This window comes from Narcine bancroftii, chromosome 3 (assembly GCF_036971445.1).
Source record: "Narcine bancroftii isolate sNarBan1 chromosome 3, sNarBan1.hap1, whole genome shotgun sequence".
In the NCBI taxonomy this organism is placed as follows: Eukaryota; Metazoa; Chordata; class Chondrichthyes; order Torpediniformes; family Narcinidae; genus Narcine; species Narcine bancroftii.
Window position 1 is genome coordinate 113,600,597 of NC_091471.1, and position 72,089 is coordinate 113,672,685.

At 41.8% G+C, this 72,089-nt stretch overlaps 2 long non-coding RNA genes across 3 annotated transcripts; one reads left to right on the forward strand and one right to left on the reverse strand.

Annotated features, from left to right (window-relative positions):
• Positions 1-8,166: 8,166 nt before the first annotated feature.
• On the reverse strand, positions 8,167-51,675 carry LOC138756196 (uncharacterized). The gene is made up of 3 exons (XR_011352844.1): positions 51,346-51,675; positions 48,268-48,481; positions 8,167-8,551 (listed from the first exon to the last, which is right to left on the reverse strand). It is a non-coding gene; the product is annotated as an uncharacterized lncRNA (long non-coding RNA).
• A 15,252-nt stretch (positions 51,676-66,927) lies between these two features.
• Positions 66,928-69,520, forward strand: LOC138756197 (uncharacterized). Of its 2 annotated transcripts, XR_011352845.1 has the most exons (4): positions 66,928-67,168; positions 67,308-67,400; positions 69,120-69,186; positions 69,296-69,520. It is a non-coding gene; the product is annotated as an uncharacterized lncRNA (long non-coding RNA). The 2 variants fall into 2 exon arrangements; XR_011352846.1 differs by lacking the exon at positions 67,308-67,400.
• The last annotated feature ends 2,569 nt before the right edge of the window (positions 69,521-72,089 follow it).

Sequence of the window (72,089 nt, forward strand, 5' to 3'; positions counted from 1 at the left end):
TGGTAAAGAGCAAGCATTTGTTTCTCATATAATTGCTCGTAGAAGCTAGCTGAATCTATTTTTTTCTGGTCAATAACTACCTGAATATACATGCAAATATTGTTGCTAAAGGCAAGATGCAATTGAAGTGAACAAATTTGCATAGCAAGTAAAGGCATGAATACTAAAGAAACCTGACTTAAGCAACTTGATATTAGAGCTGTACATAAAACAATTTTAAAAGATACTATTTATTTTTTAATGAATCATATGTTCAGATTCAAATGACATTTAGCCAGATATTTGGATGGGAAAGGCTTAGAAATATAACGACCAAATGCAGGCAAATGAGACGAGCCCAGAATGCCAACTTGGTTGGCATGGATAAGTTTGGCCCAAGGACCCATTCTGTGCTATGTGACTCTATAACTCCTATCTGGTGACTGGCCAATACAGGGCATTAACCATTGTCCATTCTGGTTTGCTGCGCTGAGCCTAGAAATATACAAATCCAAATAAGCTCATGCAATTTTTAAAAAAAATATTTGTTTATTGAGGGGTGGGTTTTGTGTTTTTTTTTGTGTTTTTGAAGAATTATAAAGGGGAGTGTCCATCGCCTTCCCAAGATCGTGTTATATGGCGAGCTCTCCACTGGCCACCGTGACAGAGGTGCACCAAAGAAAAGGTACAAGGACTGCCTAAAGAAATCTCTTGGTGCCTGCCACATTGACCACCGCCAGTGGGCTGATAACGCCTCAAACCGTGCATCTTGGCGCCTCACAGTTTGGCGGGCAGCAACCTCCTTTGAAGAAGACCGCAGAGCCCACCTCACTGACAAAAGGCAAAGGAGGAAAAACCCAACACCCAACCCCAACCAACCAATTTTCCCCTGCAACCGCTGCAACCGTGTCTGCCTGTCCTGCATCGGACTTGTCAGCCACAAACGAGCCTGCAGCTGACGTGGACTTTTTACCCCCTCCATAAATCTTCGTCCGTGAAGCCAAGCCAAAGAAAAGAAATATATTAGTAGTTAGTAAAAATGTTTACTTTGAATTTTGCAACTTTTAATGTTCAGGGATTAAGTAATCCAATTAAGCGAAAGAGGGTATTGGCTTATATTTTTTAAAAATCAAAATTGATATTACCTTTTTACAAGAAACACATTTGACTGAAAATGAACATTTTAAGTTGAAAAGAAATTGGGTTGGACGTGTTTTTTTCTTCTTTAAATTTGAAGGCAAGAGGGGTGGCGATTTTGATTCATAAAAATTTATCATTTGAAATGGAATCTTCAGAGGGAAATGCAGGTAGAGTTTTTTGGGTGAATTGTAAAATCTTTGCTGAATCTTGGACTTTGCTTAATCTTTATGCACCTAATGTAGATGATGAGCAGTTTATTCAGAAGCTTTTTTTTATTGTTAACTCAAGCTAATGAAAATATTTTAGTTGGGAGAAATTTTAATTGTGTTTTGGAACCTTTATTGGATAAAAATCCAAAGAGTATAAGGAAATCAAAGACAGCAATACAGATCAAAGTGTTGATGAAAGATTTAAATCTGGTAGATATTTGGAGAAAGGTTAATCCTACAGAAAAAGATTTTTCTTTTTATTCATCATGACATAATTTGTTTTCTAGGATTGATTTTTTTTTGTATCAGCACACCTACAAGTTAGAGTATTGCAACTGAATATAAAAGTAGAGTTCTATCTGACTATTCATTATTATTTTTTTCTTGTGAAAGTTCAGAAGTGGTACGTTCATCATATAGATGGAAGTTTAATGCAATGTTATTGAAAAAAACAGAGTTTGTTACTTTTGTTAAAGAGCATATCTTTTTATTCTTGATTGAGAATATTAATTCTGTGGATAGTCATTTTGTAGTATGGGATGCGTTAAAAGCTTATTTGAGGGTCAGGTTATTAGTTATTCTATGAAAGTTAAGAAACAAATTATGGCAGAAAGTTTAATGTTGGAAAATCAGATTGCTGAGTTAGAGAAAGATTTTCAGAAGGATGTGACTGAAGACAAAAAAGTTGCATTAGCAAAATTGAGCATTTAATTAATCGAATTAAACAACATTATTATGAGTTGGGAGAAAAAGCTCATAAGGTATTTGCTTGGCAATTGAAAGCTGAACAGGCATCTCAGACTATTAATACCATTATAAAGAATTCAATAATTACCTATAAACAGGAAATTAATGACCAGTTTTATTCATTTTATCAAAAATTATATACTTCTGAGGGGAAGTGGGATAATGGTTCTATTGGATCTTATTTATCTAAATTGAGGTTACCGGTATTAGATGAGAAATATATTCAGGAATTGGAATCTCCATTTACAGATTTTGAAATTAAGGAAGCTATACAGGAATTGCCAAATGGGGACGATGGATTTCCTGTGAATTTTATATTTTTTTTTATGATGATTTATCTAGTGTATTTGGAGATGTGTTAAAATAATTTACTGAAGAACAGAAGTTTCCGAATCTTGTTCAAGTGCTTTAATAACTTGTATTCCAAAAAAAGATAGAGTTCCATTAAAAGTGTCTTCATATAGACCTATTTCTTTATTAAATGTAGATTATAAAATTATAGCCAAGGTACTAGCTAATAGACTTGCTATGTACTTACCTAAGTTGATACATACTGATCAAACAGGTTTTATTAAGAATAGAAATGCATCTGATAATATTCTTCGATTAATTACTTTGGTCAATGCATACCGAAAGCAGCCTAACTATCCTATGTGGTTGGACTAGATGCAGAAAAGGCTTTTGATAGGTTGAGTGGGATTTTTTATTTAAGGTGTTAGAAAAGTTTAAACTCAGCCCTTTTTTAATTGGTTGGGTTAAAGCTTTATATATGAACCCAATTGCTAGGGTGGGGACAAATGGTCAGATTTCTTTACAATTTAGGTTGACTCATTCAACTTTGCCGGGCTGCCCATTGTCACCTGCCTTATTTGCGTTGGCTATTGAACCATTAGCTCAGACTATTAGGCAAAATTAGAGGGATGAAGGCTATGGATGAAGAATATAAGATTAATTGTTTTGCAAATGATGTATTGATATGTTTGTCGGAACCGGAATGATCATTGAAACAGTTACAAGAGTATTTGTCAAAATTTGGAGAATTGTCAGGATATAAAGTTAATTGGGATAAAAGTGAAATTTTACCAGTTGGAATAGGAGATTATTCAGAATTTAAAATTATTACAAATAAAATTAAATATTTAGGTGTGTTTGTAGATGTTAATTATCAGTCATTATATCAGTTAAATTCTGTGCCTATATTAAAATGGATTAAAGCAGATTTGATTAAGTGGAAAGATCTTCCATTATCTTTGATTGGAAGGGTCCATTGTATTAAAATGAATATTTTTCCTCGAATTCAATATTTATTTCAGTCAATACCTTGTTTTCTTTCAAAAGTTCTTTTTTCAGGATTTAAATAAGGTAGTGTGGGAGTTTTTATGGAAAGGTAAATGAGCTTGAGTGGCATTGTATAAACTTATATGGAAATATGCGTTAGGTGGATTTCAATTACCACATTTTCAAACTTATTGTGAAGTGGCCCAGTTGAAGTTTATTAACAGGTTGATGGATTTAGATTATTCTCCTAGCTGGGCTAAGGTGGAAATAGTGTGTATTTCTGAGGTTAAAGTACATGAATTTATATTTCATTGAAACTTGAATTTGCTACAGGAATATAATATGCTGGTATTGAAACATTTGTTAAAGATCTGGATTTTTTAAAAAATAGGGTTTTGGGATCAAAAGATAAATTATCAATTTTAACTCCATTGTATAATAATCAGCTTATTCCTTTTTCATTGTTTAATAATTATTTAAAGAGTTGGGATTTTAAGGGTATAAAGACAATACAGGATTGTTTTGAAGAGGGACAATTTCATTCTTTTAATCAATTGAGAGAAAGATTTGATATATCTGTAAATTCTTTGTTTGTGTATTACCAACTTAAAGCCTTGGTAAAGGATAATTATGGTAGAGAGATGAATTTACCCACTTTGTCAAGATTTGAGTCTTTGATTTCCTCTGTACCAAAGAAGGGTTATATTTCGGTTATGTACAATTTGTTACAAGATAATATGGATAAACTGAATTGGGAAAAATCTAAACTTAAATGGGAGAGTAATTTAGTGCTTATTTTTCCTGAAGATGATTCGGCGGATATGTATAAGGACAATGTAATCAAATTGACAAATGTAAGATATGGAAAGGTTAATTATAATTTTTTCATCAACTATATTTGACTCTGAAGAAACTGAAAAAATATGGGTTTAGTAATTCAGATTTATGTTTTAGATGTGATTTATGTATTGGAACTTTTCTACATGCTGTTTGGGTGTGTTAAAGTTCAAAAATTTTGGCAAGGAATTAAAGTAGTTTTGGAAAAATTGTATAACTTTACATTACCATTAGACCCAATGATTTTTTTGGGGTAATTTAATTTTGTTGAGGGGATTAGGTTTGGGTAAAATTCAAATTGCGTTTGTGTGTTTGGTGTTATCAGTAGCGTGTAAATGTGTTACAAGTACTTGGAAAGACAATACAGAGATTAATATACTACATTAGCATAATGAATTGAAAGCTTGTATTGTTATGGAAAAAATTACTTATAATATACATGATAATTATTCCCTTTTTGTTAGCAAATGGTCTCCGTATGAAATATATGCATTTAGATATACTTTGAATTGTTCTCAACATTTATAATTTTTTTATATATATAATTTATATTTTTGGCTCCCCTTAAAGGAGCTGGCTGAAGGAGTGGGAGGGTGGGTTTAGGGTTTATCTTGTGAAATCAATTTTTGATGATTATTGGATTGTATGTTTTGTTTTTGTAATCTTTAAATAAAGTTTGAAAAAATAAGGAGCCTGCTCATTGACATTTAGGGGTAGACGATAAATGCTGACAATCTTAAAAGATGATTTTTTTAAATTGTTGCTACGAAACAATATAACATAAACAATATAAATTCCTTCATTTGTTTGGAAACCTGGTGCAATTGTAGGTTGACAGATTCCACTGTTTCTTAACACAGGCTTCCAAGTGCAATTATGGAATTTATCAAAAATGTCTGAGGAGCATTTCAAAAGGAGGAGATCTTTGTCATCAAAATAGAGAAAAGCCAAAGAGCTTTGCATGACTTTCACTCCAATTATTTTATACACAAATTATGAAATGTAATTGCATATTCTGACATGAATTGTGACATTGCACTACATAGCTGAAGATTTGTCGAGGAGACAAATTTTCTTAAAGGGCAAGAAATCATGTAAAAATTTAAATCACAAAATACCTAGTACAGTGAGAAAGATTCACAATACAAACTCGTGTCAAACATATGGATTTTATTCTGATTTTGGAACTACCTCAGAGTTAAACATCCTCCCTGTAACGTAAAGCTTTCCTCTGGATTCTTCCATACCACAAAGATGTGCTGACAGGTTAATTCATCCCTTGTATAGATTAGTGGAAACAGGTATCAAAGGGGAGTCAAAAGAATGTGTGGGAGAAAAGGAGTTGCAGGGAGCAGGGTTGTGGGAAGAAAGGCAATAGAACTAATGGGATTACTCCCCCTGGGAGCCATCATGGAGCAAATGAACTGAATGGTCTCCTTCTGTGTATCATATTAAGATAAAATATCTTTCAAGACTTTTATTTTAGTAAAGACATTAACTGCGACGACTAATTTAAATAAGATTTTTAAATGTTGTTTTCTCTGTCTGAGGATGTGGTGGTCAGGATTTTTCAGCATAAAATAAGTTTGAATTGGGAAATTAAGGGACAAGTTCTTTTGTCGTGGCTTGTCATTGCACAGGATGCTTTGCTAGAGGAAGCAGTCTGACATAGATTATTCTTTCCTTCTGCACTCTAATATCAATAAGATATTTTTATATACTTGACATCACGATTCCTAGTTTTCTGTGGAAAGTAGGTATAAACAAGCTAGCATGGCATGGGTTCTTGTTCATTCGGCACAGGCAACTTGGTCACTATAAAATGAACTGGACCCTTCTTCAGGTAACCTTTTTGCTCAATTACTGATATTTGTAGATAGTAAAAGGTAAGAGGTCTCTCATCTGATTCAAACACCAGCAGGTGGGAAATAATAATTGTTCTGCAAGCATTCCCTTACCTTGTCAAAGTGAACCCAGAAGGCCTCTAAATATGCACCTTCATCTCTGCCAACCTTTACATAATACCTGATAATGACCTGTAGAGCTTCCTCCTTATTCGAGATGATATACATAAACCATGAAATCTCTTTTGCCTCTGGAGCTGTTTTATTCACAGAATCTCAGCACATGTAGAGACCATGCTTCCGACACTTTCTGTGGTGAGTACGCTGGGAACAAAATAAAAATATAGCTAGCACTATTTACTTGTTAACAGTGTGTCGAGCTAGTGAAAGCCACCAGCATATGTTCCAAGCACATCCTATTTCTTGGGCGTTATGACTACCTCTTGCTTTCTCTCTCCCTCTCTCTCCCCATTTTGAGTCGTTTACTGTACACGGCCAATTTACTTAAATGTTTTATTCCTGGTACCTTACCCCAATTTCAAGCTCAATGGAAGATCCCCATTTGATGGCAGTATTTGTCATATATTTTGCAAATGGATTGGACAGACAGATGTACTTTTGGCTATTACAAAGCAAACATATTACACGTTAAGTGACTTTATTTCACGTTAATGCCTATTTTTCAGTTTAATAAGGAATTAAATCTATAGAACAACAAATTGTTGTGTTCTTCATTTTGTAGTCACCCCTATCTGTTATGTGTAAATTATGCAATTCAATGCCATTGTCTATGATTGGACAATTTATGAACCTCTTTTTGATAGTTGACTTCAACTTGAATCAAGGAATGCTTCCTTTCCCTGTGATCATTTGAGAAACATGTTAAATAAAGATAGTAACATTTTTGATGCTGAAGGCAAGAAAGGCTCCTGAGAGGCCTTGGGGTGCTGAAGGCTTCCTGATTGTATTGGAAGTTTGGATCCCGAGCTCAGACTGTTGATGGATCGAACCAAGGATCGGTGCTGTTGCAGAGACTGCGGGAACGTTGGAGCTGAATCCATGGATGCTCAGTGCCTCTGGCAGGACTCTCTTGTTTCTCTTTCTCTTACTGTAAGGGGTGCTGGGCAATGCTAATGGTGCCTTTATGTCTGCCTTTCAGCAGGCAAAAGGAATTTTTGTGTAATATTGTGTTTTCTGTATGACAATAAAAGGTATCTCAAATCTTGATTTGCCTTTCTGCTTAACCTTTAGATGTAAGAATGTATCATGATGAAATGTATGACAAATTGAGGCCAACTTTTAAATGAAATAAAAATTAGAGGAGATGTAAAATGCGCACTGTCTTACTATACCTCAAATACTTTGACCTAATTCAAAATGTTTTCAGTCCATTCCGACTTATATTTCATGATTCCTGTGAATTTCTCTATTTTAATTGGCTTCTTTTGTTTTCTTCCCATGTCAGAATATCAGAACATTATGGGCAATCGATCTCGTTTCCTTTCTTTTAATAGCATTCCACAAGGACTCTTGCAATGCCAAGGAATTAAAAGTACTGATTTGAACTCTGTTTATCTTGGTTGAATGTGCTTAACAGTTGATACTCTGGGGTATTGAAGAGATCTCTGGTTTCCTGCACCCAGTGAAAAATAAACACATTCACGGAACTTTAGTCATACTCTGCAGTGAGAGAAAGATCCTTAGCCTTTTGTGTTGTAAAAAAATTAATTCACTCCACATTACAATAATCTTAAAGTACTTTGGCACAGCTTTGGGCCAAAATCATGCGAATCAGCACAGTTGAATTCCAGAGTAAATGGGATAAGTAGGAAGATACCAATCAAGCACTGAACAACCTCGATCTGGCAATTAAATAATTTCTGGTGAAAGACCACAGGAACAAAAATTCTTCCCTAGCTTGGCCTGATCCATTCTTCTACCATCCAACATTCTGCACACTGAACACAGAAACTTTATTAAATTTGGAATGTCCGAGAGGCTGGTGGAAATCAATTACAATCAGAAATTCTTGCACCAAATGAACGAGCTGCAGGAGGAACTCAGCTCATCAAGCAGCATCTGTGGAGGCAGAGGGATCATCAACATTTCGGGTCAAGATCCAACATCTGGACCACTTGACCTGGTGGGCTCCTCTAGCAGCTCATCTTTGCTCCAGGTTCCAGTTTCACATGTCTGTATTGATGGCTAAAATCTGATTTACACGTAGCCAAGAAAAAGGTTAAAAGCATAACTTTTCAGAGAAGGGTATGATTATTCATGAGAAATATAAATGTCTCTTTATAGTTATATGGTTAAAAATCAGAGATGAATGATATTTTCAATATTCTATCTTAGTTCCTGTGCAAATTTGGCAAATGCATTTAACATGATACCCATAGGATGCTGTGAAGATCCGCAGAAACATGAGAAAGTCTGTCATCTGAGCCAGCTCCTGGATTTACTTTTCCAGAATGCTCATCAGCCTGAAAAGCCCCCAGTGAGATGAAGGTCATCGATCTGCACAAGAGAGACAATATTCGGATTTCAGACCTCTGACGAGCAAAGCTAAATTTAGTATTTTTTCAATGAAGAGCCAATTATCGCAAACAAAATCTGACTGGGTGTCCCAGACCTTACATCTTAGCCTAAAATTTCTGTCTTCCTCCAACAGGGACAATTCTTGAGGCACAAGTGCCCATCTTCATTGGTTGACTCATCTTTCAAAACCATGTGATTAAGTGGGTGGTGGAGCTGACCTGTTAAATTATTATTTTCATCAGTCTATCCTCTCAGAAAGGGGCAGGATGGTGTTCCAAGAACATATACACTGACACTCACCAACATCTCATGGTTTTGTGGAAGATGATCATGTTACAAATAGCAGAATCCTTGAGGTTAATGCCATTATTCGTATTAAAATAAATATTTTAACTTGAAACAAATTCGGATTGAAGACTTTCAGGACTGGTCAAAATCCTACCAGGGTGGTTAAAGACACAGCACAGGTGAACTGTAACCCGCCCTCGCCCCCTCCCTTTGGCCTTGGTCAACTGTATCAGATATAGTTGCCTGAAATTGGAAGCAACTTCACCCGATCCCTATTTGAAACCAGAAAACTGCAGAAATTGATATTCATTACTGGGAAGATACTAGAAAGGATCTTGAACAGTGCTTTTGTGACCACTGGGGAAAGAAATGGCCCATTAAGAATTTGTTTTTTAGTTAAATAGATGTGGAACTGAGCCCACCATTGTATTACTGGGGGGATTGCTGCAATGCTAACAATTTGTTTATGTGAGATGTTAAAGCAAGACCCATCTGATCCCCTCTGAAATAAAAGATCTGATGGTGCTTTTCCAAAGAGAACGGGGTTATCTTGGCCAGTGTTCTCTCTGCAATCAACAGCACAAAAATTAATAATAGCATATTTCACACACTTCCTTCATTACGATAATGAATGCACTTCAAAAACACATTTGGCAGCAAGACGACCTGAAGTGCCTTCAGGTGGTGAGAACTCAAGAAACATGCAAGCCTTTCTTTCACAGACTTGCAATGGTTTGCAATGGCTGTTGTGAGTTCTTCATCTTTTGATTTTATCAATTTTTAGAATCATCTCAGGTTCTGGTGCAGAATTATAAAAGTTTAGAGTTGGCTTAAAATGTGACAAGGTTTTGGCATTCAGCAGGACCCAGACAAAATAACTGAAAGGGTAGAGGTGCAGCAAACAGTTTGTAATAGTAGTGAAATTTTCAGTGACACTCCTTAGAGTGGAAAAATAATTTACTTTAAGCAGCAGTTTCCAAAAGGAATAGGTGAGAAGAGTGATTTTAATATTTATATAGCCAAACTCTTGAAGTAAACCATTAAAAGATTTTAAAAAGCATAAGGATAACTTGGATTAAGACTGTTAAGAGTGGATAAAACGTAGTAGAAATTATGCACAAGCTTTGTAATTCATTTGTTAGTTTTTACCTAGTGTTGTGGGCAATTCTGTGGGCATTAGGGGAAAAAACCTTAGAAAAGTTGAAAGGCTGGAAAATTATTCTATATCATTTTAAATAAGATTGGGACACTAATTTAGGATGAAGAAAATAAAGGGTCTGACTCGAAAGCTGGGGGTGAAACTAAACAAGCCTGCCCTTTAAATGAGACAGATGCATGATTCTATGATTCTAGCTGAAAGAGTGTGGTGTACAAAAAAGCACAAAATAGCATTTCATTAAAGTGTTCTTAAATTGTTCCAATTTAGTATAAGTGTTTTATTAATAAGTGCTAACCATTCTCTTGCATTGGTGAATTGGAGGCTAAGATGGGTTTGAAATGTATCTTTGACCTTTTCATGAAGTCAAAAGAATTTACATCTTATGGGAATATTTCAACCCCATTTTTTTTGAAATTATGTTATATGTTATCTTTAAAAATGTTTAACGAAAGCCAAAGACAATGTTCCACTTGGCTGGGGTTCAAAAATGAGGCAAGGCAGTGATGATCAGAAGAAAGGGACAAGATGCATTTTGCACTCAGTGTCAGTCATAGACCGCACACAGCATGCAAAAGGCCCTTTTTACTTCTTTAAAAATATATTTCTAATTATTAATTTTCTTTCAAATTATTTAAGTCTTTAATTCAATTTGAGTAATATTTTCATCATTATGATTATCACAAATATTTAAAAATTACTCAGAACCCTTTTGGAATGATGAGTTCTCCAGAACAGTAAAACATCTAAGGTCCTTTTGCACTCAGAGCTCATGCCTCCCCATGAATGCTTCCTGTTGTTGAGGAGTCAGCTCATTCATTCCTCCACAAGAATAAAACTGGCTGCTGCAACTGAACCATGGACACAGTACTGAAAGATCAAGGAAACATTCTGAAGGGGTCAAAAATAAACAAAAGGCATGCAAAGAAAAAGGTATTTGAAAATGGAGATGCAATGGGTAAAATCAAAACAGTGCAGAGCTGGGAATTAAAGTCAGAGATTGTGGCAAGAACATTCTGAAGTTGGGCTAGGAATGTGGGGTGTGAATAAAAGCTCTCACAACTGGAGGAAGAACACATACTTTTATTAGCTTATAACAAAGGGTAGGGTCTTACAATGGTCTTTGTGTAATGCAACTAGCAATGCCTTACTGTTTGATTAGACTTTGCTGCCAGCAGGGGGCTGACACACAGTATGTAGAGCTGTAATGGAGACTTGCAGCCTCATGGATTGCCTCATGGTGCTGTTTACAACAACTTTAACATAAAGAAACTTTTCCTTCATCCATATGTTGTCAAAGAACTCACACATACGAATACAAGATGAAACGTGTCAGAAGTGAGATGAAGGAAATTATAAGGAAATTCTTTAAAACGTAAAAGCTAAAGTCAGCAACTGATCAGTGAAGTGAAGGTAACACTGTGAAAAATGGAAAGATTACATCCACCAGTGAAACTTCAGCTGACAGGTAATGTGGCTAAAAATTGGAACAGATTTAAAAAGCATTTTGGATTGTGTTTAGTGGCAGTCGGAGCTGACAAGAAAAATAATACAATGAAAGTGTCGGCTTTTTACATGTCATGGGTGATGAAGCCCTGGAGGTGTATAATAACTTCACATTTTCTGTTGAATGAGACAAAATGAAACTAGAAAAAATAATGGAACAGTTTGAGGCATACTGCATACCTAAACGTAATGTGATGTTTGAGAGGCACAGATTTTTCATGTGTACAGAAAATGGAAGAAAGTATTGATTAGTATGTGACTGAATTGAGAAACAGAAGCAAAACGTATGAATTTGGTGGACTGACTGACTCGCTGATAAAAGACAGACTTGTATGTAGTATTCCAGATAATAGTCTAAGGGAAAGACTGAAGAGAGTAAAATCTAGACCTGGGAAAAAAGACATAGCACTCTATAAAATTGTAGAAAATGTAAAATTGCAGGCAAAAGAGCTGTTCAATGAAACTAGCTGCAATGTGGATGCATTGAGCAAGAACAGACATAAACCGTTTAACAAGAAGCATGCAAAAGTGGAAAGAGAGGCATGGCCAGCGAACAAAAATGAAAAGGAGAATAGAAACCCATGTCGTTGAAGTGGTACACAACACCTACCAAAAAAGTGTCCAGCATATGGTAAAGAATGCAACATGTACAACAAAAGCAACCATTATGCTTGTTATGGTAGGAACCAAGTGCAACAAAGCAAGGTTCATGCAGTAGATAAAAGGGAGATAATATCAGAGACTGATTTTAAGAAAATTAGACCCAGAACAAAGATGTATGGAACAAAAGTGAAGGTGACAGATATTCAGGTACCAATATACCAGTGCAAGGAAAATGCATGGTCAAAGTGAAACACAAGTACAAAGAGCATATGCTAGCATTCATCGTGATACTAAAGATGTACAGACCATACTAGGTTTAACGGCCTGTGAGAAACTGAACCTGATAAAAAGAGTCCTCATTGTGGAAAGCGAAGGAGAGACAGTCTATGATGAACTCATGAAAGAGTACAATGACCTATTTTAGGGTCTAGGCTGCCTTCCAGGAGAACACGTGATCAGAGTGGATAAAGGTGTGCCACCAATAATACATCCATGCAGAAAAGTTCCATTTGCACTTCAAAAGCAACTAAAAGCAGAGTTGGACAGGATGGAAAGCCTGAACGTGATTCAGAAGATAAATGTGCCAACGGAGTGGATGAGTTCACTCGTCATTGTGGACAAAAAGAATGGAAAGCTTAGAATTTCCCAGGATCCAAGAGATCTAAACAGAGTAATAAAGAGAGACCACTTTAAGCTTCTGATGCATGAAGAATTCATGTCACAGCTTGTAAATGCAAAGTTTTTCAGCAAGTTAGATGCATCATCAGGATTTTGCCAGTTATAACTGGATGAAGCAAGTTCAAATCTGTGCACATTCAATAGTCCATTTGGAAGATACAGATTCCTAAGGTTACCATTGGGAATTGCCTCAGCTCCTGAAGGGTATCACAAAACTAACCATATGGTCTATGAACGCCTGGACAGAGTTGATACCTCAATGGATGACATGAGAATGGAGCATGATGAGAGACTAAGGAAAGAGCTGGAAGCAACAAGGAAAGCAAACCTGAAGCTGAATAGAGAGAAATGCCAGCTTGGGTTGACAGAACTAACAGTTGTAGGAGATATTATTGGGAGGGCATCAGACCAGATCCCAGAAAGGTGTCCGCCATTGGGAACATGCCAAGGTCACAATGTAAAAAGGATGTACAAAGGTTTAATTCATATCCAACCTCTCAGAAAAGACGGCTCCATTGAGAAGATGAACAGAAAAGAACATTGAATGGGAGTGGGATCATGACCATGAAAAGTCATGGAGGGAACTAAAGAAACTGCTCACAGAGGAACCATTTCTGAGGTTTTACGACCCAGCGAGACCAATCAAGATATCATCAGATGCATCACATAGTGGGCTCGGTGCAGTTCTTCTGCAAAAATATGATGACTGGCAACCCATTGCGTATGCATCACACTCAATGACAGACGCGGAGACACAATACTCTCAAGTTGAAAAGGAGCTGCTCAGCATCACATACGCCTATGAAAGATTTCATCAGTTTGTGTCAGGACAAGCAATCAGTGTAGAGACTGACCATAAGCCTTTGATTGCGTTGTTCCAAAAGCCATTAAATGAATGACCACTTAGGATACAAAGAATGATGATTTGGCTGCAATGCTATACACTGAATGTAGCATGCACTCCGGGTAAGCTAATGTACACAGCAGACACATTGTCAAGAGCTGTTGACACGAGAGACCCCACAAACACCAAAATGGATGAAGACATGAATCCCTTCGTGGACATGATCACAAGTGCACAGCCCATATCAGATGCAAAAATGGAGCTGATAAAGACAGAGACAAACAAAAATGAAGCACTGAGAAAAACATCTTGGATGGATGGCCCAACATGAAGCAGGGCTGCTTACCTGACGTTGCAGAGTACTGGAACTGAAGAGCAGAACTATCAGTGATTGAAGACATCATCTACAAAATCCTTATCCCAAAGAGTCTGAGAAAAGAGATGCTAACAAAGATCCATGGAAAACATCTCAGAATCTAAAAGTGTAAGAAAAGAACACGAGAGGCGATGTACTGGCCAAGAATCAACAATGATATAACAAATGAAGTGTAAAACTGTACAATATGCCGGAAATATCAAGCAAGAAATCCTGCAGAACCACTAAAACCACACCAAGCATCATACAGACCTTACCAGAAGGTAGGTGCTGACCTATTTGACTGTCAAGGGAAGGACTATTACTCCTTGTATCCAGAAATGTGTAAACTGAACACCACCACTGCAGATGCTGTAATAACAGGTATAAAAGACATATTTTCTAGACATGGCGTGGCAAGCGAGGTCTTCACAGACAATGGACCCCAGTTTTACAATTTAAAGTTCTGACAGTTTGCCAAAGAGTGGGACGTTGTACACACCACGTCAAGTGCTCACTTTCCACAGTCCAATTGTCTAGTGGAAAAATCAATACAGACAGTGAAAAGGCAAAAGACAATGAAACGGACTTCTACCAGAGCATGCTAGTATATCGCACAATGCAGCTCGAGTGTGGTATGTCACCAGCACAACTCCTTATGGGACGTAGGCTAAGATCAAACCTACCCATTTTAGGAGGACCTCCTAAAAATAAAAGAGGGGGAGAAAGTGAGGAAGTTCAAAGAACAACAGAAAAAACAGCAAAAGTATTACTTTGACAGAGGAACAAAAAACCTCTACACTGGTGATCAAGTAAGGTTAAAAGACAAAACAAACTAATGGACTCAGAAGGGAACTGTCCTTAGTGAAGTCCAACCAAGATCATACACCATTCAAACAGATGAAGGTGCTATTGTGTGAAGAAATCATCGAGACCTTCAAATGGACCAGCCACAGTAGATGGAAAAACAGATACTGTTGAACAACCTGAATACACAGCTGAGAAGACATCGTCTGAGGTAACAACTCACGTTCAAGGACAATCAATCAGGAGATCGTCAAGACACGTGAATCCTCCTAAGAGACTCATTGAGCAAATTTAAAGACTCCTGTTATAGAATGAAGTAGTGCTATCTTATTCGTTCTTCAAGTTTTAATGTATGTAAATGTGAACACACAAAACAAGTTTTAACAATGTTGATAATAATGAAAATGTAAGTTCTTGGTGTTAGTTAAAATTGCAAAGTTATGCAAAGAAATCATGTTAGTTAAAAGTAAGCTACTTTTGTTTTAAGAAAGGGAGATGTAATGATAGAGATCATGGTTGCAAGGCAACTAGCAATGCCTTACTGTTTGATTAGACTTGGCTGCCAGTAGGGGGCTTAAACACAGTATGCAGATCTGTAATGGAGACTTGCAGCCTCATAGCCTGCCTCATGGTGCTGTTTACAACAACTTTAAAGTAAAGAACCTTTTCCTTCATATATATGTTGTCTAAAAACTCACATATATGAATATAAGATGAAACAGTCCAGTAGAGCTCAGGGTTTAAGTGAAAAACCTGGGTTATATATGGGTAGATGGGGGAAGAACCTGGGGGAGGAACCAACCATCAGCTCAACCCATCACCAGTGAATCTCAGTTCACTGCATTCACCCCTTCCTGCAGAATTAGAGTCTGTGGATGAAGACAGAGAACATAGATTCAGCAAGTGAAAAAAAATCAAAATATATGCAATTATTTACAGATTTAAATGATCCAGGGGTCTGGTAATCCTGGAGGAGCGCATCACCAGTGGGCCTTGAGCTCCTTGAGTCTCCTGGTCCTCTCATGGGGTGGGGGTACAATGGGTGATAGGGTCTCCGGTTCTATGACGGAGGGGGGTGATTCTTCCTCCTGAGCCATATCTCCTGAGGTCCTGATTGGAGATGATGAGAAAGAGTTCTGGAATACCTGAGGTAATAGACTCTCAGTTCTGGTGGTTCCCAGGTCCCTGATAAAGACAATGTCTTTGCTGCCCTCCGGGTACTCTACATAGCCATGAGTGGGGTTGGCATGGATTAGTCTCACCTGCTCCACCAGGCCATCAGTCTTGCTTCTCCTCACGTGCTTTCTTAGAAGAAACAGACCTGGTGTTGATGTCCTTTCAAAATTGAATAAAAGCCCGTGAATGGAGTTCCTCTGTCAAAGCAACTGAATGGAGTTGAGCACCATGGGTAGGACATCCAGCCATGTGATTTTGGGAGGCCTCTTGACCTGAAGGCCAATTTGACAGCTTTCCAGACAGTTGCTTTTTCTTTTTCAACCTGCCTGTTCCCCTGGGGGGTTTTAGCTGGCCGTCATGCTGGATGCAATGCCCTTTGCCAGCAGGTACTGACATAGCTCCTCGTTCAAAAATGATGAGTCCCGGTTGCTATGGATAGAGCTGAGATACCCGAACAGGATGAAAATAGAATTTATGGGGTTGATTACTGATGAGGTGGAGGTGTCTGGACATGAGATAGTGAATGGGAAGTTGGAGTACTCATCAACGATAGAGAGAAAAAATGTATTCCCATTTGTGGAGGGGAGAGATCCCTTAAATTGACACTGAGCCCTTCGAAGGGTCAGGATGACTTTATCAGATGCACCTTAGTGGGGCACTAGAAGTGTGGCTTGCACTCCACACCTACCTGGCAAGACCTGGTAATTTCCCTGACGTCTTCCATATAGTAGGGCAGATTGCGTGCCTCGATAAAGTGAGCCATGCAGGTAACCCCTGGATGGCAGAGCTCGTTATGTAGAAACCGCAGTTGGCTGGTGTGTGCAGATGCACAGCTTCCTCTGGATAAGGCATCTGGAGGGTCATTAAGAGCTCCTGGCCGATAGGCAATGTCATAATTGTAGGTGGAGAGCTCAGTCCTCCACCTAGCAATTATGTCATTTTTAATTTTGCCATTTTTAATTTTACTCCTCTTGACATTATTGAACATAAATGTGACAGAGCGTTGGTCAGTGAGGAGCATAAATTTCCTACCAGCTAGATAGTGCCTCCAGTACCCAATGGCCTCTACAATAACTTGAGCCTCTTTTTCCACAAGAGGGATTCCGGAGCTCGTGGCCTTGTAATGTCCAATTTTAAAATGCAAATGGCCTGCCCACCTGGTTGTAATACCATTCTCCACCATGTAGCCAAGGATAGCCAGTCATTTAGTCCTGAACACACACTTGCTGGAGTGATAAGTGAGGTTCAGGGCTTTCACCGTGTGGAGAAAGCTCTGAAGGTTGGCGTCATGATCCTCCAGGCTATGGCCACAGATGGTGACTTTATCTAGGTAAGGGAAGGTACCCTCCAACCTGTACTCGTCCACCATTCTGTCCATCTGCCTCTGGAGGATAGAAACCCCATAGGTAATACCGAAAGGAATACTCCAGACTTGATAGAGTCGACCATTTGCCTCAAGTGCAGTATAGGGATGGTCCTTGGTACAGATTGGCAGCTGGTGATAGGCAGTCATCAGGTCGATGGTTGAATAGATCAGATAGTGCACAATATCATTCACCATGTCCGAAATTCAAGGAAGTGGGTATGTGTCCAGGATTGTGAAACAATTAATTGTTTGACTATAGTCATTTACTAACCTGGGCCTAGCCATTGCTAGGTTCAATGATTTTCTCGTTGAGAAGGCGTTGAGTCTCTGATTTTATGAACTCTTGCAGCACTGTATCTCCTGCTCTTTGTAACAATCAGCTTGCAATCCGGAGACAGGTTTGGGAACAGAGGCAGGGGTGTCGATATTAAGTGTGGAGAGGTTGCACATCGGCTCAGATTTTAATGGCCCTTTGTTTTGAACTGTTATGGGAGGGAGGGGACCAGAATAGTCCAAGGTCACACTTTTAAGGTGACACAAGAAGTCAAGACCCAACTGTATCGGAGCACATAAATCATTAAGCACATACAACTGGAGTTTTAAAAATTCCCCCCCTTCAAATGTACAGTACAATGTTCTTGGATACAAGTAGAGTGCGAATGAGACGCTAAAAATTGGAAGGATACCGTTTAAGTTTGTATTCCTGAACAGTCTGAGAGTCTATGAAACTTTCTGTAGAGCCAGTGTCAATTAAGCACCTATTTGAGTGTCTGTTTACCTTGACAGTCATCATAGAGTTGTTGAATTTACGTGGTCTGTCTTGGTCTAGAGCCGTCAATGCTAGGACCCTGGAGACTCCGTAGCCCTCCTTGCTCGAGTAGCCCCCTCCTTCCTGATGCGTCAGCAGGCAAGATGGCATTGACCTCATAATGTGGCAAGATGGCCACCCTTTTTCCACCTCTAACGATGATGGCGATGCCCCTTGCAGTCAGGTAGTGGTGCAGCTCCTCACTCATGAAGCTGGATCCCGGGTCACTGTGGATGAATGCAGGGAGGCTGAACTTGGTGAAGATTTGCATCAGTGCCCTGATGACGATGGCCGTGGAGGTGTCTGGACATGGGATAGCGAAGGGGAAATGGGAGTACACGTCCATGACTGCGAGGAAATAGACATTCCAATTCATGGAAGGCAGGGAACCCTTGCTGAGATGTTTGAAGGGCCTGGTGGCCTTTATGACATGGGCCTGGGGCCTGGGGCAGGTGGCAGAAGCAGGGTTTGCATTCCGTTCAGACCTGGCATGCTTCAGTCATGATCCTGATGATCTGGACGATGTATGGGAAGTTTTGGGACTTGATAAAATGATATAGGCGAGTGACGACCGGGTGGCAGAGGGACTCGTGCAGGGCCTGCAACTTGTCATCGTGGAGTGACAGACAAGTCCTGGAGAGGACGTCGGGGGAGTCGTTAAACTTTCCGGGTCGATACTGAATGTTGTAGCTTTACGTTGCTAGCTCGACTCTCCAGCACAAGATCTTATTGTTCTTGATTTTGTCTTTGTGGGTGGTGCTATTGCATGCTGGTCAGTGTGGAGGGTGATCTCCTGTCAGCCAGGGAGTGTTGCCAGTGGTGGACCGCTTCCATGATTGCCTGGGCTTCCTTTTCAATGGCGGAGTGCCCTAGCTCGGAACCGTGGAGGGTTCTGGAGAAGAAAGAGACTGGGAGCCCCTTCTGGTTAAGGGTAGCGGCAAGGGCCACATCAGAGTCATCACTCTCCACCTGGAAGGGGGAGTCCTCATCCACGGCATGCATCATGGCATCCACGATGTCCTGCCTGATGCACATGAAAGCTGCCTGCGCCTCGGGTGGGAGGGGAAAGGTGGTGGCTTGGGCCAGTGGGTGGAACTTGTCCGATAAGCAGGGAACCCACTGCGAGTTATAAGAGAAAAGGCCAAGGCACCTGTGGAGAGCCTTGAGCGTGTGTGGGAGGGGTAGCTCCATTAACGGGCACATCTGTTCTGGATCCAGGCCAATGACACCATGTGCCACGATGTACCACAGGATGTGGAGGCGGGTGGTGCGTGAGGTTCAGCTCCTCGGCTGTCTGGAAAAATCTCTCCAGGTTCGCATCGTGGTCCTGCTGTCGTGGCCACAGATGGTAATATTATCCAGGTATGGGAAGGTTGCTTTTAATTTGTGCCAGTCTATCATGCGATCCATCTCCCGCTGAAAGACGGAGACCCCGTTAGTGACCCCAAATGGAACTCGGCGGATTTGGTAGAAGCACCTGTCCACCTCAAAGGCTTGTCCCATGGGTGATAGGCCGACTTCAGGTCAATCATGGAGAAGACCCTGTAGTGGGCTATCTCATTGACCATGTCAGCTAACCTTGGTAAGGGGGTAGGCATCCAGCTGGGTATACCAGTTGATAGTCTGACTGTAATCCATGACCATCCTCAGCTGACTGCCCCCTTTGACCACCAGGACTTGGGTTCTTCATGGGCTGCTGCTGGGTTCTATGACACCTTCCACCAGAAGCCGCTGCACCTCTTCCTTGATAAAGTCTATATCCAGTGTAATAGCGCCTACTTTTGGAGGCTATCAGCTTGTAGTCTGGTGTGAGGTGTGAGAAGAGGGCAGAAGGGCAATGTGCAATGTGGAGAGGCCTCAGGATGGCTGGGGTTGGTTGGACGGTACATTGTGGAGCATGAGTGGAGGTAGGGGCCCCCGAGGGCAAGGGTGATGCTCTGCAAGTGACATTGAAAGTCTGCGCCCAGGAGGACTGGGGCGCAGAGTTTGGACATGACTAGAAGCCTGAGCCCGATGTATGTCTTCCCCCCCACCTCACCCCCCCCCCACCACAGTTAGATCGACGGAGCAGCGCCTGAGGGTGTTAATAGTTCAGTCCTGGGCAGCGAAAGCGATAGAGAAGGTGGTGGGGTGGATTTTGAGTTTCAGAGAGCAGGCCACGTTTGGGTGAATGAAGCTCTCTGTGCTACCACAGTTGAGTAAGCATTTTGTTTCCTGCCCATTGATCTCAATGTCCATCATAAAGCACCTGAGGCCATGTGGTGGTTGCTAGGACCATCTTGGGGTTCAGGTCGCAGTTCCCCAATGGTGAAGGCAAGTTGCAGCCAGTGTCATCCTCTGCAGGGATGGGGTGCATCAAGAGAGGTGAGTGTTGGCTAGTGGCACTCTCCATAGGCATGGGGTGCAGTGGGTGGTGATCAGCGGCTCCACAGGCGTGGGGTCCGTCAGGAGGGCAGCCTAGTCAGTGCCTGTATTGACCACATCGTCATCATCATCGTCAGTGTTGATGAGGTCAACAGTGTGCGCGGTGAGGGTCTGGGAGGCCCCGGGTAGCTGTGGTTCCTGTGCCCACCCAGCACAAGATGGCAACAGCGCATGGGGATGCATGGCGGCGCCATAGCTGGCCTTCCTCTTCAGCTGTGCTGGTTGCATGTGCCTCGATGATTGCTTCCACTATGTGCCCTAGATTTCGAAGCGTGCTTGCGCTTCTGGGTGACATAGGTCGACTTCAAGGCTCCTGGCGCTTAGGAGCTTCTCCATAGCAGCTTAAATCTTAAGTGGAATAAATTGTGGTACGCTGTTGTACTGAAACCAGACACAAGACAAAGACTGATCAACAGGCTTTATTCCACTTAAAGTCCCTTCTGCAGTTAACTGTGCTAGCTCCCTGTGACTGATCTTGAGGGCCCAGATGATTGGGAGCCGAATGGGTGGGGCTTGGTCCATTCAGGTCGGCTGATTGACTGTCGGTCAGATGTTGTCTTGTCCTCCAGTGCTCTTCCTGCACGTACACAGGCCACACCCCCCCCCCTCCCCGCAGTAGGCTAGTGGTGTATCACTACACCTGGGTTATATATGGGTAGATGGGGGAGGAGCCTGGGGGAGGAGCCAGTCATCAGCACAACCCATCACCAGGGAATCTCAGTTCAATACAGAATGAAAGCTATTTTTGAAACAGCCATTGCAGGGATTTTGGTATCTTTACAAACTAACCTGATATGGATCCATCACCATTATCTAGTTCAGGGGTGGGAAACCTACAGCCCGTGATCCAAACTTATCTGGCACACTGGCCTCCGGATCCAGACTGCAATCTAAATTTATCTGTACAATGGCAGCGGCACCTCCCCCCCACCCCCCCCATCCACCATCACTGCCGCCACCACCACCCCCCGGTCCAATGCCATTCCCCACCCCACTCCTAGTCCGACACTGCTGAAAAATCAGTGTGGTCTGTCATTCAACCACTTACTCACCATCTGGCCCAGGCATGGTAAAAGGTTTCCCCCCCTCGCTCCTCCATCCCCCCTAGTCTAGGTCATTAATAAAACTATAAATAGTGAAGGTCTAAGGCCAATCCTTTATTTTTGTCTCTTCGGTCCATACCATGTTCAATCAAGTAACAACTAAATATCAACTATCCTTGATTATCCTGTACCTTTCCAAATTAGGATTTTTTCCCCACTCATTTACCCAACTATGAGAATAAGATGATTGGTCAGTTATGCCACAATCTATTCCATTTTCAGTTTAGACTGTAGCGCAGTGTTAGCAGTCCTTTAATCCTTTAACACATCAATGGCAACTGAGAAACACTGGAAACTAAATGTTTGCACCGAGGCACTCTTCTGAAAAACGCTTTAAGTATTCTGAATTGTACAGCGACTCTATTTTACTTAATAAAGAGGAATTTAATTCATCTGTTGTCATTTTCATTTTTTTCTTCCCAGAGTTTGCCCAGGCATTTTCTCTTCTATCTCCCTCCAAGAGATTGGGTATTTGACTGTCAGAAGTCTGTTTGCTCAAATGTATATACAATACTTATTTGTTGACTCTTCCAGACCATCATCATACACACATGGGCTCATTAACCAATAACCAGGCTGGTAGGAGAGAGTCAGTTTACAATTCTTCACCGCCAAACCCTGTAACCAGGAATGCCAATGCAAGTCATGTAAGCATCCATGACAGGCACACAAGTGACATTCTTTGTTTATGTCCATGCATCACTACACCAGACTTATGGGTGGACCTGGAAAAAGGTTCCTGAACTTGCCAAGGCTGTGCTGTGCAAGTGAGTTTCTGACAAAACTATATCATACTGTGCATAGAAAATGAACATAATGTGCACATATTCTGGGCCCCATGATCTTCCAGGAGATGTGCAAAATGACTCAGTCTTGTGTAAACTCATGGATAAAACCATTAATGGACACCATATTTAATCAGGATATTGCTACAATGACGGGAAAGAGAACAACAGGTTTGGACACAATTGTTTTCCCAGATGTCGAGCAAAATAACATGGGTTCTGGAGATTTAAAAGTTAAAGCAAAAACAAAATTGGAATTTCCCTGCCATGTCCATCAACTTTGACCTGATCGGATTCAGCACAGGACAACCAACTCATTACCCTTGGAGCAATGGCAACAACGTAAGGTTTATTATTCCATTAAGGCATCTGGAATCTTGAATTCTACAGCTTGCTTGTCAAAACTGTTCCACCACATAATTAACCAACACAAGGCTCAAAGTATTCATAATTTTTTTTTGATTCATCACTAACTACTTTCTGGGAATTCAAAAGCTTTGTATTCAATAAGTATCATTTGACCAAATTAGAGGTGTAATTATGCATCACACATTTTGGAAAAGAAGTATGTTTTGTTTTGCATAGCAAATGACAGTAGGTTGCTTTCCATATCTTGGGCCTTTGAGGGAGAATCAAAGACAATGTGTAACAACAGCAAGTGTCTCAAAAATCAAAGTCTGGTGTTTTTTTATGGATATAAAGAAGTATTGGTACAAAATGAATCAGAGTGTCCACTGGTGAGGTATTAATCTCCAAGATCTCATCTTTAGGACTTTGGTGCCCAAGAAATTAAAGTTCTCAGGTAACTCGATCCTTCCATCTGGAGTTATCTAGGATAGATATCTGAGAAACACAGAAGGGTGATGAAACTGTTTAATTGATGAAACTTTTGCATTTGAGAATATTTTTCCTTGAATGAACAATGAACCACAGACACTGCCTTATTTTAACTTTTTCTTGCACACTTCTTTTTATATTTGTTTTGTAAGGTGGTTTATATGAATGTTTGCACTGTGACGCTGCCACAAAACAACAGATTTTGTGACAGGTTCATGACAATAAGTTCTGATTCCGATTTTGTTCTGGTTTTGGGGAATGGATATAGGACCTGGAATTTTGCTCTTGAACTTTCACCCACACTGTGCACCAGCCAATTACAAACCTTCATCTTGTGTGACAAGATAGGTGGACCAGATTCAATTGTGACTTTCAAAAGTGAATTACCAAGTGAAACATTTTGAAAACTATTTAGAAAGTGTCTAGGAATTCATTTTAATTCTCTTGCAGACACCTGGCATGAGCAGAAAGAGACAAATAAATTTGTCCTGTGCCATTTCATTTAACATAACATAATATAACATAACAATTTACACCACGGAAACAGGCCATTAGGCCCTTCTAGTCCGCACCGAACCAAACACCCCTCTTTAGTCCCACCTCCCTGCACAATGCCCATAACCCTCCATCTTCTTCTCATCCATATACCTGTCCAACCTTTTCTTAAATAATACAATTGACTCCGCCGCCACTATTTCTCCCAGAAGCTCATTCCACACGTCTACCACTCTCTGAGTAAAGAAGTTCCCCCTCATGTTACCTCTAAACCTCTGCCCCTTAATTCTTAACTCATGTCCTCTTGTTTTAATCTTTCCTCCTCTTAACGGAAATAGTCTATCCACATCCACTCTGTCTATCCTTTTCATAATCTTAAATACTTCTATCAAATCCCCTCTCAACCTTCTACGCTCCAAAGAATAAAGACCTAATCTGTCCAATCTCTCCCTATACTCTAGATGCTTAAACCCAGGTAACATTCTGGTAAACCTTCTCTGCACTCTCTCCACTCTGTTTATATCCTTCCTATAATTAGGCGACCAGAACTGCACACAGAACTCCAAATTAGGCCGCACCAACGTCTTATACAGTCTCAACATCACCTCCCAACTCCTATATTCCATGCAATGATTGATAAAGGCCAGCATACTAAAAGCCTTCTTCACCACCCTATTCACGTGAGTTTCTACCTTCAGGGAACGATGTACCGTTACTCCTAAATCTTTCTGCTCTTCTGTATTCATCAATGCTCTCCCATTTACCACGTATGTCCTGTTCTGATTCTTCTTACCAAAATGAAGCACCTCACACTTATCAGCATTAAATTCCATCTGCCATTTTTCAGCCCACTTTTCTAAGCAGCTCAAATCCCTCTTCAATCCTTGAAAACCTTCTTCATTATCCACTATTCCACCTATCTTAGTATCGTCTGCATATTTACTAATCCAATTTACCACCCCATCATATAGATCATTAATGTATATAACGAATAACAATGGGCCCAATACAGATCCTTGAGGCACACCACTGGTCACCGGCCTCCAACCTGACAGACAATTATCCACTACCACTCTCTGGCCTCTCCCTTTCAGCCAATGTTCAATCCATTTGACTATCTCAAAATTTATACCTAAAGAGTTCACCTTCTTAACTAACCTTCCATGTGGTACCTTATCGAAGGCCTTTTTTTTATTTGTTTCCAATTTTTAAAAAAATCTAATTTCTAATTTTTGACTTTTGACTTGAATGTTAGTTCTCAATGGAGTTTCCAATAGACATCTGCAATGAAAGCAAGGAAGTAGTGTAATAGAAGCAATGGGTGGAGCTATCAGCCCCACCTTCCTGCCACATTCCTGACCATCAGCAATTTTACATCCCTGGAAAGTCCTGTGGTGAGGATCATACTTTAGGCAGACAATTTTGAATTCTAAAGGCATGGAACAAAAATACAATCAAACCTGTGGCATGACACGGACAAGTGAGGACCTGTCAGGCGATGCACAAATACAACTCACGCATTTGTGGATATCCAATTGTACTCGATTTCATGCATGAATGAATGAATGTCTCTTCCAAAGGTCCCACTGGCATGCAACAACATCTCTGTAAAAACGCAAATTAACAGCAACAGCATTTCGTTTTGTGGAGAATCTGCACTCAGTGCACAGAAATGATCCTGAGCTACGTTGAATGGTACCGGTCACATTCTTGTCTCTCTTCAACCTCCTATGGCATAGTGAGGCTCAATGTAAACCAAAAGAATACCGTCTTTTTAAGGCACTTTGCAGCCTTTAGGAGTGAATAGCAGTTAAATTACTTTTCTCACTGTTTCCCATTTCTTTGCTTTTGTCCCTTTCTCACATTTTTTTAAATCCTCTGACAGAAGCTGGCAGCAGTGACCAGGTCGCTGGCACTGAGCCTGGCATGGTGGACCAAAAGGTAAAGAGGAATGCAGTGGACATTGTCAGAAATACAAACAGGAGATTCTGTGACCCAGATAGGTATGCCCGCATGGTGTGCTGACTCCCTGGTGCAAGGGTGCGGGATATCTCAAATCGGGTTCAGGGTATTCTAAAAGGGGAAGGCGAACAGCCTGATATCTTGGTACATGTGGGTACCAATGACATAGATAAAAAGGAGGAAGTACTGAAAAAGGATTACAGAGAGCTAGGACAGAAACTAAGAAATAGGACAACCAGGGTGGTGATCTCTGGTTTGCTACCTGTGCCAAGTGCAACTGAGGACAAAAATGGAAGGTTAAGAAAAATGAATGTGTGGCTGAGGGGCTGGTGTAAAGGACAGGGTTTTGGCTTCTTGGATCATTGGGATCTCTTTTGGGGAAGGCATGACCTCTACAAGAAGGATGGGTTACACCTAAACCCAAAAGGGGTCAATATATTGGCAGCTAGGTTTGGTACAGCAGTCGGGTGTGGTTTAAACTGATTTGGCAGGGGGGTGGGAACCTGTATGATAGGGCAAAGGACAGAAAAGATAAAACAGGAAAAGTTAGGTTAGGCAGCGAAAGTAAAAAATCAGAAAGAGCAAGGAGGGTGAAAAAAGCAAATCTGAAGGCTTTATATCTTAATGCAAGAAGCATTCGGAACAAGATAGATGAATTAGCTGTGGAAATTGAGATAAACAAATATGATTTGATTGGGATTACAGAAACATGGCTGCAGGGTGGGCAAGCCTGGGAACTTAACATCCCGGGGTATATGATATTTAAGAGGGATCGGCAAGAAAGAAAAAGGGGTGAATAGTATTGATGGTGAGAGAAGGGACCAACACGATTGACAGAAAGATGCGGAATCTATATGGGTAGAACTGAGGAATAGCAAGGGGCGGAAAACTTTAGTGGGGGTGGTATATAGGCCTCCAAATAGTAGTGTAGAGGTGAAGGAAGGCATTAAAAGAGAAATTAGAAAAGCGTGCAATAAGGGAACAGCCGTCATCATGGGAGACTTTAATTTGCATATAGATTGGACTAGCCAAATTAGTAAAAATACTGAGGAGGAGGAATTCCTTGAATGTTTACGGGACGGTTATCTAGACCAATATGTCGAGGAACCAACTCGGGAGCAGGCCATTTTAGATTGGGTATTATGCAATGATAAGGGGCTAATCAACAATCTTGTTGTACGAGGCCCTTTGGGTAGGAGCGATCACAATATGATCGAATTCTCACTCGACATGGAGAGTGATGAAATTAAAACCAAGACTAAGGTCCTGAATTTAAATAAAGGGAATTATGATGGTAAAAGATGGGAGTTGAGTAAGATTGATTGGGTGGTGTTTATGGGGGAGTTGACTGTGGATAGACAATGAAAAGCATTCACAAATCTAATGGAGAAATTTCAAAAATCGTTTATACCGTTTTGGCATGAAAATAAACCAAAAAAGGTGACTCAACCGTGGATAATAAGGGAAATTAGAGAGAGCATTAGGTCCAAAGAGAGAGCATATCAATTAGCCAAAAAAAGTACCACAACTGAAGACTGGGAGCAGTTCAAGATGCACCAAAGGAGGACAAAGGGATTAATCAAGAGAGCAAAAATAAATTACGAAAGTAAGCTTGTGGCAAATATAAAAACCAACTGCAAAAGCTTTTATAAATATGTCAAGAGGAAAAGATTGGTGAAATCCAGAGTAGGTCCTTTGCAGTCGGAATCAGGGGAATATATAATGGGGAATAAGGAAATGGCAGACCAATTAAATTCTTACTTTAGTTCTGTTTATACAAGAGAGGATACAAATAACCTCCCAAGGATGTTGGGAAACATAGAGACTAATGCAAGGGAGGAACTGAAAGAAATCAGTATCTCTAAGGACATGGTCTTGCGGAAATTGATGGGATTGAAAGCAAATAAATCCCAAGGGCCTGATAATCTACATCCTAGGGTACTTAAGGAAGTGGCCATTCAGATAGCAGATGCTTTAAGAATTATTTTCCAGAACTCGATAGATTCAGGATCAGTACCCATGGATTGGAGGGTAGCTAATGTTACCCCACTATTTAAAAAGGGGGGTAGAGAAAAAGCGGGGAATTATAGGCCGGTGAGCCTTACATCAGTAGTGGGCAAAATGATGGAATCCATTATTAAGGATGTAATAGCGGAGCATATGACTAGCAGAGAAGGGATCGGACGGAGTCAACATGGGTTTACAAAAGGTAAATCATGCTTGACAAATCTATTGGAGTTCTTTGAGATGGTGACAGGTAAAATAGATGGGGGAGAGCCAGTGGATGTGGTGTACCTGGACTTCCAAAAGGCCTTCGATAAGGTCCCGCATAAACGACTGGCTTACAAAATCAAGGCTCATGAGATTGGGGGCAAAGTATTGATGTGGATTGAGAACTGGCTGGCAGGTAGAAGACAGAGAGTTAGGATAAATGGCTCATTTTCTGAGTGGCAGGTAGTGACCAGTGGGGTGCCACAGGGATCTGTACTGGGACCACAGCTGTTCTCAATTTACATTAATGATCTGGATGAGGGGATTGGATGTAATATCTCCAAATTTGCAGATGACACTAAGCTAGGAGGGGTTGTGTGTATGGAAAAGAGGGTCAGGAAGCTCCAGTGTGATTTGGATAAATTGAGGGACTGGGCAGATACATGGCAAATGCACTACAATGTGGATAAATGTGAGGTTATCCACTTTGGTAATACAAACTGGAGGGCAGATTACTATTTGAATGGCAAAAGATTAAGAGATGGGGAAGTGCAGAGAGTCCTAGGGGTACTTGTACACCAGTCTCTGAAGGCAAGCATGCAGGTACAGCAGGCGGTTAAAAAGGCAAATGGTATGTTGGCCTTCATATCAAGAGGGTTTGAGTATAGGAACAAGGATACCTTACTGCAGCTGTACAGGGCCTTGGTGAGACCCCACCTGGAGAATTGTGTCCAGTTTTGGTCACCTTATCTAAGGAAGGATGTTCTTGCAATGGAGGGAGAGCAGAGGCGATTCACCAGGCTGATACCTGGAATGGCAGGAATGACTTATGAGGAAAGATTGCGCAAATTGGGATTGTACTCGCTGGAGTTTAGAAGATTGAGAGGGGATCTCATAGAGACATAAAATTCTGGCAGGACTGGACAGAATGGATGCAGATGGGATGTTTCCAATGATGGGAAAATCCAGAACCTAGGGCCATGGTTTGAGGATAATAGGCAAACCATTTAGGACCGAGATGAGGAGGAATTTCTTTACCCAGAGGGTGGTGAATCTGTGGAATTCATTGCCACAGAGGGCAGTAGAGGCAGGTTCATTAAATATATTTAAGAGGGAATTAGATCTATTTCTTCAATATAAGGGTATTAAAGGTTACGGAGAGAAGGCGGGGACGGGGTACTGAACTTTAAGATCAGCCATGATCTCGTTGAATGGCAGAGCAGGCTCGAAGGGTCAAATGACCTACTCCTGCTCCTATCTTCTATGTTTCTATGTTTCTAATGGTCAGTACTCATGGTTTGTATCATCTGATCTGTTGTAACCTCTCTCCTTGCTTTTTCTCTAAGCTCTAAGCTCTAAGCTCTACTTTGAAAACTGACCACCCGCACCCCCCCCACCCCCTTCCACTCTTAGCTCAATTCTGAGCATGGGTCTCTCATCTGATTGGTTTCTCTTTCTACAGATGCTGCTTGACTGGCTGAGTTCTTCCGACATTTGCATTCCTGATGAGTGGCATTTCACCTAGTGAATTCAAAGCTCTACATGAGATGTATTTTCTGTGAGGATCCCCACTCTGGAGGTGTACAGAGCAGTGTGCACTTCACCCTGAATGTTCTCCTGAGATCATAACAGCTCTTTCCACAATGTTCCATTGTGTGGGGATTTATGTTCCTAGATAGGAATATGACAGACACTGACCACTAAGCTTCCTTAGTGGATCTTCTATCCCCTTCCTCCACAAAGAACCTACTTCCTGATATGTACCTCCTTGTGCTTCCTTGAAGAAGGAGTTTGACCCGAAACTTCGACTATATATCCTATGGGTGCTACAAAACCTCCCGAGTTCCTCCAGCACTTCTGTGTTTTTAACTAAAATCACAGTGTTTGCTGACTGGAATGATGTCTAGGGCTTACTTGTTCTTTCGTGTAAATGGCAGGGCTGCCTTGCTGCAACCCCGCAAACTCTATCTGGTTGTGCACAGCCTATGTGGTGGAGGTAGCCTTCCTCCAAGTTCTGTGCAGCAAAGAGTTGAGAAGAGGTACAAAATTAAGTGCAACACTATTTGCACCATCACCGATCCGGTTTTGAATCCCTCCAAAATATATGGGTTAGATTGGTTAAAAGGGTGTAAATGAGTGTCGTGGGTTTGAATGGGCAGAATAGGCTTCTTTGCGAAAATTAAAACTTAAATTGAATTGGGTGAAATCTCTTGTTTCAGAAGCTCTCAATGCCATTTCAACCTGGACTTTGGCCAAGATGTGTGTGGAGAGCCTAAATGTGAGTTAGTACTATTACACAGTGAAAACAGGTGCAGGCCAATGTCCAGGTCATTGAGTTTTACTTTTTCCATCTCAGGTCTCTTATTCCAACATTGCTTGTCACAGAACTGTTCTTACAACATACATTTTAAAATATATATTTAAAGTCATCTGGAATAAAAATTTCAAGCAGTAAATGCATATTGTATGTGTACACAGTGAGGCATCATATTTTATAATACCTTCCCATTGACCTGTGCGTGTTGGGTATTTGCCTACTTTTCTGAGTAGATGGCCACCCTTTTGTATTGCAAAATGGTCAGGAGAGAGCAAAGAAGACATTTCTTCTGATGCCACAAGCATTCAAGTGGTGTTGTGCTCTTATATTCCACACCCATTCAGGTTTTGAGCCTAACTTAATTTAAACAAACAAAGCATGGCCATGCCTTAAAAAGTTACCTCTGTTTAATTCCTTCCTTTACTGCACCTTATAATTTACCCTGGATGTTCCTTTCAGTGGGTTTCAAAAGACAACCAGGGCAATGAGGAAAAAGGGGGTAGTCTAATTAGTCTGGCTCGCTATAGAGGCCTGAATATGGGGAGGGACAAATCATCCAATGATTTCCAAGGTGGGGGGTGTGGTCTTTCCTTTTCTTTGTGGAAATTAGCAAGCAATGAGAACATTATATACTGTAGGTTTTCCAACATGACCACAATAACTGGATATCTTCATTTCCTCCTCTCTTATATATTGAGCATTCAAACATTATTGATTTTCTTGTTCAGCATCCACAGCCTCATGTCATAACACTATAAAATTGAGGATCAGAAATAAGCTATTCAGCCCATCAAGTTTGCCCTGCTTTTTAATCGTGAACTGAGACTTTATGGGTTCGAGGAGAGGTACAAAATTAAGTGCCACACTATTTGAACTGATCGATTTTCCCACTTAGCCTCACTGCCCTGGCTAATCAAGAACCTCTGCCTTAAATGTCCCCAATGACAATGACTGGTGACAAGAGGAGACAGGCACTGGGCCTGACTCATTGGACCCAAGGATTGACCTTATTATGAAGTCTGCAAAATAAAATTCTAAATACAGTTCTCAATATACAAGCCGGAGAGTCCAGGTAACATATGAAATTCCCTCACATCTGGCTGAACAGATTTACAACACTCGTCCATTTACTTTAAGGGCCTGCTATAAATATTTGCATTTCTTGATAACTGACACCTCACCTAAGGGATTCAAACTGCATATAAGATCAATTTTCTGTGAGGATCTTCACTTTGATGGTTCTTGAGAAATTATGGTAATTCCTTCAGCATTGCTCAATTACTGGTGGGGGGGGGGGGGATTCTCACTCCTGGAACTGCCGACTGTAGCCACCAGATACTTCAGTGCGTCACCTCGGCACTGGGGTCTCTATCACAACACAGCTGAACCAGTGATGTTGATGGAAAGGAAATCCTTGGGCTTACTGCTCAGACCCAAACACAATTCTGCGCATGTCTTAGATTGTGGATTGCAAAAGCCCCAATAGTTGTTGGCAATGGCTTGGAAAGGATTTGTGTGCAAGATCTAATACACTTTTCTCTCATCGCCTCTCCTACCCTCTGATCTTGCTGATGTGAAGTAACTAATTTATGCAAATACTCTTGTAAAACTAACTGCTTGAAGGAGAACCCTAAACATGGTATGGAATTTATTCTTGCCTGTAATTCAAAGGAAAAGGATTAAAGCTTCATTATTCTAATAAACTTAACATTTCTTCTCTGTGCATGCCCAGATTCCTAGACGTGGGCAGGATCTCATGCTTATGAAATGAGATAAAGTGATTATTAGAAATATTACTGTTACTACCTTTAGCAATGACTCTCAACCTTTTCAGCAAAGAACAGTCTGGTGTCTGACAGGTGATGATGGGAAGGCTACACCTAGAGAACCAGTACCCAATGCAAGAAGAAGCTGACAACTTAGCTATATCTAAACATTTCCCAAGTGAGCAACAATGACAAATATGTATATCATCAAATATTTCACCAAATCTGTTAGACATCCAAAGTTTTCTTACAAGTGCACATCTCTTTGAATGCTGATAATGGAAAGGGAACAAATTCAAATGATATCTTAATTGACATTGCACAGAATCTTTCAAGGATGGTTTTTTAATGGTATATTGCATGATAGTTTATTCTTCTACTGGTTGGCATCCATGATAGGCTTTTAAACCCATAAAGTCTCAGGCTTTTTCTCTCTGGTTCCAAGGTATGAATGCATACATAAAAGCTGAGCTGTCACACACATCCTCATTGCTTCATTCACACCCAGTCAGTCGGAGTAGTTAGCATCAGGTGAGAGTCAGCACAGACTTGTGGAAAGGCAAGTATTAGTAGTACTAATAATAAGAGCAATGGCTAATTACCCCAATAATTAGGAACCAATATTAATTAATAATTAATACTTAACCAATTCATCTACTAACTTTAACATCTTTGAGATGAAATATATGATTTAGAATCAATGAAGATTATTAAACTTTTTAGTGATAGTAATGCCTAGATAATTAAATTGATTTTTAACAATTTTAAAAGGGACATAGGAATCAAAGGAGCAAGAAGAGTCTAAAATGAATATTTCACTCTTCTGCAGGTTTAATTTATATAGTCTGAAAACTCACCAAATTGACTGAGAAGTAGTAACATATGTGGAATAGAATGGTGGGTTTGGATATGTATAGCAGAAGATCATCAGCTCAGAGACATCTAATGAATATTTGCAGCTCTAGAGATTCCAGAGATCTCTGTTGATTACTGAAAAGCGACCGCTAATTGTTGCAAAGCCAAATTAAATAGAAGAGGGCTTGAGGGACAACCCTGTCCGGTTCCACGATGCAGTTTAAATAGTTTGGATTTAAATGAATTAGACAAAACTGAAGCTGTAGGGGATACATCAATTTAATCCAATTAATAAGTCGAGAATCTAGATTCAATTTCTCTTGAATACAAAATAAATATTCCCATTCTACTCTATTGAAAATATCCTTACCTTATTGAATTATGTTAAGAAGACCCTATCTCAATGATTCTTTTTTCAATTACTTTAATTGGATGTGTTAATATTATCAAAATGAATGTTTTGCCTAAATTCTTATACACTTTTCAAGATGGACCAGTTTTTGTTCCTAAATCCTTTATTGATTCATTAGATTCTCTCATCTCTTGTTTAGAAAAACAAGCACCCCTGCCTCAAAAAAATTTCCTTCAAAATACTAAAATAAGTGGAGGTTTGGCATGTCCTAATTTTAGAATTTATTACTGGGCAGTGAATATTAGATATATTACTATTTGGATTCATCATAATGAATGCCAAGGTGCCTCAAGATGGATTGACTTAGAGATTTAAGTATTCTCTCCTTTTGCTACTTGAATCACTCTTGCCTTTTTTGGCTTCCAAGTTAACTGATAATTTTGTAATCAGACATTTTGAGAATTTGGTTTCAATTTAGAAAACATTTTGGTTTCCATAGGTTTTTATTGATTAGCCCTATTCCACGTAATTCCTCTTTTTTTAGCCTTCAATCCAAGATATCGGTTATATTCAATGGCTAAGCTTGGGTATCCAATCTTTTCTATATCTATATATTGACCAAAATTTGGCTAATTTTAAACAATTATCTATTAAATTTAAAATACCTAAACATCACTTTTTTCATTGTTTACACATTAGGACCTTCTTAAATTCTTTAATTCTTCCACAAAATTTAGATTTTAACCTTATTTGGGAAGTAAATAATTTTAAACCTAATCATAAAGGATTGCTTTCTGCCCTTTATGAACTGCTCTCAAGATCTAGAGATAGTTCCCAGGGTGGTATTAAGAAATTATGGAAACAAGATTTTCAACAACCATTTGCTGAAACTACATGGGATTCTATGTTGAAACGTGTTCACTCATCTCTTTGTGCCAGATGCTCATAAATTCAATTTAAAGTAGTCCATTGAGCACACTTTTCCAATGTTCAGTTAGCTAAATTTTATCCTAATATTATCTCCAAATGTGAAAAATGCATATCTGAGTGACTCAACAAAGCAATCTCCCAATCTGCATCCAGTCTCTCCAGTATAGAGGAGACCATAGTGCGAGCATCGGGTGTAGTAGATGACCACGTAATTCCACGTAATTCCTCTTTTTTTAGCCTTCAATCCAAGATATCAGTTATATTCAATGGCTAAGCTTGGGTATCCAATCTTTTCTATATCTATATATTGACCAAAATTTGGCTAATTTTAAACAATTATCTATTAAATTTAAAATACCTAAACATCACTTTTTTCATTGTTTACAAATTAGGACCTTCTTAAATTCTTTAATGTTGAGGCACGTTGTATCATATGTTTTGGCTCTGTCTTTCTCACTTCAATTTCTGGCAAGGGGTATTTTGCGCCTTATCATTAGATCTTAATATTAATGACTCCTACCCCTTTCATTGCTATTTTTGGAGGGAGTGGGCCAATGGATTTAACACTGACTTTTTCACAATCCCATGTAGTGGCTGTTGCTTCCCTTGTTGCTAGAAGGGCAATTTTACTGAGATGGAAAGATTCTGTCCCTCCCACACATACTCAATGGTTGTTGGATGTGATGCCATATCTGTCTCTAGATAAAAAAGGTGTGTTGTACTACTGCGATGGATCTCATCTTTGGGGTCCTTTTCTCAATTACTTTCAAAATGTGTAGATTAATTATCTATGCATTTTAATTACCCCATAGTTATTATTAGTAGTAGTAGACTCCTTAACTTGGCCAGCAACCCTCATAGGGTGGGTTTGATTCTTAATTTAAGAATATAGGTTTTTTTCTCTTTTACTTTTTTCCATTTAATAACATGGGCTCATAGTTACCTTGTTCATTGGTACTTGTAACTTGATATTAATTTATTTTATTATTATTACCATATGAATCTATGTATTTTGCATATGTTAAAGCCAATACAAAGATTGAAAAAAATACCCTAACCCCATGCACAACAAGGACAGGATTCCTCTTGTCCTCAACAACCATCGCACCAGCCACTGCATCCAATACATCCTCCTCCGCCATTTCTGGCACCTACTACATGATCCCATCAGTCGTCACATATTCTCCTCTCTTCCCCTCTCTGCCTTGCGCAGGGATCGCTCCCTCCGTACCTCCCTTATCCATCCTCCCTCCCTACCCATCTTCCCCTTGGGACCTGTCCCTGTGACCACAGGAGATGTTCCACTTGTGCCCACAAGCCCTCCCTCAGCACCATTTGGGGCCCTAAACAGTCCTTCCAAGTGAAGCAACATTTCACTTTTGGATATGCAGGGGTCATCTACTACACCCAATGCTCGCACTATGGTCTCCTCTATACTGGTGAGACTGGATGCAGATTGGGAGATTGCTTTGTTGAGTCACTCAGCTCTGTCTGCCACAATAGCAAATAGGTGGATCTCCCAGTGGACACCCATTTCAATACTCCATCCCATTCCTTTACTAACATGTCTATCCATGGTCTCACGTACTACCAAACTGAGAACACCTATAAGTCGGAGGAGCCAACACCTCAACTTCCAACTGGGCACCTTCCAACCGGATGGCATTAATATCGACTTCTCTAGCTTTCATTAAACCCCTCCCCCCATCCCCTTGCTTTCTCCCGTGGTCTCTCATTTTGCACAGACGTGATCAATTCCACCTAGACCCTTATCACATTCAATTAACATCTTTTGTTGGTCTGGATTCCTCCCCCATTATTTGAATTCTGAGACTTTCTGATATATCCTGCTTCTGGATTTTCTGATTTTACCTTGAAGAAGGGCCAGGTCCAAAATGTCAGCAAAATATTTTTGTCTCCTAAAGATGCTAAATAGATCAACTGAGTTCCTCCAGAATTTTGTTGTTTTTAATTCTCTCAAAACCTGTCCTGGTAGCCCCAGGGCAGGGCCTCAGCACTACTCTGACTGAGGGCTGTCAGAAGCTGATCCTCACCTGACATTTCAGTTCTCTGCTCCAGACCAAGGGAATGTGAACAGGAGAGAAATATTGGTGAAGGTTCCAGCCAGGTCTGCATAGATCCAATAAGTACAACCTGGTGCGATAATGAAAGTGCATCTATGGTAATTTTATACTGCAAAAATTGCTGGTTTTCCACAGAGAGTTAGAGAACTGATGTTGACCAATGAAAGGAGTGATTAGGATGTGTGAGTAAATACATGGAGAATTGAAACAAAGGTTTTGAGAAAAATTAAAATAAAGAAATGCTCTTGGCGGCATGATGAGTGTAGTTGTTAGCACAATGTTACTACAGTGCCCTGAACCCAAGTATGAATCTGTCACTATCTGTAAAGGGTTTGTACGTTTTGCTCATATAGCGTGGGTTTTCTGTGGGTGCTTCGGTTTTTCTCCCTCATTGCAAAGACTTACCAGTTAATAGGTTAATTGGTCGCATGGGTATATTTGGTGGCACAGCTTGTGGACAGGAAGGGCTTGTTACCATACTGCATCTCTAAATTAATATGTTTTTTTTTATAAAAAAAGATTAAATATTTTCATCATATAACTTTATCATGTAGTTCATCCCTAAGATATTCAGATTGGTAGGATAATTAGTTAAGGATTAATTAATAATAGTTATTAGGTTAATTAGCCTTTGTAATTGGCCATATTATTATAATCATTATTGTTAATACCTAATGCCAGGGGTGATTCTATGGAAAATAGCTCCTACAGCTGGGATGGCCAACCTTTTGCATTCCATGCATCAAAATAAACAGTGACAAGGAAATCTCGCAAGAGTGATGCCTGCCATGTTGTATTTGGCTTCGGCCTTTTAATATGTTAAGAGCGAACGGGAGGACGGGGAAGGGTGTATGGAGCAGAGAACAAAGAGATGTGTTCTCTTTGTATATTGGGGGGGATGGTGAAGCTGGCTGGGGGGTGGCAATGGTGGCGGGGTGATAGAGAAGTGCTGCTGGCAGGGTGGGGGGTGCTGATGACGGGTGGGGGGTGCTGCTGGTGGCAGGGTGGGAGGGGCGAGGGATGCTGCTGCTGGTGGGGGGCAAGGGTGGCGGTGCTGCTGGCGGTGGGGGAAGGAATTGGTCTAAGTCTACGATAATCAGGCCTCCTTTAATGTACCAATGCTAGTGATGCGGGAGATGTGGGGACCACTGTGGGCCCAGGGTGGTGAAGGAGACCACAGGGGCCCGGCTGAAGAAAGTACTTAGTGAAATAAGCTATCGGTAGATAGCTTGTCTGACTTTAAAAGAAACTGATCAGTGGTGCCCCCCTTCAAGTGGCACCCAGGGAGCATGCCATACCTGACGTAGATACACCACTATCTAACGCATAGTGAGCAGTTGAATCCATGACTCTAAGTTGTTCTGGAGGACAGCTGAGGACTGGGCCAAAACTGGTGAGGTTGAAGGAAGTGGAAGATGAAGAACATGTGGCTGGTGTCAGAGGACAGCAGATGGAGATATAAGGCTGAAGGCTTGGCCAAGATGATGGCAGCTTGCATTGGCTTTCTCCAGGTACAGAATGTGCCAGAGAAAATATTTTGCCTTATTTGAAACAGATACAAAGAATCTTTTCAAGTTAGGGCTTTATTTTGCTTTTACCCATTCAAGCTAAATGTTATGTCTCCAAGACTGCCTGTCAATCCTGGTTGCCTTCTTTACAGGGACATTTTTATGACAGCTCATATCTGGCATGAGGGATGGAAAATCGCTATGACATTCAAACGGCATGTCCTCCCTCACATTAAAATATTGGTTTTGGCAGGTGCTTGAAAGTTAGTCAGAAAGTTCTTTCAAGGTTGCCAAATCCAGGAAACAGGCAATGAGCCCAGAATGGTTCGAACAACTCATGCTGTGGTGAAACCTTCCATTCCAAAGTAAAAATGGAATTGAGTAAATCCCTTTCCACCTTAAGGGTTTCAATGTTTTTAGCACTGAATTAGAAACAGAGGTCATGGTTGCCTTGGACCAATCACATTTCCAAAAGAATAATAGCAATTCTGCCTTTGTATTTCTCAAGAATCAGTCCGATTAAAGCTTCAAAACTCAGATTAGCAATTGTATAATTACAGGTGATCCTCGACTTACTATGGGGCCATGTTCCAATAAACCCATCATAAGTGGAAAAATTGTGTTGAAAAAGAATAAAGTACTGCACCTACCGAACATCATAGTCTAGCCCAGCCTATCTTAAATGTGCTCAGAACACTTACTGTAGCCTACAGCTGGGCAAATTTATCTAAAACAAATCTTATTTTATAATTAAACATTGAATACATTTTATTCCTCACTGAAAAAAACAATGTTTAATCTAAAATATAGTGATAACGACCATTGTAACTTCAAAAAATTGTAAGTCGGACCATCGTAAGGGGAAATGCATCTGTATTTCAATTGGAATGTTATGTTTTACTGCAAGTCAACCAAGTATATGCAAGTAGAAGAAATTACATGAAACTTGAATTTTTATACAAATATATTGTATTTATTTTCCTTAAAGGTATCCAATATAAAAAAATGTTTTGGGATATTTGCATGTTTATCTGGGAAGGATTTTTAGAATGCTTTTATATTGTTTTGTTGCTGCCTTCAACCAAGAGTTGTGAACATAGCTCAGGCCATCCTGTAAACTGACTGCCGCTTCATTATAAGCTAGTTGGTATATCAGCAATGACCAAATTCATTTTTCCAGTAAGCCAAATAATGTCTACTGAAATGGTCTGTTCACTCTTCTCTACACAAGTAACACCGATTGTACCAGAAGTGCAAGATCCAGACCTGCCAATCCCAGGCCGGCACTCCAATGACACGCGGCCCAGACAGACATCAGCGCCTGGGGCCCATATAAGCACAACTACCAGATCAATAGTCCAGTCTCATTTTCCAAGTGGATATAATGTCATTGGTCTTCACTTTGAGATAAGATGGTGAGGTGAACTGGAATTCAGCAGGCTGATCTGGGGAAGCTTCAAAGAGCACAGGGAAAACCAGAAAAGTTTAAATTGGTTACCACGTGATATTCCAGAACTAGTATTGGATGGAAGTTAGCCAGAGAGAATGTAGAAAATGGCAAACCAGGCTTTAGGAAGAAATGTATTAACATAAAGGAGTGGTAAATGCAGAAAATGGAAACTGTACTGCACTTAGCTTCTGAAATTTGGGACATTATAGTATGTGCTGTGTTTAGTGTTGGTAATAAAAGAGTTTTTACTCTACAATTACTTCCTGCCCTCCTGCTGTTTTCATTTGTTTCTTCCACTTTATCCTTTTGATTGATTCTGATCAATTTTACATTCCTTGGATGCAGATTAAATTTTCTATTGGTATGAAGAAAATCTATGCACATTGTAGCAGCCCACACACCGAGACTTAGACCGGCCTACAAAATAGCCAACGAACACGGCAACCACGCTGACCTTGGGGGTGACACCAGCCATCATCCCAGGTGACTGGGAAGATAGAGAACTCTGGCGGGAACACCGGCCAATCCCAGGCTGGCGCTCCAATGACACGCGGCCCAGACATCAGCGCCTGGGGCCCATATAAGCACAACTACCAGATCAATAATCCAGTCTCATTTTCCAAGGCTTTTGTGTGCGTGTCATTCTTATCCACGCCTGTGTAGTATGAATGCTACATTGGTGACCTCCAACAGGTCCAACCAACAGTTGGACCTGAAGATGACAGATCAGGCAAAGCCAGCGACCATCCACGTAGTCTCACTCAGGCTCCCAAAGTTTTGGGTGTTGTAGCCACACGTGTAGTTCAAGCAAGCCAAGGCTCAATTCCAGCTTCGATAAATCGTCATCAACAACACCCACTACTTCTACATTTTGATCAAGACACAGCGGCAAGGGTCGTGGACTTCCTACCACAGCCTCTGGAGCAAGACAAATACACAGCCCTCAAGAGCTGTTAATCCCATACTTTTGGGCTCTCCCAGTGTCACCTGATTGCTGCACATGGACAGATTGGGGACAGGGCCCCGTCTGCCCTACTGAACAATATACTCGCTTTAACTGAGGGCCACAAACCTTGACTGCTTTTTGAGCAGATCTTTCTGGAGCAGGTGCCCAAGGATATCTGACTCTTGCTCATGGATGACAACTTCAGTGACTCTCAGAGTGTAGTGGCCCGAGCGGAGATGCTCTGGAGAGCGAAGAAGGGCACCAGCAATGTCGTAGACCATATCGGCAAGCCCCATGAACAGCCGTCTGCAAGTTCAAGACCAGCAGAGAGGCAAGTTAATACCTTGGGACAGCTCTGTTACTATCACCAGCGATGGGATGCAGAGGCCCGTCGATGTTGCCCATCCTGCGAGTTTCCAGGAAATGCCCTGGCCAACCGTCGTTGATGGTTGTGGCAGTTGGCCCACATTAAAGCCTCCTCTACATCTGGGACTCCTTGATGGGCAGGCATTTCCTGGTTGACACTGGTGCCGAGATAAGCATCCTGCCCCTCACAGGGCTCGACACCCGCATCGGCAAGCAGGACCCAGCACTGAGGTCAGCTAACAGTTCCTCCATCCAGATTTTTGGGACCCGCACCATCCCCCTTCAGTTTGGCAACAGCCGCTTTACATGGACCTTCACCTTCGCAGCAGTGGCGCAACCATTCCTGGGGGCCAACTTCCCTCGTGCCCATTGCCTGCTCGACAACCTCAAGGGACGGTGCTTGGTGCATGCCAGAACTTTTTAGACACTGTCTCTGAGTGAAGCCAAGCTACCTGCCACCCCCCTGGACTCTATAACACTTTTGGACTATTGAGTTCCTCTCAATAGTTCTCCATGGCCAAGCCAAAGCATAGGGTAAGGCACCATATTTTGGCTGAGGGGCCCCTGTTCCACAGAAGAGCTGCTGTCTCCCTTCCGAAAAGCTCAGCCTAGCAAAGGAGGAGTTTAAGAAAATGGAGGAACTGGGGATGTGCAGCGCTCTGACAGTTCCTGGGCCTGATCCTCAAATCACTGGGGGGTGGGGGGCAGTTGAAGGCCATGGCATGACTACTGCTGCCTCAACAAGGCCACCATGCCCAACAGATATCCCGTGTCCCACATCCAAGACTTCGCTGCCAACCTTCAAAGGCCACAGCCTTCTCCAAGGTGGACCTCATCTGGGGTACCACCAAATCCCAGTTTACCCCCAGATGTCCCCACGACTGCTATCATAACCCCCTCTTTGGCTTGTTTGAATTTCTCCACGTCTCCTTCAGTCTAAAGAATGTGGCACAAACTTTCCAACGACTGATGGACGCAGTGGGCCAGGACCTCCCATTTCCATTCATCTATTTAGACAGTATCCACATCACCAGCTGCAGCTGCAAAGACCACGGTGCCCACCTGAGACAACTGTGCACCTGGTTGAGTGGGTCTGGTCTGACAATCAACCCAGTGATGTGCCAATTTGGCCTGGACACCACTGACTTCCTGGGGCACAGAATAAACAAACCCGGGACAACACCCCTCCCTGAGAAGGTCAAGGCAGTCTGACATTTTGCCAAGCCACGTACAGTAAAAGGGCTACAAGAATTGGCCGGTATAATAAACTTTTACCACAGGTTCTTGGCAGCAGCAGCCCAAATCATGCACGCTAATGGTGGGCAAGTCAAAGGACATTACTTGAAATGATGACTCTTCAAGGGAGTTCCAGAAAGCCAAAGACATGCTGGCTAATGCCACCCTCCTGGTCCACCCCAATCCGGAGGTACCTATTGCTCTGACAGTCGACATCTCCAGCACAGCGGTTGGAGGTGTTCTGGAACAGCTCATTAAAGGCCAGTGGCAACCCCAGGCCTTTTTCAGCAGGCACCTCTGCAATCCCCAACCCCCGTAACTCAAATACAGCACTTTCAACCAAGAGCTATTGGTGTTGTACCTGGTGGTAAGACATTTCCGTTACTTTTTGGAGGGTTGCATTTCACCGATCACAAGTCACTGACCTTTGCATTCCATAAGGTAATGGATCCATGGTAGGCCAGACAACAGAGACACTTGTCCTACATGTCTGAATTTACCACGGACATACAGCACATCATGGGGAAAAAAAATGTGATAGCCAATGCTCTGTCATGCCCGCAATCGAGTTGGTCCATGTCCTGTCCCAGAGTTCAATTAGATGGCCCTCACTGAAGTCCAGCAGCAGGACCATGAGATCCTCGTGTATAGGACAGTCATCTCTGGACTCAGGGTGGAAGACATTCCCATCTGTCCAAGCAACCTGACACTTCTGTGCGACATCTTTGCCAGCAGTCCCCGCTCCATCATTCTGGCTGAATGGAGGTGCCAAGTTTTCAACGCCATTAACAACTTGGCACATCCTACAATTTAAGCCATGGTCAAAATGGTGACTAGCAGGTTTGTATGGCATGGCCTTCGTAAGCAGGTCAGCCAGTGGGCCAAAATCTGCAATAATTGCCAGTCCTCCAAAGTTCACATGAGAGTGCCCACACAGACTTTTGAGCCAGTCGGCGCTGGTTCAGTCATGTGCACATTGACATAGTGGAGTCGTTGCCAGTTACCCGTGGGGCAAGATACCTCTTGACCATAGTTGACTGCTCCACAAGGTGGCCTGAGGTGGTCCTGCTGGCTGATACCACCACAAAAACCTGCGCCAGGGCATTCATTGGCACATGGGTGTTCTGATTCGGGGTCCCAGAGCACATAACCTCAGACAGGGGGGCACAATACACCTCTGGGCTCTGGGCAGCACTGACTAATTTTCTGGGCTCACAGCTTCACCACACAATGGTATATCACCCTCAGGCCAAAGGGTTGGTGGAGCGCTTTCACAGACACATCAAGGCAGCCTTGATGGCCCAGATCAAGAGTCCCCACTGGAAGGATGAACCGCCTTGGGTCCTGCTGGGGATTGGTACTGCGCCGAAGGAGGACTTCAATGCCTCGGCGGTGGAGATGGTGTATGGTACACCTTTGATCATTGCCAAAGAGTACCTGGCCCCCAATAAGTATCCATATAACCTTGAGAACTTGCAGTAAAAACTGGGTTCCCTAGTCCTGTGGGAACCCCCACCACATGGCCAGCCCAAACATAACATCCCCAGGGACTTTTAGACTTATCAGTCTGTGTTCATGCAAAGGGGCGCACACCGGCCGCCCTACAGCGGCAGGGACAACGACTCCATCTTTGTCCTCAACATTGGCAGCAAGGAGAAGACTTTAATTGAATTGACCACCTGAAACTGGAATATCTGGAATTTAATGAGTTGGTCTCCACTCCTTCCCCACGACACAGGGGCAAACCACCCAAGGCAATGGACAATCGTTCAGGAGGGGAGGGGATCATGTAGCGGCCCACGCAAGGTGACACAGACTGGTCCGCAAAATGGTTGACGAACGCAGCCACCGTGCAGACCTGGAGATGACACCGGCCATCATCCCAGGTGACCTCCTGCACAGCAGGAACATGAGGGACTCTGGTGGGAATGCCAGACAATCCTCGGCCAGTGGTCCGATGACACGGAGCCCTGATGTCAACGTCCGGGCCCTATATAAGCACTATGGCCAGACCAATAAATCAATCTCATTTTCCAAGGCTTTGGTGTGTATGTTGTTCTTCTCCATGCTTGCGTAGCGCAAATGCTACAATATCATTAATTCATTGATATATTAACAATCACAATATGGAACAGGACAAGCAATAAAATATCCAGCAAGGGAAAATCATTACTCTCGGATTCTATTTTTATAAAGTAACTGGCAAAATATATTTCTCTCTGGATCAGCATGAAGTTTGGGCAGAAGCAGAAAAAAATATTCTTGTCATTCTAATATACTTATCATTTTTCTCTTGTCTAACTGGATTTTTTGCAAAATTACAAAAATTGCTTCAAGTAAATTGTTTTAAACTATTTTGTTCCTGAAAATAATTTGCACGAGGGGATCCAAAGAGAAAAGTGCTGTTTAATTGAATTATATATATTTATACAAAGAATTAATCTGAAGCCAAACAACACTTTGGAAGCAAACTATAAAAATGAAACAAGTAAATGAGTAATAAAGACCTTTAAATTTAACATAAACTCTTAAATGACACTCTTAACAGCAAGGAATGCATTACAGATTGTTTCTGATTAATGGTTGAATATTTTATGTTCATTTTTAATTGCTTTGTTTACAAGAAATTAATATGGATTCTTCAAAAGAAAATCATTGTCTGTGAAATGTTATGGAATGACTCCATTTTTTTCTTTCTTGTCATGTAGCACCTAATAGCTCAATTTCAAACAACTCACAATGTTAATCAAGAGGGACCTATAATTAATACTTTGTTAAATTAAAATCATTTTAAAGTAACTATAAATTAAGTGACCAATGATCTAAAACAGAATATGGAAAATGAGTTGCAGAATATAGGAATTTATGAAGATAAGCATGATATTTGTCATTTGCTTCATCAATGTCCGCAGCTCGAGAAATTTGGCTCAGGTAGCTGAACAGGAAAATCTGAAATTCAAACATTGCAAGTAGGAGGGGAGTATTAACCTGTATGTGTTAGTACAAGAAGCAATCTTTAATGCTGGGTAATAGCATAGATTGGAAGGAGGACATGGCTGTGATTTCAGGCAAGTAAGGCATATAGAGGTGATATGGAATAGTCTTTACTATTGTCCAATGTGAGTGATGCCCATCTAATGCAAAGCAAGATGATGGGCAGATTTCCAGTGGTAAAGGGAACAATTCTAGGGAATGAACCACAAGGAATACCAATTTGAATAGATGGTGAAGCAATCATTTGAAGAGATGGTGCTTTCTGCACCTGTGAGATTTGAAGGCTGCGCAGCCTACTTAGTAAGATAACCTGTTGTGACCCAGGTGAAGCAGCAGCAAAATAAGGCAACACTAAGAATGAGGTTTATCCGAGGGGGATTGATTTGGAGGAGTTGGGATATCATTAGAAAAAGTAAGTGCAAAGGTCTGCCCACAGTCCAAGCCATTTGTAAATTGGCAGAGACAAGCAGACTAAATGTAAAACTGATAAACTCTCCTAAGGACAAGCAGGGATTTAATTTTAAAGGACCCTACTGCCTCTTGATGTTGGTAGCGGACTGGTATTTTGGGGATAAATACTGAGTTTGAGTAACGCCCTGGCACATGAAATAGCAAGGATGTAGATTGGGCTGTAAACTATTGAGTGTTGTCAGAATGTACAATCACTGTATGAATGTATGGAAGTGGGGGTGGGGGGGACAAACACATAATAATAAGGTACCAGTAGCTTCAGCATTGGCTTTCAAAATGGATTTGGGAAAGTACCTGCTGGTAGTAGATTGAGGATAAATGAGCCATCTTGAGAACAGTTTGACCATTGAATTGCTGCTGTGATCAATGTTAGGGCTTTAGAAATTTACAATCCAGATCAATGGCTTGGATAAGGGAGTGATTAAAATGCATGTTGACTCAAAAGTACATAGGGATAAGTAAGCTGTGAGAGAAGGGAAGATGCTAGATGCTCTGAGTTAGTGAGGAAGGACAGGCAGGGGACAAAACCTAAATGTAGCCAGTTAGAGGGTTTGAAATGTATCTATTTCAATTCTAGGCGTATTAGGAATAAAGGGGATGAACTTAGAGCAGTGGTTCCCAACCTTTTACTTTCCACTCACATACCACTTGAAGTATTCCCTATGCCATAAGTGTTCTGTGATTAGTAAGTGATTGCTTAAGGTGGCAAGTGAATAGGAAGGGAAGGTTAAGAATCACTGCTCTAGACCCAATTATGACTGAAATATTTTGCTTGAGAAAAATTGTCATTGGCCCATTTCCTTTGGAGTTATGAAACCGTGGACATAACGAATCAATTTGGATTGATTAAAACAGTGGTTTTCAAACTTTTTCTTTCCACCCACATACCACCTTAAGGAATCCCTTATTAATTACAGAACACTTATTGCATAGGGAATACTTAAAGTGGTATGTGAGTGGAAAGTAAAAGGTTGGGAACCATTGACTGAGATTATGGATCAGAGCGTGGAGCTAGCACGTTGTTTCTGTTACAGAAACTTGGCTGGAGGATGGGCAAGATTGGCTGATGCAGGTATTGGGTGTAGGTATTTTAAAAAGAATAGAATGGGAGGTAGGGGAGGGGGAGTAGCATTACTGGTCAGGGATAGTATCACGGCTATAGAAAGAGAGAAAGGACACTGCAGAAGGAATGCCCACTGAGTCAGTGTGGATGGAAGTCAGAAAAAGGAAGAGGTAGCTCTATGGACACTGAACAGCAGAAAAACAGGCAGATTTTGGAATGGTGCAGGAAATACAGGGTTGTAGTTACGGGTGATTTCAACTTCTCTAATATTGACTGGCACCGACTGACTGCAAGAGGGATGGATGAGGCTGAATTTGTCAGGTGTGTACAAGAAGGATTCCTGACACAGTGGGTGGACTGGCCAACTAGAGGAGAGACCATCCTGGATCTGGTTCTGGGGAATGAACCTGGTCAGGTGGTAGAGCATTTTGGTGGGAGTGACAAAACTCCCTTAGTTTCAAACAAAGCTATGGAAAAGGATATAAATAGTCAAACTGGTAAAGTGCTTAACTGGGGAAGGGCTAATGATCAGGATGAAACAGGAACAATGAGAATAAATTGTAAACAGATGTTGAAGGGTGAAAGCACAGAACTAATGTGGAGGAAGTTTAGGGACACTTCAACAGGGTTCAAGATAGGTTTGTTCCACTGGGATAAGGAAATAATGGTAGGAAAAGGGAACCATGGCTGATGAAACAGGTCAGGCAGCAAGTCAAGAGGAAGAAGGAAGCATACATTAGATATAGGAAACCGGAAGGCTCGTGAAAAGTATATGGTAGGCAGGAGAGTTTGAAGAGGGCATGAAAAGGCATAGGCATGTAGAATTCACATACACGTAGACACATACACAACCTCAAGGCATTCTATGCATATGTGAAGAACAGGAGGACGACAAGGATGAAGGTGGGACCGTTAAAGGATAAAGGAGGCAACATGTGCCTGGAGGTGGAGGAGGTTGGGGAGGTTCTAAATGAATATTTTGCTTCAGTATTCACAAGAGAAAAGGATCTTGATCAGGATGAGGTCGAAATTGAACAGGCCTGTGTGCTAGACAATGTGGAAATTAAGGAAGTGGAAGTGTAGTATCTTCTTCAAAACATCAAAATTGATAAGTCCCCGGGGCCAGATGTGATATACCCCAGGCTGCTGGGGGAAGCGAGAGAAGAGATGGCTGGGGCAAGAGCTACGATCTTTGAATTCTCTTTGGCCACAGGGGAGGTACCGGAGGATTGGAGAATGGCAAATGTAGTCCCCTTGTTTAAAAAAAGGTAGTAGGGAGAATCCTAGGAATTATAGACCAGTGAGTCTTGCCTCAGTGGTGTGTAAACTAACAGAGAGAATTCTTAAGGATAGGATCTATGAGCATTTGGTGAAGTAGAGTCTACTCAAGGATAGTCAGCATGGCTCATGCCTCATGAGCCTAATTAAGTTTTTTGAGGAAGTAACAAAAGAAATTGATGAGGGTAAGGTGGTAGATGTGGTCTACATGGATTTTAGCAAACCATTTGACAAGGTCCTCCTTGAGAGACTCATCCAGAGAGTCATGAGTCATGGAATCAGTGGAAAATTAGCTGAATGGATAAAAAATTGACTTGTAGATCTATACAGTACTTTGTCATAACTGTCACTGCAACCATTGATGTACTCTTGAAGAGCTCCAAAGTATAAGCACCTTGCAGAACTGGTTTTCATCAGATCTTTTGAACATCATAATTGATTATGCTCTGTTCTGGCAAAAAGTGAGTGGTAACAGATAGAAATGCAGTTTAGTGTGGACTTCCCCTGGGGACGGTAATGTTAATTATGGGTTTCAAGACTATCACACATCTTATGAAATCGGTTGAGTCCTGGCAACAACCCAGATGTCCTGAAGAGTTTTAAACCAAAGCTAATCGTTCTGTTATCAATGTTATTTTAATGCAGTGACAACATTAATGCCATCTTTGTACTCACTTCCCTTGTCAGTGGTAGATGTTAACACCCTTTGCTTTCATTGCAGTACAATTTCATTCAGCAACTGAACTCCCCTGGAAGTTCATGATTCTTGGAACTAAGTTGTCATCTTCTTGCTTTGGGTACAGGTTATTTGGGCATTGCTGGTGTCATTCACCTTTCCACTTATCACTGGTCCTGACACTTTGGACTGTTCTTTTTACTGAGACATTAGCTGTAAGGGAATCAATGAATAGGGAGTTTGTGCAAGAAATTGGTACTGACATGCAAGACCTACCAAATGGTCCATTCTTCCTGCTTTTCTTTTAAATCCTCTGGTATCATGGTTGGCAAGAATTATATTAACATATTTTGCTTAGCTTCTTTCCAACTGAATTTATTTTTTTTTTAAATACGGTTCATGATTTAAGGGAAGGTTTCCTGAGAACAATAGTATTTTTTTGTAGTACTTCCAAGCATGTGTTGAGTTATTGTTAAGAATCCTAAAGATAGCTTAATTAAGTGGTGTTCTATCAAATACTACTGAATTCAATGTATGTCACAGAAACAGAGCCTTAGCCAACCTGGTTCATGCCAATTGCTCTATCTAGCCATGCTAATTCCTTGTGCTAGGTCTATGGCTTGGCAATTCAATTACATGTCTGGTAGATGCTTCTTAAATATCATGGCAGTATCTGAACCCCTCACATCTTAAGACCACCCACTCCAGTCTTCAATTACCCTCTGACCACTAAACCTACACCTCGACTTTAACCCAATTTACCATACCTAAGATGCCTTCACTATTGTACACTTCACCTTAAATAAAGAACCACCTTAAATAATGAAGGGTGTGTAGAAGTTGTGGAATATTAGAATAGCTGATGTTACCTGGTCCTAACTCATTTCCACATGGTACCTCTAGGCTAGTTGGTACTACTGCAAAGGGAATTGGATGAAATGGGGGCCATTACAAATAAGAACATAAGAAATAAGAGCAGGAGTAGACTATCCATCCTGCTGAGCCTGCTCTGCCATTCAATGAGATCGTGGCTGAGCAGGCAGTATACATGGATCCACTGCCTCCCTTAACCTTTAATTCCCCTGCTACTCAAAAATGTATCTTTGTCTTAAATACATTGGACGAGGCAGCCTCTATTTTTTTTTTCCATTTGGCAGAGAATTCCAGAGATTTACTATTTTCTGGGGGGAAACACTTTCTCTTCATCTCTGCCTTAAATCTGCTCACCAAATTTTGAGGCTATAATAGCTGAGCTATTAATCCAAAGTGTTTATTGACAATACCGTTGAAAGTTGGGCAAGCTGTGTGATTGAACATATAACAAGCAGACGACCATTCTTGCTCAAAACATATTGCTGAAAGTACAAATGAAATCAAACTTCAGTGAACTGAGGATAGTTGGATGCAAATTAAGGGCAAATAAAGTAAATTTCTATCATTTTCAGCAATGCGGGAAACAGGCTTAATTGAAATGGAATCACCCTGGCTCGGAATAACCTTGTAAATTTGTAAGGTTGCATATTGTGACATCTTCTCTCCAATTTGCTATTTTTTTTCCTTTCAAAAAATTTAAAACCTAGAATTGCTACCATGAAGCGATGCAGATGGAAATCTGGTGAACATCTGTCTCCCTAAACTTTTTCTCCTGGGTGTTGTGAACAAAATTGTATGAACAAAAATCTCTTTTTGACTGTTGTGCCAAGGGCAGATTGTTCCAGGAGTAGCTGGAATGAATAATTGTTCTTTAACAGGACGATTTCCCAGCAGCCCTGACACTGCTTTTAAATGAAAGAAAATCCTGAGTTGAAGCTTGGATAACCTAATGGCAGCTGCGGTGATGGACGGCACCATTGGGACAAATAGAGTCTGCTTTACTTTCTACACCAGGTTATTGGTTTCCACTTATAGGTTTCCCCAAACTGTCTGCTGTTTAAGTCTTTTTTTTATTGCACAGACAACTGGGTGATGAAACTGTTAATAACAAAAGTAGAGTTTCTTTTAAGCTAAACATCAACTTATCATGGCCACTACTTCTTACAAGAAACTCAAGATACCCGTCCAGTCATGTCAAATAAAATTCTACAGAACAGAATTATCTATGACGAGCAACTCAAAGAATCACTTGTGATGATTTTGTGTTCATTCGCTGCTGCCAAATGAAATGTAATCATTCTTTTTCCCCTTCCTTCCTATTTTCACTCATTTCTTTTGCCTGTTTTGTATTCCTCATCTACAGGCCTTGACTGATGCTGACTCTATTACGCATATCATACCTGCATCAACCCATGCTGGTGATTCTCCATGCCTCCATGGGCCCTTTAATTTCAACAGCAATATTTCCCACAGAGTAGATACAGATATTCTGTTCCTCAAACAAGACCAAGACTCATTCATCCTCCGCAACAATACCTTGCAACTGAGATTGTAGTTTGTTGGTGATCAAAGTTGTTTATCTTTTAATGGCAGACTTCATCTCACCTGGATACTTCAGGCCTTAACTTTGAATTATTTTTCTCCATATTCAATTGACATATGACTCTGTAACCTACAAGTAGTCACATTTGGATAGCATTTTAGATCCAAGCCTGTTATTACTAACGTGGTTCTTTTTTTTCTGGCCTTTTTGACTCCTCTGTTTTTATTGACCAATGGTCATATCTTTATTTTTTTTTTGTTGTTGAGTATTTGGCCCTTCCAAGTTGTCACCTCAACACGTCACTATTTCCCAAAAAGACTTCAGAGTGGATGAGCTAATACATTTCCTGCTTCACAACTCCATTTACCTGGATTCTGCTCTTCTTAGGGAATTTGTATTTTCCCAATGATCGTGTGGGGTTTCCCCAGATATGTGATCTCTCACATCCTAAAGACTTGCTGGGTGATAGGTTAATTGACTACTATGAACTCTAACTAAGGTGTGGCTGAGAGTTGGAAACTGTAGGCAGTTGATGGGAATACGAGGAGAAAAGGCAACAATTAATGGAGGGATGAGATTAATCTGTAAAGTGACATAGACTCAACAGGTTAAAATTTCTTGCATCTATGTAGCAAGGAAATATACAAACCTTCCTACCTACCTGCCAATATTTCAGCTTCAACAATTTTGTACACAAGCCTGGAAACTTTCTGTGTGACTCTCAGCAAGCTCACATTTCTGTTAGGTGCTGACATCTTTTCCTGGTCCTTGTACTCACTGATATTGTCAATCCATGTATTCATTTCAGCTTTAGTCTTCTATCACTCCAAATCTGCTGCGAGCATCCTCTGCCCTTGAGGGGAAAAAAACCCTTCCAAAACCTACATCTTTGAAGTTCATTAACAAATGTCTAAGAAGAATAGTAGCAACATTAACTGGTTGTTCATTCATTATCACATCAACATCAGATGATGATATCTTTACGTCAATAGTCATGTGAACAAGGCAATAATTTTATGGCAGCAATTAGACTTGTACTTATCATTGTGCTTTGAACATATTGAGAGACGTTTTAATGCAAGAATATTTGATGTAAACTGCTGATTAAATTTCTCAAATTACTGGAGATAGTTTTTTCAACATCTTGACCCACATCACATGTTCTGTGTCAGACAGTACTATTACTCAATGGCCTTGCTCAGACATATTTGTCATCCTTTTGCAGAACAATGATTGATATTGCAGGTTTTATCAGTTCCTCCCCAATCGTATGACTCTTCCCATGTTTTGGCAGAGAAATTTCAAGGGTACGATTCAAGACTGTAGTTTGCGTAGTGAATAATGAAGTGATTTTGGATCTATTTTCAAACTTCTCTTTCAGTGACTTAAAATATTCCAATTTTGAATTGACATGGTTAGGAAGTTTTACCCTCAAACAAGCTTCAAGACAGCTTGCTTTCATTGATGAATCAATGTCAAAGTCTGTTGGCACAATAGGCAAAAAGGTGCATGTTCATCATGTCTTCTCTTTCTCTTTGGCTTGGCTTGGTGGACGAAGATTTATGGAGGAGTAATGTCCACGTCAGCTGTCCGATATCCAACCCATTGGTGGTGGTCAATGTGGCAGGCATCAAGAGATTTCTTTAGGCAGCCCTTGTACCTCTTCTTTGGTGCACCTCTGTCTCGGTAGCCAGTGGAGAGCTCGCGATATAACACGATCTTGGGAAGGCGATGGTCCTCCATTCTGGAGACGTGGCCTACCCAGCGCAGTTGGATCTTCAGCAGCGTGGATTCGATGCTGTCGGCCTCTGCCATCTCGAGTACTTCGATGTTGGAGATGAAGTCGCTCCAATGAATGTTGAGGATGGAGCAGAGACAACACTGGTGGAAGCGTTCTAGGAGCCGTAGGTGATGCTGGTAGAGGACCCATGATTTGGAGCCGAACAGGAGTGTGGGTATGACTGTATACGCTAATCTTTGTGAGGTTTTTCAGTTGGTTGTTTTTCCAGACTCTTTTGTGTAGTCTTCCAAAGGCGTTATTTGCCTTGGTGAGTCTGTTGTCTATCTCGTTGTCGATCCTTGCATCTGATGAAATGGTGCAGCCGAGATAGGTAAACTGGTTGACCATTTTGAGTTTTGTGTGCCCGATGGAGATGTGGGGGGGCTGGTAGTCATGGTGGGGAGCTGGCTGATGGAGGACCTCAGTTTTCTTCAGGCTGACTTCCAGGCCAAACATTTTGGCAGTTTCCACAAAACAGGACGTCAAGCGCTGAAGAGCTGGCTCTGAATGGGCAACTAAAGCGGCATCGTCTGCAAAAAGTAGTTCATGGACAAGTTGCTCTTGTTTCTTGGTGTGAGCTTGCAGGCGCCTCAGATTGAAGAGACTGCCATCCGTGCGGTACCGGATGTAAACAGCGTCTTCATTGTTGGGGTCTTTCATGGCTTGGTTCAGCATCATGCTGAAGAAGATTGAAAAGAGGGTTGGTGTGAGAACGCAGCCTTGCTTCACGCCATTGTTAATGGAGAAGGGTTCAGAGAGCTCATTGCTGTATCTGACCCGACCTTGTTGGTTTTCGTGCAGTTGGATAACCATCGTGTACTGCAGGTATAAACCCAAACTTCAAGAACTCCACTGAATATTGATGAACCTTTTGCTTGCTTGGACTGCTCATTTTGAATCTACAACAGCGCGAGCTCCCTGAAACAGATTAATCAATATTTTGTTATGTCTTAGAATTGAAAAATGTAATAAAAGTAATGATTAAATCAAAGAAAGAATGGTGACCCTAAAAAAACATGAAAAAAAATACTAGTGCCATTTCGGACATATTTTCTTGCAGAGAGTGCATTAAAATTACACTAGCCTCATCATTTACTTTCTGGGATCTTTTTTTCCGATTTTGGCATTCCCCTCAGGCTGCCACTTGGGGCAGACCCCCGCCACCCCCCATCAATATTCTAGTGCACAAAGATACAGACATACGTACAAGTCTCACTCAGTACTGAACTGAAAAAGTAAGGTGTATGGACGGAGACACGATTGTCGAGGTAATTTGGAACGGATGATAATAAGACTGGTCAGAAAAAATATAATTATAATGTTAACCAAGGATAACAGTTAAAATAAGAGAAGCAACAGAAAAACATTGGAAGAGCAAAAGCACATGTTATGAAAATAAAAAGAACAAAGTGGTTTTACTTGGAAGTTACCACAATTGTGTTGTAATGACCGTGTTGTCACGTCACATCTTTCACACATTTGTCTATTTCAAAACAACTTTTTAATTATTTCCCAATATATTCCTACACCCAACTAAAATATTTTTAACCCCCATGCCTCACCAAAATATTTCCACACCTTGAGAATCTATGGGATAGGAGGCAAGAGAAGAAGGAGAGGAGAAGCATTACTGGTCAGGGATAGTATCTTGGCTATAGAAAGGAAGGATGCTGCTGAGGGGGTGTCTACTGAGATAGTGTGGTTGAACATTAGAAATAGGAAGGTAGCTATCACTTTACTGGGAGTAGGTCTATGGGCCCCAAATAGCCTTCGAGACACCAAGGAGCAGATTTTGGAATGGTTTTGGAAATACAGAGTTATTGCTATGGGAGACTTCAACTTCCCTAAAATCGACTGGCACTTCCAGACTGCAAGAGCGATAAATAGGGGTGAATTTGTCAGGTTTGTTCAAAGATTCCTGACACAGTATGTGGACCAGCTAATGAGAGTAGAGGCCAAACTGGATCTAATTCTGGGTAATGAACCAGGTCAGGTGACGGACCTCTCGGTGGGTGAGCATTTTGGTGAAAGTGGCCACAACTCCCTGACATTCAGCAAAAAGCAGACAAAATGGGGAAGTGTTTAATTGGGGAAGGACTAATTATGATAGTATGAGGCAAGAGTAAATTGGAAAAAGTTGTTTAAAGGTGAAAGCACAGAACTAATGTGGAGGAAGTTTAGGGACCACTTGTGCTGGGTTCAGGATAGGCTTTTCCCATTAGGACAGGGAAAAAGGAACCATAGTTGACAAAGCAGGTGAGGCAGCTGGTCAAGAGGAAGAAGGAAGCATACATTAGGTACAGGAAAAAGGAAACATAAGAAATGTATGTTAGCCAGGAAGGAACTTTAGATAGGATTTAGGAGAGCTTGAAGAGGGCATGAGAAGGTCTTGGCATGTGAGGATTAAAGAGAACCTCAAGGTGTTCCTTGTGCATGTGAAGAGCAGAAGGATAATGAGAAGGAAGGTGGGGCTGGTAAAGGATAAAGGAGGCAACATGTACCTGGAGGCAGAAGAGGTCATAAATGAATACTTTGCTTCAGAATTCACAAGAGATCAGGGTGAGGTTGGAATAGAACAGGCCTGTATGCTGGAGAATGTTGAGATTAAAAAAGAGGAAGTGTTGGATCTATTTAAAGTAATCAAGATTGATGTTCCCAGGGCTGGATGAGATATACCCAGGTTGCTGTGGAAAGTGAGGGAAAAGATAGTCAGGGCAGTGGCTATGATCTTTGAGTCCTCTTTAGCCAAAGGGGAGGTGCCAGAGGACTGGAGAATGGCAAACATGGTTATCTTGTTTTAAAAAAGGTAATTGGGAGAAGGCTGGTAAATTATAGACCGGTGAGTCTTATGTCAGTGGTGTGTAAAGTATGGGAGCGGATTCTTAAGGATAGGATCTATGAGCATTTGGAGAAGTAGTCTACGAAAGGATAGTCAGCATGGCTATCCTGTGAAGGGAAGGTCGTGCCTCACGAGTTTAATTGAGTTTTTTGAGTTGGTAACAAATGAAATTGAGGAGGGTAGGGCAGTAGATATAATCTATATGGATTTTATTAAGGCAAGGAGAAGATGCTGTCAAGATTGAAGTACATTAGTCTTGGGGTTTGAACGTACTCCCAAATGAATGACATGAATGTTTATAAACATGCATTTCAGCTTCTGCAAGTTATCTAAGACCTGTTTAATTAAACTCTGTCTAACTTTTTTCATATAAAGGATCTGAATTACAGGTAAGATGTACGGAAAGTGTATGGAACCTTGGTTTTCAAGAGATATTGAGACCCTGGTTAAGAAGAAGAAGAACGGGACCATTAGAGGGCACACAAAATCAGTGAACCAGTGCGGACTCGAAAGGTCAACATGGCCTGTTTCCGCTCCGTAAATGGTTATATGGTTATATTTGACCAGGGCCCCCATAAAAGACTTGTTCAGAAAGTCATGAGGCATGGGGTCCATGGAACCTTGGCTGTGTGGATAAAAATTGGCTTGCAGGAAGAAAGCAGAGAGTAGTAGTGGAATAATGGAAGGAAAGTCTTCTTCCCAGAGGTCAGTGACTAGTGGAGTTCTGAAAGGATCTGTTATGGGACCCTTGCTCTTTGTGATCTTTATAAATGACCTAGATTAGGGGTAGGCAACTTACGTAAGGCCTCTGGATCTGGCCCGTAAACTAAATTTATCTGTACAGCACCACCGCCGCCCCCCCACCCCCCATCCAAAGCAGCCACTGCCAACCCTCTCCCTCGGTTTGATGTTGCTGCAACCCCACCCCCAAGTTCCGACGACACTGAAAAATAAGTGCAGCCTGGCATTCAACCACTAGCTCACCATCTAGCCCACGCATGGTAAAATGTTGCCCCCCCAATCTAGGTGAAGAAGTGGAAGGATGGATCAGTAAGTTTGCAGATGATATGAAGGTTGGAAGAATTATGGATGGTGATGAAGGTGGTCATAAGTTACAAAAGGATATGGACAGGATGCAGAGTTTGGTGGAGAAGTGGCAGATGGAGTTCAATCCAGATAAGTGTGAGGTGATGCATTTTAGAAGGACAAACCAGAAGACTGAATACAGGGTTCATGATCAGTTACTTAGTAGTGTGGATGAACAGAAGGACTTTGGGGTCCAAATCCATACATACCTCAAGCCACAGGTTGATAGGATAGTTAAGAAGGCCTATGGGATGTTGGGCTTCTTTAACAGGGGGATTGAGTTCAAGATTCGAGAGGTCATGTTACAACTCTGCAAATCTTTGGTGAGACCACACTTGGAGGATTGTGTTCAGTTCTGGTCACCTCGTTATAGGAAGGATGTGGAAACTATAGAGAGGATGAAGAGGAGATTTACCAGGTTGTTGCCTGGATTGGAAAATAAGTCTTATGAGGCAAGGTTAGCAGAACTGGGGCTTTTCTCTTTGGAGCAGAGAACGATGAGAGGTGACTTAATTGAGGTCTACAAGATGATGAGAGGCATAGATAGGGCACATATAAAATGAAAGAAAGAAAGTTCAGGGGAGACATCAGGGGTACTTTTTTTTATGCAGAGAACTGAGGGTGCCTGGAACACCCTGCTGGGGATGGTGGTGGTGGCTGAAACATTTATGGGGCATTTATGAGACTCAAGCTTATAGATGAAAGACAAATAGAGGGTTACAGAGTAGGGAGGGTTTAGTATTTTTTTAAGGAATATATTGGTCAGCTCAACATCGAGGGCTGAAGGGGCTGTACTGGGCTGTAGTGTTCTATGTTTTAAATATGGCTAGCTTGGGTCCATTTAAAATGAATAGATTTTTTCTGGTACGTTGCAATCTTATGCTTTTAGCATTTATTTGAATAAGAAACTTGTAAAGCAGCAAACACTTTGGAATGCAGAGTTGGCAACTCACTTCTAACATTGCCACAAGGAACCTTGTATTCCCAATTAGTTCTCAGTTTTCCTATTTTGATGCTCTCAGTTCTATTAATTGTATTGCTCATGCTTTGATTTTATCCTTAAATGTGGATTATATTTTGTAATTTTTTTGACATTACTGATATAAAATAACAATTTCATTTATTGCAGTTGTCTCCAAAATATTTTCTTGATAACACATTGTTTCTACATGCTGTTCTTCTTTTCTAAGAGTAAGCGTTATTCACAAAAAAATTATTTAAAAAAAATTAAAAATCATTCAAAATCTTTTCACACCCACAGCATCAATCAACCTTTCCATTAATGTTCATTGTTACATGGTTATACTTCTTCCCCTCTGTTTGAGGAAACTTCATTCAGACCCAGCCCCTACAGATGGCCTGGTAATGGAAGAATGCTAGACTGTGGTCCTTCCCCACCAAGCTTCTATGCGTCCCTTAACATATACTCCTGGAATGTGCCAGTCAGCAGCATTCCCTCACCAACATCTCCAGGTGCTGAAAGACATCTTTCGGACAGACCAAAGTGTGTTTTTCAAAGAGTTGATGGTCTTCCAGCAGTTCTTGATGTCTGACTCCGTGTGTGTCTCTGGGAACAGCCTGTAGATCAGAGAGTCCTCTGTCACACTGCCTGTAGATCACAGCCTGTAGATCAGAGAGTCCTCTGTCACACTGCCTGTAGATCACAGCCTGTAGATCAGAGAGTCCTCTGTCACACTGCCTGTAGATCACAGCCTGTAGATCAGAGAGTCCTCTGTCACACTGCCTGTAGATCACAGCCTGTAGATCAGAGAGTCCTCTGTCACACTGCCTGTAGATCACAGCCTGTAGATCAGAGAGTCCTCTGTCACACTGCCTGTAGATCACAGCCTGTAGATCAGAGAGTCCTCTGTCACACTGCTGCTGCGGATGAACTGAGAAAAAGACCTTTGCATCCTTCTCTACTCATTTTTTGTGAATCTGCATTCAGCAAAAAGATGGGCAACTGTCTCCACTTAATCACAATCATCTCAAGGACAATGTGTGTGGTGGGTAATGTTCTAGTTGTACAGGAAGAATCTGATTGGGAGGCTCACTGACTGCCAGGCCAAGCCTGGTGCTTGTTTATGAGCCATGACACTGATGATCTGGATGGTCTGCTCAGGGAACCACCCCACTGGGTCCATTGAGTCCTTGGCTTTCAGTTTCTGCAGGATGTTCCATGCTGACCATTGCCTGAAGGTTTTATGGTCAAAGGAGTCGGTCTGGAAAAACGTTTCCTCGAAGTATTGGTGGTGTTGCCAACACAGCGACGGGGCCAGGCCGAACCTTCACAACACCTGGGACAGGTAGAACTTCAGCACACAGAGGCACTTGGTACTCTCGTACTTTGGTTCCACGCACAGTTTGATGCAGCCACACATGAAGGTAGTCAACAGGTTGAGGGCCACTTTGGGTACACACTTGGCCCCATTGTCTGGTGACATGTACATGGCAATCCACCCGACCCTCTCTGTCTTGAATTGTCATATGAACCGGAAAACCACTCTGATGACCTCAAAGGTGGAGATATGGTGGATTAGCCACAGCTACACCATATATAGTAGCAGTCCCAATAGCACCTTGCATCTGATTAGCAGATCTTCCCCATGACTGAGAGGGTGCGCCGTGCCCACAGACCCAATTTCTGATGGACCTTTGCGATGCGCTCTGACCAATTCTTCTTGCACGACTCAGCCCTTCCAAACCAGATCTCCAACAGCTTTAGGTAAACAGATCTGACTGTGAAGGAGATGGTGGACCAATTACTGAAGAGAATTGCCTTTCTCTTGTTCTGGTTTACCCTGGCACTTGATGCAGACTCAAAATCGCTGCAGATGCTGATCAATTTGCGAACCTATTGTGTGTCTGAACAAAAGTCAGTGATGTTGTCCATATACAGGGAGGTCTTGACCTGAATGCTTCCACTGCCTGGCAATGTCACACCTCTTAAGCTCTCATCCTTCCTAAGGGATTCAGCAAAGGGCTCTATGCAGCACACAAATTGGACTGGGGAGAGTGCGCAACCTTGCCTAACTCCAGGCTTGATGGGGAAGTGATATGTTTCCCACCCATTGATTTGGACTGTGCTATGGATATCCAGGTAGAGCAGTTTAATCCAATTCCAGATTCTCTCCCCATAGCCCATTTTGGAGAGCACAACTGTGGTGATATGTATATACTGCTACTGCTCTGTGTATGAGTAGCTGGCCTGCCCACTGGTGACTCGACCCCATGTAACCTCTCCCCCTTGACCTGGCCATAAAGGTCAACCTCCCTGCCCCCTTCCATTCATTCGAGCACATGGAGTTGGGCCAGCTGAAATCTAATGTGTACTAAAGCCTATCATTCCTCATTCAGCCTTTGGAGTCATTGATAGGGCGAATCAATTTAATACACATTAATTTTACACATGGGATGGACAAGTGATCCACAGATCCCTGGAGCTGCTGAACAGTACGAGCAGTGGATCGCCCGCTTCACAAACTTCCTCGAAGTCACAGTGGGCTTGGTGGACTCTGACAAGAAGAAACTCAAGGTCCTGCAAGCTAGAGTTGGCCACCGAACATACTTCATGATCTTGAACTGCACGACCTACCCAGAGGCCATGGCTGAGCTCCGCAACCTCTACGGATCCCGGGTGAACAAAGTGAACTCAGTATCAGCTGGCCTCAAGGAGACAGCAACCCAATGAGTCCATGGACGAGTTCCTCCGAGCACTTTACATCCTAGGGAAAGACTGCTGGGGCACTGCTTCAGCCCCCATGTCCATAGCCCAGTGCGTGGAGGAGCTGGTGCGAGATGTCTGCATGGCTGGAGTGAGGTCTGACTACATTCGACAGTGACTGCCCCTGAAGAGAGCCTTCCAGCTGGCCAGGACCCTTGACTTGGCCCAAAGCAACGGCAATGAGAAGGCTGGTAAGATCGGGACCTCCATTTGCGGACTGCGGGTGCTGCAATGTTGGGAGCCAGCATCACAGATGGCCTCCACGATAGCAAGCCACAACTTCACCTCTGCTGCTGCTGCGATTGAACACCCGAGGTGCCACTACTGCGGCCAGCTGAAGTACGCAGACGAATTTGTCCAGCTATGGAGACAACCTGCTCGGAGTGTGGAAAGAAAGGGCATTACCAGCATGTCTATAATTCATCCAAAACCTCCCGAGCAAGCAGTGCATCGTTGACCCCAAATGGCTCTACCACATGCGTGACCCAGGAGTCGCCATCTTACCCAGCGTCTCCTCCATCTTCCTGGGTGACATCATCTCCACCTTTCACTACCCAGTCGATGTCACTTACTCCTTCTTCCTCCGATGCGGAAGCATGGTCAACATGGAGGCCACCATCTTACTGGTCGGGCCTTCCCTCCGACAGGGATGACAACAACCTGATCCTGGGTTCTGTGACCCTGAACCAGTGCAACCCTCATCCAATCGCCCACTTGCTGATGGAGATTGAGGTAAACGGAAAAATGACGAACTACCTTTTCGATGGTGGGAGCACAGAGAGCTTTATCCACCCAGACACTGCCCAGAAACTCTCTTTCTGTCAGACCCATGAGCAGCACCATCTCTATGGCCGCAAAGGACCAATCCGCGGGGATCCGGGGGTACTGTGTAGCGTCGTTAACTGTGGGCGGTGAATGCTATCATAACTTTCATTTACTTGTGATGCCACAGCTCTGTACGCCGATACTCCTGGGCCTTGACTTCCAGAGCCAGTTTAGGAGTTTAGATGATGGCGTTCGGAGGACTGCAACCACCCATAACGGTAAACAACCCAAACTCGCAACCCTCTCCCCCCGACAGCCAGCTCCTCCCTGCAGCCTCTCCACCCTCCGCATATCCCCCTCCATCATTATTCAAGGACCTGACCCCAGACTGCAGGCCCATCATGATGAAAAGCAGGCACTATAGTGCCGAGGATCAGGCATTTATAAAGTCCAAAGTGCAGCGACTCCTGGCGGATTTCGAGCCCATGGCAGACCTAGGTCGTGGTGGTCAGGGGTGGGAGCAAACCCCGCATGGTGATTGATTACAGCCAGACAATCAACCGCTTCACTCAGCTAGATGCTTATCCCCTCCTTTGAATAGCCGACATAGCCAAAAAAAAAGGCCAAGAGGAAAGTGTACTCCATGGTTGACCTGAAGTCAGTATACCACCAACTGCCCCTTCGCCCGGGGGACAGCAAATATGACATGTTCGAAGCAGATGGCAGACTTTATCACTTCCTCAGGGTCCCCTTTGGAGTCACCAATGCACTCTCAGTTTCCAAAGGGAGATGGATCGGATGATAGACAGGTATAAATTGATGGCGACATTCCCCTACCTTAACAATGTCACCATCTGCAGCCATTACCAGCAGTATCACGACGTAAACCTGGTGAAATTTCTCCGCACACCCAAGTACCTGAATCTGACATAACAAAAAGTGTGTGTTTAGTACCACTCGCCTGGCCCTCCTTTGAAGCGTCATGGCGCATGGTGTCATTGCCCCCCAACCCCAACTGCATGCACCCCCTTATGGATCTCCCAATACCACACAGCCTCAAGGCACTGAAACGGTGCCTGGGTTTTTTTTCTTACCATGCCCAGTGGGTGCCCAATTATGCCAATAAAACCTACCCCTTAGTAAGGTCCACAAGCTTTCCCTTATCGGCAGAAGCCCAGGCGGCATTCAACCAAATCAAAGGAGACATCGCTAAAGCCATGATGCATGCCATGGATGAATCCATCCCATTCCAGGTGGAGACTGATGCCTCCAACTTCGCACTGGCTGCCACTCTCAACCAGGTGGGCAGGCCAGTAGCATTTTTTCCCGCACCCTCCATGGCCCTGAAACACGGCGCTCCTCAGTCAAGAAGGAGACACGGGCGTTCATTGAGTCCATGCACTTCTGGTGTCACTACCTGGCTGGGAAAAGATTTACCCTGCTGACCGTACAACGGACCGTCACCTTCATGTTTAACACAAAACTGTTGGGTAAAATCAAGAATGATAAAATCCTAAGGTTGTGAATCAAGCTCTCCACCTATTACTACAATGTCCTGTAGCGGCCGGGCAAATTCAATGATCCCCCCCCCCCCCGATGCCCTCTTCCAGAGGACATGCGCCAGTGCACATCTCGACCATCTTCAGTCCCTCAATGATGTCCTCTGCCACCCTAGAGTCACGAGGTTGATTCGTTTCATAAAAGCCCTGAACCTCCCGTACTCTATTGAGGACGTCAGGTCTCTGACCAGACACTGTCGGGTCTTCGCAGAATATAAACTGCAGTTCTTCAGGCCCGACAAGGCACACCTCACCCGATCACAAATCCTCGTCCCGGCACCTGCCCTTTGGAACCCTCGACCACAGATCCTCGTCCTGACACCTGCCCATCCGAACTCCCGACTGCGGATCCTTGCCCCAGTGCCTGCCTATTAAAACTCCCAACCACAGATCCCCGTCCTGGCCGTCCACCCACCTGAGCAACCGACATCCCGATCACGAACTTACTACCGGGTCCTGGCCATGCTTCAATCATGAGAGGCAGAAATAGGGTCATAGGGGCATCTAAAATTAGAGGACATACCTTTAAAATGGAAATATTTAAAAGAGGGGAACATTTTTCACAGATTGTGGTAGGAATGTGGAACACGTTAAAGGGTGGAGGCAGGTACAATTGTGACATTTTAATGGATAGGGAAGCTGTTGGGGATATGGGCTGAACACAGCCAAATGGGGCTAGCTTGGGTTAATAGCTTGTTCAGTATGGACAAGATGGGCTGAAGAGCCTATTTCTATGCTGTAAATCTATGACTCTGAGTGCAGATATTGGGAGTTTGTGGGGCTGAAAGATTGTTAATGAATATTGAGATTGAAGAGTTGGTTTTTTTTCACTTACATGGAATCAGGTGTGACAAATGCTAATTCTGAAGTTAGCTGCTACAGTCAAAGATAATTGAGTTCTGTTTATTTACAGAATCAAATAAAGTTATATCTATTTTCAGGTTCTTAAAACTGGGGTGTAATTTTTTTTGTTGCATTGATTTAATCACAAAGAAGTTACAAAGTTGAAGTTAGGTTTGGTGATGAAGATGATGTTCCACAAAAGCCAGCCTTCCAGCCAAGGTTATAGAGACGGAAAGACCAAGCTCAGGATCAGAATCTTTATAGGTACCAGGTCCAAAAACTGAGAATAAACAGTAGATGCTCAAATCATAATGTTCGAAGCAGAGGGAAGCCCCTCAGGCCCAACTTGTCCATGTTGGCCAAGCTAATCCCATTTTCCTCTGGCTCACATCTCCCTCAATCTTTCTTATCCAAGTACCTGTCTCAATAGCTTTTGAATGTTGTCCCCACTTTGACCTCTTTTTCCAACAGCCTGTTCCAAGAACCCACCATTTGGAGAGTGAGATGTCCCCCAGATCCCTTTTAAACATTCCCCTCTCAACTTAAATCTATGCCTTCTAGTTTCAGATTCCTTTTCTGTGGGAAAAGGGCAATAAATATTTACCATATCTATGCTCCTCTTGATTTCATAAACTTCTACAAGATTCACCCCCCCCCCCCCTCAGCTCCCTGTAATCCAGGGACAAAAGTCCCCGCCCATACAGCCTGTCCTTATAATTTGAGCCTATCAGTCATGATAACATTCACATGATTCCGTTGTGCACCTTACTTGTTCACCAATCCAGATAATGTGAGTCTTAAAATATTAACAAGAGGAGCACAGTGCATTCCATTGTGAATGTTTATGATTCAGCAAGACTAAATCAGATTGTGAAGAACAACTCCTTATTTGGCAAAGAAAGTAGAAGACTATTGACCATTGGGTAAGGGAGAACAACCCTAGTGTAATAAATCCTAAGAAACATCCTAAGAAATCTCTATTTATATGGAGAAAGGATTGAGAAAGTATGTTTGAATGTTCTGAAAAGCTGGAAGATTCTCTGTGTAAATATGAAAATTGTGAGCCATGCAGCTGAATCCCTTGTGGTGAGATTAGTTGCTTGCAGCAGTGCTTCTTGCAGTAACACAGTTCTTATACTTTGCAAAGTGACAATAAAGTATGGTGAAATATGTAACCATATTTGCAAGTAATCTCAGGTCCACTTTCACACTTCCATGCAACTATGTACCTGTATTCCCAAATCTCCTCATTCCCAACACTCCCTAGGCTCCTATCATTTACAGTATAAATCCTGCCCTGCTTTAACCTATGAAAGCACAACACTAGTTACATTTTATCCCCCATTCCTTGGCCATATTTCACAATTCATCTGGATCCTGTTGTAATCTCAGATAACCTTGTTTATAGTTCATGATACAACCAATTTTGGTGTCATTCACAAACTTATTAATCATGCAATCAGTTGCAGCTCTGGTTGTCAATCAACAGTGACCAGTGTGCAAAAGGGATCAGAGCTGGGCCTGCAATTATTCACAATGCACATAAATGATTTGGAGCAGGGGACCAAATGTCATGAATCTAAATTTGCTGATGATGCTAAATTGAATGGAAAAGCAAATCATTTAGAGGACATTGAGTCTGCCGAGAGATATATAGATAGGATAAAGTGAAAGGGTGACGGTCAGTTGGGAGTGCTTGTGCCTGAATAGCAAAAGTCCATTTGCAAATATAACAGGTAATCAAGAAGGGAATGGACAACCTTCAATGCTAGAAGGATTGAATTGAAGAGCAGGGAGGTTCTGCTAAAAGTGTTCAGGCTATAGTGCAGTTCTGCCCTCCTTACCTTTGAGGAAGGATATACTGACATTGGAAGCAGTGCGGAGTAAGTACCACCAGGTTTATTTCAGAGATGAGGGAGTTAGCCTATGAGGAGAAATTAAGTTGCCTGGGACCATTTTTGGCTAAAACTTGAGCAGGTATCTTGTCGAAACATAAAATTATGAAAAGAATCAATAGATGGAAGGAGGAAAGTTGTTTCCACTGGTAAGTGAGACTTTAACTAGGAGACATAGCCTCAAGATTTGGGGGAGTAGATTTAAGTCAAAGATAAGGAAGAACTGCTTCTCCCAGAAAACACTGAGTCTGTGGAATTTTCTGGAGGGGGCCTCATTAAACATTTTAAAGGTAGAGTTAGATATTTTTTGTAGGGAAATTGAAGGTTATGGTGAAAGGCAGGTTGTTGGAGCTGAGTTCACAGCCAGATCACTCATAATCTTCTTGATGAATGGAACAGGCTCAACAGGCCAGATGGCCTACTCTTGTTCATATTCTAATGACTATGTTGTCATCCAAGACATTCATGTAAATGAACAACATTAATTCCAGTGGCACTCCACTGTTCACAGGCCCCCAAGCCAAGTGACAACCCTCAACTACTACCCTCTCTCTCCTATCATCAAAGAAATTCTGTATCCAATTGCCCAACTCACCCAGATCCTGTGCAATCTGACCTTCTGGGTGAGGGTCTGATGTTCAACTCCTTTGCTCAAGTCCATGTAGAAAATCCTCAATTCCCTTCCTTCATTAATCTACTCAGTCACCTCTTCAAAATATTCAATTAAATTTCTGAGATGATTTCCAACACGGAAAGATGCTGACTGACTGTAATCAGCCCTTGCCTTTCCAAATGCAAGTCAATCATGTCTCACATAATTCCTTCTAGTAACTTAACCATAACTGACATTAAGCTCATTGGGCTATTAGTTTCCAGGTTTTTGCAGCCTTTAAAAAAAATAAAGCCATCATTTAGCCACTCTCCAGTCTTCTGGCATTTCACCTGTGCTCAATGATGATACAAGTGGTCCTGAAATTTCTTCTCACAATAGCCTCAGAAACACTTGATCAGCAGCCGCCCCCCCCCCCCCCCCCACTTCCTCCCAACCCCAGGGATTTATCTATCTTAATACTTTTAAAGACTGTTAGCGCCTTTTCTGTTATGTGATCTCCAATTCACCACCAGTTTTAATTGCTGCAAGTTTTTGGCCATAGCTCTACCTACATAGGCCCCAAGGTCAATAATTTCCCTGCATTAATCTCCCCACCTTTATTCCTTCTCACCTCCTATTCAATCTTTTCCTCCAAGAAAGCTATTTCTTTGGATACGACTTTAGGTGGCCCAGTGCCAATCTTTGTTTAATAACTCATCTGTTTTTCTTTTAAAGTGCCTTGAGACATTTTATTATGTTAAGAGATACCACAAGAATAATTGTCATTGTTGCTTTTGTGTCACACCCTCACTTACTTTTCTAAAACATAAAGATCCAGGGACTGGGAATTGGCACAATGTACTGTATATTTAACCCAGTTTAAATGACAAATAATTATTTTTCAGCCACTTCTCCTTGGATGAATGTTGGAAGAATAGTTTTCACTAGGCAGATTCTCCATGTTTAGTTGAGGTATATACACAAAAGGATTACAAATTCACATTTGAATTCAGCAGGAATCCGGATTTGTGTGGGCATGTCCATCCAGAGAGAATTAACTTTCCTTTGTGATGTATCTGAAGCACTAATGCTAATTCTATTACTGTGCACAATATGTTGGCATGGCAACATCTCTGCAAATACACGGCACAAAACAAGAAACTATTGAATAGTGTAAAAAGTTACAGTATTCATATGAATATGGTTAAGGGATTCTCATGTGTCAAAAGAACTTTTAAATGTGTGCTCAACTAATCGGCAGGAACATTTGTCATTCCAAACCTGAACACCCCAAACTTTTCTCCAGCTGCATGAAGAGCAGGCACAGACTCTCTAGCTTACTGTCCAATCAGTACAAAATCCTTTGCACTCACTATGTATTTTTTCTTTGTTGATCTGCAGGTGAAGTACATATGCAGAAACGTAACTTAGGCACAAACTGTTGACAAAAAACTGGACATCCCAAACAAACCTTGGTGTTTTCATGTAATCCAAGGTCTCTAAATCTAAAGGCATTCATGGGTATTTTCTTGTTTCACAGAATAGCAAGATTGGAAGTAACTTCACTCCATGAACTTTGGTCAATTTATTCACTCAGTCTTTTGGGTAGAAGCAAACAGGAAGAAACCTGAATGTTAGTGTGAGCAAGGAGTACATTGTTAATCAACCATTTTGTTACTGAACTTTCTGTAGACGTAGCTAGATGTTCAATAAAAATTGTGTGCAGAAGGGCATTTTGTAACAACATTTTTCTTTCTTTGGCTTGGCTTCGCGGACGAAGATTTACGGAGGGGGTAAATGTCCACGTCAGCTGCAGGCCCGTTTGTGGCTGACCATGTAAATGCCCCACAGAATGATCCCCAAATTCCAATAAAATAGGCAGTTTACCAGTGCTACTAATCTTATTCATTGGTAACTTGCCTTTCCGGGAGCAACAAGTTAGCAATGGCTATTATAATTTAAAACCAGTCTGCATATTTTAATGGGGGTATTTATTTGCCTGGAGGGAACTATCACTAAAGATTGTGAACAAAGGAAGTGAGTGCAGAAGTTGCAAGGATTGTCTGCATTCCTTGCTGTGGTTCTTCTCCAGTCTAGAATCCCATGACCAACAGCGTTCCTGCTTCAAACATCCGAAGTAAGAAAATATTGTGAAGGAGATCAGATCAGTTCAAGTTCCCACAAAAACCCTTCACAGGCACACTTTAGTCAACGTAGCCAAGTGTTGGAGGATGGGATTAATATGGATGGGTGGCCACTGGGTGGCAGGGACACGATGGCCCAAATGGTCCGTTTCTTTGCTGTATTACAGACTTAAAATCAAAACCACTTACAGCATGGTTTCTTTCAACCCTATTCAGCCAGCTACTGATGTTTTCATCCCATTTAAAGATGTGGTCTTCACTATTTTACTTCTGTTTCCACATTGCTCCACTTAATGCTTGTTCAACCCTGTCACCCAGAATATGAAATCCTTGAATTCTACTTGTGATAATGACTGAAGAAATCATAAGAGGTTTGAAATTATTGATAATTTTGGCCCACTGAGATGTTGGGTTTAAACAAGCTTACTGGATGGGCTGACATGGAATCGTAAAACCCCAGGAGTCTAGGGATGAGACCTGTGCTGGGAACCCAGAGCTGAGGCTTAAACGTTGAGGTGCATTCCTTGATTATAGAGTGGAGCAAGTTTTGGGACAGCTCCATCCAGAAGCACTTCAGCCAAATATCTGTCTAGCTCCATGCTGAGTTTTGAAAGCAGTTTTTTTTTGTGTGAGATACTGATGGAGAAACTAGGTTAGGGAAAGAACATGGAAGAACTAATGTCTTGTTCCTCATATCCCCTGTGTAACTCAAATTGAGGTGGTACTGGACTTGATGTAGATAATGGAAGGCAGCATCAAACTCCCCAGTCCCTGACATCAAACAGGTCATACCAAATAGGCCCTGACAATAATGGTTGGGATAAGGGGGAAGGGGATGGTAAAATGGTACCTTTAGCTTCTATGGAAGAAAAGGATGCTCTCTGAGTGGTATGGACTGTATAAATCAGCCCCATTTGTGAGGGGACTAGTTTCACTGGCACTGGTCTCTGATTTTCTGTTGTGTTTCAAGTTGGATTGATGCCTGACACTTCTGGCTATTCTCCCTCATTCATCTGTATGCCAGTCTACCTCACCCCTCGCATGAATTTGGTCACAAACCTAACCTGGTTTTGCAAACTAACTTGTGACTTGCTTTTACTGAAGTCTTCAATAACATGCTTCAATTTTGGACCACAATGCCTTTAGAGTTTAAACATTTGAAAGGAAGAAAAAATACAGTGATAAGATGCATATGCTTCTCTTGTCAGATCAGAGATGGTAAGGATGCAAGGACACATTTACGAAAATGATAAGAATCCCACATGAACTGACAGTGTATGTGGAACTATTTAATTGTTATTAACTACCTGTTCAGGCCTTTTACATTTTAAACTTGATGCCACTGGGTATAAATATTAATGCTTTCACTGTTTCTCCTTTCCAGTCTTTGCCTGATCATCCAGTGTGTCCAACATCAAGTCCTGGATGAGAATATTTCACCAAATTAATCACGGACTATCATTTTCAACACTGCAAGATGCTTCACTCCTCCCCTTGCTAGCAACCTTCTCCAACTGATCATTCTCTGAGTGTTCCAACTTGGTGCTGAGTTGAACTTTAACCCCCATGTATCGATCATCACAATTACTACATTTTTTAAACATCTGTTTCAACCCTTGCCTCCGTCTATTTTCTCTTATCAGTTTTATAGCACACTAATTCTGTTTACTTTATCCTGCACTTGTGCAACATAAGAATTTTGATGAAGTACATTATGAAAAAAAAAGATAAACTTGAAATGAAGGACGGAGAAAGTGCTCAAATGGCTAGAATAAAACCTGACCAAATGGAGATGTTGGTGGTAGAAAAGAGGGATCTGGGAATACAGATACGTGATTCCCTGAAAGTGGAATTGCAGGTGGATAGGGTTGTAAAGAGAATTTTGGCATATTGGCCTTCATAAATCAAAGTATTGAGCAAAGGAGTTGGGATGTTATGGTAAAATTGTATAAGACATTGGTGAGGCCAAATTTGGAGTATTGTGTGCAGTTTTGGGTCTCCTAACTACAGGAGAGATATTAATAAGATGGAAAGAATGCAGAGAATATTTACTAGGATGTTGCCTGGACTTCAGGAACCTAGTTACAGGGAAAGGTTAAACAGTTAGGACTTTATTCCCTGAAGCGTAGAAGAATGAGGGATATTTGATAGAGGTATTTGACAGAGACTTCAACTTCAGAGAGACATCAGGGATATATTTACAGAAACATGGCTAAACACAGACATTCTGGACACTGTGCTGCAGCCCAAGGGCTACACCCTCCATCGCACTGACTCAACACTGGCTTCTGGAAAATACAGGGGAGGTGGCATTGGTGCTCCTCTGACCTAGAACATCTGGTGATCTAAGACTACCCTTTCTACCTGCCAAGGGAATTAACCACCATCATCCTGTTTGCAGTGTACATTCTGCCCCAGGCTACTGGAGAGACTGAGTTCAGTGATGAAAAGCCATGAGACAACATATCCTAATGCCTTCTTGATCATTGTGGGAGACTTCAATCAGGCCAACTTGAAGAAGTCTGACAAACTACCACCATCACATGAGACCCCAGGGGAACTAACACACTCGACCACTTCTACATCACCATGAAGAATGTATAGTGAGCCATACCACGACCACACTCCGGTAAGTCTGATCACCTAGCTGTACTTCTACTTCTGGCGTACAAGCAGAGACTGAAGACCACAGCACTTGTGGTGAAGATGACAAAAATATGGTCGAGGGAGTCAGAGAAGCATCTGCAGGACTGCTTTGAATTGGTGGACCGGAACATATTCAAGAACTCATCCATAGACTTGCATGAATATTCAACAGGTGTCACTGACTTCATCAAGACCTGTGTGGATGAGAGTGTACCCACCTGCAAATACCACGTGTTTCCCAACCAGAAACCCTGGATGAATTTGCATCCTTCTGAAGATGAGAACAAGGGCGTTTAAGACCAGTGATTCGGATTTTTACAAGTAGTCCAGGCCAACTCTGAAGCAAAGTGGCAATTCCAGAGGAAGCTAGAGACAGAGACATGCTGATTATGGCAAGGAGTGCAGGCCATTACAGCCTACAAACTGAGGGCGAACACCATAGAGGGCTGTTGTGCTTCACTTCCTGATGAGCTGAACACCTTCTATGCCCACTTTGAGAAGAAGAATCAAACAGTGCATACTAGAAGCATTAAAAAGGGTGAGGATCCTGTGACATCAGAATATCATTCAAGAGGGTAAAGGTGTCAGGCCTTGTCGGTGTACCTGGCAGAGTACTGAAAATCTGCGCCAAGCAACTAGCTGGAACGTTCATGGACTTTTTCAGCCTCTCAATGATGCAGTCAGAGGTTCCCACCTGCTTCAAAAGGGCATCAATCATCCCAGTGCCCAAGAAGAGTAGTGGGAACTGCCTCAACTTCTACCTCCCAGTAACACTAACTTCTACTGTGATTAAATGCTTTGGGAGGCTGGTCACGGCCAGAATTAACACATACTTGAGCAAAAATTTGGACTCACTGCAATTTGCCCATCATCGCAGGTGCAATATCGCTGGTTCTCCACTCAGATCTCGAACACCTCAAAAAGCAGCAACTCACACACAGCTGCTCTTCATAGACTGCAGCTCGGCCTTCGGTACCATTATTCCTTCAGTGCTAGTCAAGAAGCTACAAACCCTAGACCTCTGTACCCCACTCTGCAACCGGATTGCAAATTGGAAACAACATCTCCTCACTGATTATCAACACAGGCACACCCCAAATTGGAAACAACATCTCCTCACTGATTATCAACACAGGCACACCCCAAGGTTATGTGCTTAGCCCACTGCTCTATTTGTTATATACCCATAACTGTGTGGCCAGGCACCATTCCAATGACATGTACAAGTTTTCCGATGACACCATATAAGCCTGAGGTTTCATGCATTTTTTTGCTTTCATTTTCAATTTTATTACCAGTATCTGTTGTCTTATTTTGACTTTATTTTCAGGTGAAGGAACCTTTCTCATTTGCCTGGAAAAGTGTGGCTTCATTAAATCTCAAAGCTCAACACCATCCTCTCATGCTGCTAGTTATTGCCCACTTTTTAATAAAACATTTGATTAAATAAACACTCCCCAGCAGATTGTTTTTTTGCTCCAATAAGCAGCTGATGAGCATGGCTTTATATTGACATTGCAATCAGCTCAACT